At 45.0% G+C, this 60,944-nt stretch overlaps 1 protein-coding gene and 3 non-coding genes across 11 annotated transcripts; all 4 read right to left on the minus strand.

Moving 5' to 3' along the window:
• Positions 1 to 23,868: 23,868 nt before the first annotated feature.
• NCL (nucleolin) lies at positions 23,869 to 33,822 on the minus strand. Of its 8 annotated transcripts, none has more exons than XM_004023151.5 (14): positions 33,673 to 33,822; positions 32,286 to 32,402; positions 30,429 to 30,918; positions 29,831 to 30,052; positions 29,644 to 29,730; positions 29,320 to 29,461; positions 28,623 to 28,747; positions 27,592 to 27,715; positions 27,021 to 27,178; positions 26,016 to 26,139; positions 25,705 to 25,838; positions 25,058 to 25,184; positions 24,529 to 24,752; positions 23,869 to 24,355 (listed from the first exon to the last, which is right to left on the minus strand). In XM_004023151.5, exons 1-14 carry the CDS (start codon positions 33,688 to 33,690, stop codon positions 24,279 to 24,281), a joined length of 2,169 nt encoding a protein of 722 aa, XP_004023200.4. In that variant the 5' UTR covers positions 33,691 to 33,822; the 3' UTR covers positions 23,869 to 24,278. The 8 variants fall into 8 exon arrangements, with proteins under 8 accessions (XP_004023200.4, XP_060266495.1, XP_060266496.1 ...); XM_060410512.1 differs by having other exon boundaries at positions 29,644 to 29,751; XM_060410513.1 differs by lacking the exon at positions 33,673 to 33,822 and adding an exon at positions 32,984 to 33,518.
• On the minus strand, positions 24,886 to 25,019 carry LOC114113369 (small nucleolar RNA SNORA75). The gene has a single exon (XR_003588410.1). It is a non-coding gene; the product is annotated as a small nucleolar RNA SNORA75 (small nucleolar RNA).
• Positions 25,544 to 25,623, minus strand: LOC114113388 (small nucleolar RNA SNORD20). Its single transcript, XR_003588425.1, has one exon. It is a non-coding gene; the product is annotated as a small nucleolar RNA SNORD20 (small nucleolar RNA).
• On the minus strand, positions 29,535 to 29,604 carry LOC114113382 (small nucleolar RNA SNORD82). The gene has a single exon (XR_003588419.2). It is a non-coding gene; the product is annotated as a small nucleolar RNA SNORD82 (small nucleolar RNA).
• Positions 33,823 to 60,944: the final 27,122 nt, after the last annotated feature.

The following is a 60,944-nucleotide window of genomic DNA, read 5'->3' on the forward strand; positions in this document are numbered from 1 at the left end:
GTCCACCCTAATGACCTCATTTTAATGTTATTACCTTCCTAAAGACCCTCTCTTCAAATACACTCATGTTCTAAAGTACTGGAGTTAGGATTTCAAACATGAATTAATGGAGGGGCCCACAACTCAGCCCATAAGAGAAAGCTGTTACCAACTTGCTTTCTCCCCAGGATCTACCAACGTACATGCCTTATATCAATGCACAAGGGAGCCCAGTCTTCATACACTTGCCCCAAGAGTCTGAGGCAAACTCAGTGAGCTCTACTATCTAACAGGTAGGAAAGGGCACATGGTGTTGTTTTAACTTGCAATTCTCTTATTCTGAGCGAGGTTAACAGCTATATCATGAGTTTATGAGTCATTTGTGTTTCCTTTTCTGAGAAAGGTTTGTTCACAATCTTTGTACACTTAAAAAAATTTTTTTGCAATAAAAAAAATTTATCTTGTATTGTATTTTATTTGGGGCCATGCCAATAACATGTGAGATCTTAGTTCCCCAACTAGGAATCCATCCTGCACCCCTCTCCAGTGGAATCAAGGTCTTAACTGCTGGACCTGTCCATTTTTCTATTGGCTTATTTGTCTTTTTCTTATTGTTTTGTGGAAGGGCTTCATCAAAGATATTTACCCAATACACCATGCAAATATTTGTCATTTATCTTTCAACTTTGTTCATAGTTTTTCTATAACTCAGTGATATTTTATTTTTATGTAAATTACCCATCTTTTCTTTTATGGCTTTTAGGTTCTATGTCATTCTCAGAAAGTCCTTTCCAACTCTGAGGTTATAAAACATTTTCTTGTGTTTTGTTTTAGAACTTTATTGTGGGTTTTTTTTTGTTTTTTTGTTTTTTACCACACAGCATGTAGGATAGTTCCCTGACTAGGGATCAAACCCATGCCCCCTGCAGTAGAAGCTCAGAGTCTTACCACTGGACCACCAGGGAATTCCCTCTTCTACTTCTTAATATCTTACTTTTCACATCAATACCTTTGATGCACTTGAAACTTACTTTAATGTAAGGCATTAGGAACAATGTCTCTTTGGGTAGGTGTTTATCCAGCTGTCCCAACACCAGCCTCTCTTTCTTCCCCCAATCTGAAGTGCTGTATTTATTATCTACTGAGTTCTTCTGTGCATTTGGGTCTATTTTCACGCTTCCTATATACCAACCTATTTGAGACCTTCTTCAGTCTTCCCAAACCGCTGACCTCGACATCTACCCACTTCTTATCAGATGACCTTGCCTTTTAGTTCACAAGGATATGGAAGGATTCATGGGGGATCACCTTCTGCTCAAAATGGAAGACCCCTGGGACTTCCCTGGTGGTCCAGTGGTTAAGACTCTGTGCTTCCATCACAGGGGGCGTGGGTTGGATCCCTGTTCAGGAAACTACAATCCTGCATGCCTCAAAGTGCAGCAAAATAAAAAAATAAATAAAATGAAATGGAAGGCCCACCCTCCCTCCTCTCTAAGGTAGCCACTCCGTCCAAGTCTGAGACTCCAGCTTCCCAAGCCCCCAAATCTCTCTCTTCTGTGCTCAGCATCTATCATTTCCCTACCCCTTCTCGATATTCGTTTAAATGAACTCAAGTCTCTCACACGTTAAAAACAAATACAAACAAAAAGCCTCCTTCAGTTCTGTGATCCTCTGCAGCTACTGCTGTCTTTACTCTGGCCTTTGGACCCCAAGCCTCTGAGAGCATCATCTACTTCCTGTCTCTCATCCCCGTCTGTGGTGAACTCCTCAGTCCACTGACTCTGCTTCCACCCCCGTCAGCCACTGGTCCGGATGATGGGAAACTGGGCCGTGCTCAGTCCTCTGCTCTGGCCTCCCAATTCTAAGCACCACAAGCTCAGTCAACATGGAGCAGGACTCAGGCTGGACAGGACGTGGCTCAGCGTAAGCACGTCCACAGAGTGTCCGCAGGGGGTTGTGAAAGTGGCCTCCTGTCGCCCTCCCACAGTGACTAGTCAGGACTCTGGGTCTCTCCACAGATGAACCAGCAGGGATGCAGGGGAAGAAACTGGTAGTTACTGGGAGAGAAGCAAATGTCATTTCCCATCAGTGGACCAGACCCTGAGTTCAGCCACCTGCTCCAGCACTTCCCCCACTGCAAGCTCACAGCCTGGAGGAGACTTATGGGGTCACTTACCAAGCAGAATGTACAATGAGAATTGAGGCGAGGGGCTTCCCTGGAGGCTCAGTGGATAAGAATTGGCCTGCCAATGCAAGAGACACGGGTTCCAGCCCCAGCCTGGGAAGATCCCACACGCTGTGGAGCAATTGAGCCCATGTACCACAACACTGAACCCGTGCTCTTAGAGCCCAGAGGCACAACTACTGAAGCCCGCGTGCCCTAAGCCCATGCTCCACAGGAGAAGTCATCACAACGAAGTGTAGCCCCAGCTCTCTGCAAGCAGAGAAAAACCCACACAGCAACAAAGACCCAGCCCAGCCAAAAATTAATAAATAAACTTTAAAATAAGAATTAAACCACTCCTGGTGGCTCAGATGGTAAAGAATCTGCCCGCAATGCAGGAGACCTAGGTTCAATCCCTGGGTCAGGAAGATCCCCTGGAGTAGGAAATGGCAACCCACTCCAATATTCTTGCTTGAAGAATACTGTGGACAGAGGAACCTGGTGGGCCACAGGCCATGGGGTTGCAAAGAGTCAGACATGATTGAGTGACTAACATTTAAAAAAAAGAATTGAGGTGAGCACCCAACTGAGGTGCAGAAGACTGAGGTCAGGAGCTGTGTATTAAGAAATTTGGCCTCCCCCATGAGAAAGATCTGGCCTGAGTCCCTTTGTCCTGGATCCGCAGAGGGAAACTCCAAGCTCTTGAAATCTCCTAAGTAACATGAGATTATCTGTTATTCATGGTGGGACTCTGGACCGCAGTGTATACTTTATTCTAACAAAGTGAGTTATTGTGTGATGTCAGCTAATCCTCCAAGGAAGGAGGTTGGGCTGGTGATAGCATCCAACCAAGGGACCCCTGATTCATGCCTCCATAATGAGACTCCCGTCTGAGTGCTGGTCACGGAGGCTTAGTGAGCTTTCCAGGTTGGCAATTCTCTGTGCGTTTTGTCACATGTCATGTCTAGGAGGGGCGATGCCACTCATGTCTCCACAGGGAAAGGAAGGGCAGAGCTCCACACTCGGACATCCCTGGATGCCACCGTTCTGCTCCTGGTTCTAATTTGTATCCTTCCCTGTAATAAATGTGGCTGTTGAGTATGGTAGTTTTCAGCAAGTTCTATGAGTCATTCTAGCAAATCGTCAGACCTGAGAGTGGTTGTGAGTACCCTGAAATTTGTAGCCTTGAGGACCCTGAAATTTGTAGCCAGCTGATCTAAAGTAAAGGTGGTCCCAGGGCCCCTGAACGTGCAGCTGGTACCTGCAGTAAGGGCAGTCTTGGGGTGGGGGTAGTTCCCTCAAATGGTACAGTTGGCTGAACTTGATGCAGCTGGTGTGAGAAGTCTCAGGCATATGTGATGGTCTGGAGGGCTCTGCCTTTAACCTTGGACCTTGGCTAACTCCCAGGCAGGACAGCTCCGTTCCTATCTTATCCCAATGGGACCACTGCAAGTGGGCAACATGCTATCTGGCCTTCTCCATGGCCAGGACTCTGCGCCTAGATTCACAATCCTGGTGTCTTAGAGCACTTGCAGTACCTTTTACTTTTTGTCTTCACTTTGCCTGACTGAGTGATGCCTGAAATAGATGAGACTGAAAGACTTGGCGGGGGGGTGGGGAGGGGGGCAGGGGGGGGGGGGGGGTGGGGGTTCCTGAGCCCCTTGAAGTTGCTGGCAGGATTCTATGTGTATGGACCTACTGTATTGCACAAGGAACTCTGCTCAATATTCTGTAATAACCTAAATGGGACAGAATTTGAAAAAGAATAGATGCTTGTGTACATATAATGGAATCACTTCTCTCTACACCTGAAATGAATACATTGTTAGTCAACAATATAAAAAAAAATCCAATATAAAATAAAAAAATTTTTTAAAGACTCTATGTGTATGACTCTGTGGGTATTTCTGGAGAGGATCCGTGGATTCTCAAAGCAACACTGCAGGTGCCAAGACCGGAAGCTCACCCAGATCCATCTGAGACTTCCCCCAGGCTCATGGACAGCTGTCTAGATGCTAACAAAGCCCCGAGAGCCTCCAGGAAAGAGCTCAGGTCACAGACGAGCCCTTTGAAGACAATAGGTCCACCTGGGGTGAAGTAGTTTCTCAAGTTTTCATCCATTCATTCCTGAGCCACGTGTCATGGGATGTGCGTAGTTGTGACACTGGGAAGGGTGTGAGAAGGCAGTCTCCTGCAGGGGAAGAGCAAAAGTGGTCCCAACTGGGTGACAGCTCTTCCCCAGGTAGGAGCCTGAGGCGGGCACCGAGGGCTTTAGGGAAAATGTGCAGACCCCCAACCTCACGCTGGGGGGTGGGGACGGGTCATTCAGGGATGGAATGCCACAGACCTGGGGCCCAAAGCAGAGCCACATCCTTACCCAACAGAGCAGATGTTGAGGTGAAGGTTCTGCCAAAGCTGCGATCTGACGGAGGGTGAGGTCAGATGGGGTCAGCTCGGTCAGCTAGTTACTCTGCCAAGCTCAGTGTTCACAAAATGGGCACAATAAGACCTAAACAGAGAGCGATACCCTGGGTCCACAGACCTGTGCTTAAGGAAGCATCAACAAATGGAGATAAATTCGAGCCCAGCCAAGAAGGACCAAGGTCCAGCTTCATGGCCCAAGGATGCCAAAAGCAAGTCCTCATGTTCCCAGCACCTGAAGCTGAAGGGCACGGAGGCCTGCATTGGATGGATTACCAGCCCCTTCTTTGTAATGAGCCTGGCCAAGAAGGTCCTCCTCACCTTCCAGGATGGCAGAGAGGGCCTGTGTGCACAGGTGGCCAAAGGATCCCCCCGGTCTGATGAACCAGGGTTTACTGGTTAATTTCACAAAAAGACAAAAGGTGAGCTCGTCCACACAGAAGGAGGTTTAAAATCATAGGTAGAACAATAGATGAGTGAAGACAAATAGTGCCCAGGACTTCTCTGGTGGTCTAGTGATTAGGACTCTGCATTTCCATTGCAAGGGCCAAGGGTTCGATCCCTTGGGAGACTGAGGTCCCACAAGCCTTGCAGGGCAGCCAAAAATAAAATAAAAAAGGCAGATGGTGTCCAACCCCTAAGTGACCCCTATAAACTAGACAATATCCTAAATTCTTCTAGCTTTCTCCAAAATTTGGCTACCACTCTTCCAACTCATGTTTCCAACTTCTCTCCCACTTTTGACTTGGCATCATCAAAAACCAAAACGGTGGGACTTCCCTGGTGGTCCAGTGGCTAAGACTCCATACTGCCAATGCAGGGGGCCCAGGTTTGATCCCTGGTCAGGGAGCTAGATCCTGCATACCGCAACTGAGTCTGAGAGCAGCCAAATAAATAAACATTAAAAAAAAAAAAAAAAAAAAGATCCCACATGCTGCAACTAAAGACCCTGAGTGCCCCAACTAAGACCCAGTGCAGCTAAATAAATTCATACATAAATAAATCAAAGCTGCCCTTTTCCTGAAGCCCTGAAAAGTTAAGTTGAACACCTAACATACTCTGGAGAGAGATCACACAATTGCCCCTCATTAAACCATCCTCATCCTCATGCCTGAACTCATCAGAGACAGTTCTGACTGCTCTAGATGCTTTGACCCTGACATTTAGAAATCTTCCCTGATGGCAGCGCTCAGGACTAAGACTCTGGGTTTATCATGTGTTCCAACCATGAACCTTTGTTTTCCTTGGCTGACAGACTGGTTCCCTGAGATCAACTATCTACCAGTGCTGCTTCTGGACCTTGAAACCTTGTACCAGAAGTTTTAAAGGTGGGACCAGAGGGGACAAAATCTGCCGCCTTAAAATGTCTCTTGATCATAAGGATTACTTCCAGTTGAAAACAATCAAGGCTCACCCACCACCCAGTTGTATCTTCTGAGACTCCACCAGGGAGGGACCGCAGGGCTACACCAGCCAAACTCCCCTCCTTGAAGGCAGCTCCTCAGCACTGGAGGCAAACACTGCTCTTCCAGATGGGGTCACCCAACTATCCTTTGAAGAATAACCACAAGAGAGACTTCCCTGGTGGTCCAGGGGCTAACACTTCGTGCTCCCAATTCGATGGGCCTGGATTCAATCCCTGGTCAGGGAACATAGATCCTACATGCCCAACTAAGAGTTCCTATGCCACAACTGAAGATATTGTGTGCCCCAACTAAAACCCAGTGCAACCAAATACATTTTTTTTAAAGTTCAGTTCAGTTCAGTCACTCAGTCACGTCCAACTCTTTGTGACCCCATGGACTGCAGCATACCAGGCTTCCCTGTCCATCACCAGCTCCCAGAGCTTGCTCAAACTCATGTCCATCGAGTCAGTAATGCCATCCAGCCATCTCATCCTCTGTCGTCCCCTTCTCCTCCCACCTTCAATCTTTCCCAGCATCAGGGTCTTTTCCAATGAGTCAGTTCTTCGCATCAGGTGGCCAAAGTACTGGAGTCTCAGCTTCAGCTTTAGTCCTTCCAATGAATATTCAGGACTGATTTCCTTTAGGGTTGACTAGCTGATATATGTATGAAGCAAGAATAACCTCAGGCAACCTGCTAGGGAGGGCTAAAGTAGCCCGACTGGGCCTTCTCTGCCTCACTGGCTTCTGCAGAGTCTGTGCGAACCTCCCCACCTCCAGCCCACACCGCCTGACTGCCAGGATTGATGTGATCCTTCTCCGTGACCCTCTATTTAGATATGTCTTAACCTGGGGGCCACGAATTCAGAGGAGCCATAAACTTGGATGGGAATAAAACTTGCAGCTTCACCTTCACTGACTTTTAAGTTTCCTTTGATCGCAATCGTAGGCAACAAACCACAGTAATCGTAGCAGTTATGTGACCGTCACTATCAATCAGGGTTTAAGCAGAGAAACTGTCAGCAGAAGATACAGTTAATGCTTCATCTTTGCAGTAGTTATGTTCTATAAAATCTGTGCACACACTGGAACACGAAAGCATTGCTCCTGGGGAAAATGTCATCAACCAGTCAATACATAACCTTGTGTTTCTGTTTAAAGACACATGTACATATGTCTAATTTCACATAAATGTTGATTCATTAACATTGGATTCAGAGCCAACAGCGCCATAACTCAGGCCCGAGTGAAGCTCATCTAACACATTTTCCCCTTAAGGCACACTGCACAGAGCTTAGAACTGTATACACCACTTCAGCACTGTGTGAGGGACCATTTCAAGTGGCAAAATCACCAAGAAGGACAAAAATGCAAAACCATGGCACTAAATGGATTGTCATAAGGACACTTGCTTACAGTGTGACAGCTGAACCAAAAAGGCAGAGTCTGGACTTCCCTCACGGTCCAGTGGTTAAGATGCCACACTTCCACTGTGCAGGCTCAGGTTCGATCCCTGGTCAGGGAACTAAGAGCCCATATACCACGTGACATGGCAAAAAAGAAAAAAAGGTAGGGTCCCCCCCCCAAAAAAAAACCATGGTCACCTTATTCGTCTTCACTAGATGCACACTGGATGTCTCACAAATTCTGCCTCTCTGCACGTGTCCTGGAGGAACATGTGAATGATCTTGTATGATCTTGAAAACACGATGTGCATGGATTTGGGGGTTACAAGTAGATTTTAGCAAGTAGTTGAATTCGCAAATACAAAAATCAAAAAATAATAATGAGAATCAGCTGTATATATCAAGAGATGTGTAAGGAACTGGCTTTCAGGCTTGTGCGGGTGGGCATGTCCCAAATCCACAGGGCAGGCTGTTGGGAAGGGACAGGGCTGGAAGTACATGGACAGAATTTCTTTGGGGAATCTAACACTTTGCTCTTAAAGCCTTTCAACTGTTTGAAATTAGTCCCACCCAGAGGATCTAGGATAATCTCCTTGACTTAAAATCAGCTGTCTATGGACTTTCAGCCCATCTACAAACATCTTCTCTGCAACACCCAGGTTATGCTTGACTAAAGAACTGGGGACTGTCGCTTGGCCAGGCTGACATATCAGAAGACCAGCAAGGTCTCTGTAAGATGTCACGTTATAGGAATAATACTGAAGTACAATACAGAGGATGTATTATCTGGTTTCACTTTTTATTTATTTACTTATTTTTAACTGAAGGATAATTGCTTTACACTGTTGCATTGCTTTTTCCATACATCAACATGAATCAGTCATAACGGTTTCGCTTTTAGTAATGAACATGACAGAATACAAAAGCCACAGTGTTTCCTGTACTGAAAAATTCTTGTGAATGGAAGAATGGAATCAGCAAAATGGAAAGGGCCCAGCACATCTATCCGTCCTGAAAATCATTAAAAGGTGTTGGGGTGGGGGTGGGGGTTATATAAGAAAACTCAATTCAAAAAAGCTGGAGCTCTTCCAACACTTGGATTTGCTATGTCACAGTAAGCTTTTATTGGAGCATCCTCCAAATTGCTCACCAGGGGCCCAGAGGGAAATCTCCCACGCCTTCAGAGCAACATATTAGACTCCGATGGCACCTGCACAGAAATTATCAGGCAGTTTTGGGGACTGGATCAGAAGGAAACACTGGAAGCAGTTACCCTGTCATGTGGTGTGATACTTCTAGAATAGGTGACATGTCTTTCAACATTTTGAAGCAGGTCTTTGAGGAGAGAGCTGCCTCATCAATCCCAACAGAGGGGTCTTCTTGTTTGCCTCACTGTTGGCATGCTGCCAGTACCAAAGAATCCCTACTTTCTGAATGGCTTTTGCAAACTATAAAGACTGTGGACATTTTGGAAGCAGTAAAAAAGGGTCTTTGCCAAATAGAACTTTGCCTGGGAAGAAAAGCTTCATTCTCTGCCCAGATGGACCTCCTGCAAAGCTGATTTCATTTGGACTTAGTGATGAAACTCTCCATGTCGTCATCTCTCAATGCACAGGCAGTAAAGACTTTTCCAATCTCTCTGAAAGATGTTTTGTCAACATTCATAAAGTCAGCAACTTCTGAAGAATCAGGTCCTTCAATCACTCCATTTGCAGAAAGCTTGTCAGGAAATGGGAACAGAATCCAGAAAATGCTCCTCACTGGCTTTCAAAGGACAAGTGCTTTATTCAAACAAACAGCAGAAGTCTTACTGTCTTCTGAAAGAAAAAGAAAGGCACTTCTGGCAATGTTTTGAACAAAAAAAATTTTATCCTTGAATTGGCTTACTTAGATATATTTAACCATATGAAAGAGACTTCTCTGAGGTCCCAAAGTCATCACTTATGATACTCCTAAAAATCCACAAACTGACAATATGCAAGGAGAATATAGTGCCAACAACACCTTTGCAAATGATCTGGGCTGGAAAAGTGCTCTCTTAGGATAGAGACCAGACACAAAATATTGATTTCTTTGCATAGAAAAATTCGCCAACACCTAGCAACAGTTCATAACTCTTTCAAAAGTTATTTCAATGGTTGCTGTTGTTTAGTCACTAAGTCTTATCTAATTCTTGCTGCTCCTGGACTATAGCCTGCCAGGCTCCTCCATCCAGAGGAGATTTCCCAGGCAAGAATACTGGAGTGGGTTGCCATTCCTTCTCCAGAGTATCTTCCTGACCCGGGGATTGAACCTGTGTCTCCTGTATTGCAGTGCTGATTCTCAGCACTGATCCTGGTGCTGAGCAACCAGGGAAGATTTCGATCTTCAGGGCATCAAAATCGAACCATGAATCCACAATCTTTTCTTTCTGAGATAGTGTGTTTCTGAACTGTGATCTAGCTAAAGAACTCATTTTTCTTAGAACAAATATACTTAGGACAAGTAGAGTTTAACTAAAAGAGCCTTGATGAATGCTGGTATTCTTTGAGAAAAACCTATCTTCTTCTAGTAAAGCAAGCCCTGGTAGCTTAGATATTTATCTTTGAAAGTGAAGATTTTCAAGATTTATACCATTGAACTGGAGAAGGAAATGGCAACCCACTCCAGTATTCTTGCCTAGAGAATCCCATGGACAGAGGAGCCCGGCAGGGTACAGTACATGGTGTTGCAAGAGTCGGACACAACTCAGGGACTAAACCACCACACCATTGAAACAGAAAATTGAAATCAATTGGATGTAAAAAATTGTGTGTGTATTGTCTTGTCAAAGCCCACCCTATAATTTTTTTAAGTTCACATATTTACTTTCTAATTGAAGTATAACTGATGTACAATATTACATAAGTTACAGGTATATAATATAGTGATTCACAATTTTTAAAGGTTATACTCCATTTATAGTTAAGATTAAACACTGGCTATATTTCCTGTGTTGTACAATATATCCTTGTAGTTATATAATATAGTGCTTTATTTCAAATTAAATAACAACTTTAACACCAATATGTCTTTAAAAACTAAAATTTAACTTTAATTTGCTTGTACATTTTAAAAGTCAATGTATAATTTACATTCAATAAAATGCACAATGCAAATGTGCAGTTTTACGAGTTTTGACAATTGCTCAATCTGTAACCACCACTGCAATCAAGATTTAGACTATTTCCATTACCCAGAAATTCCCTTGAAGTTCTTTCCACTCAATCCCTTCCCAATCCCAGAGGCAACCACTGTTCCAGTTTGTATTTAAAAATGATTGGTTTTGCTTGTTCATTCTGCCTTCTATCACTGGATATACTATTTTTAAGTCATCCATGTTGTTGAGTATTTAAGTTGTTTGTCCCCTTTTATTGCTGAGGAGCATTCCATTGCATTATACCACAGTTGATTCATCCATTCTCCTCTTGATGGACATTTGAGTGGTTTCCAGTTTTGGGCTATTATGAACAAAGCTGCTGCAAGCATTTGTGTACAAGATTTTTTTTGTGGATATATTGTTTCCTTCTGAGTAAATATTTAGGAGTGGAATTGATGAGGCACCAGATAGGTATATCTTTAACTTCACCTTATTATAAACTTTCAGTGTAGGTATACATTTAACTTTATAACAAACAGTCAAGCGCTTTCCAAAATGGCTATATAGGCACACCTTGGAGATATTGCAGGTTTGGTTCCAGATCGCTGTGATAAAGCAGATATCACAATAAAGTAAGTCATGTGAATTTTTTTGGTTTCCCAGTGCATATAAAAGTTATGATAACCATTATCAGTGAGTTGTAATCTTTATCCTGGTAGAGGGTCTTGCCTCTGTGTTGATGGCTGGTGGTTGTTGCTGAAGGTTGGGATGGTGGTACAGTTTCTTAAAATAAGACAACAGTGAAGTGTGCCACATCAATCGACTCTTCCTTTCATGAAAGATTTCCCGTAGCATGTGATGCGGTTTGATAACATTTTATCAACATTGGAGTCAGTCCTCCCAGACTGTGCTACTGCTTTATCAACTAAGTTTCTGTCATATTCTAAATCCTTTGTTGTAATTTCAACAATCTCCACAGCATCTTCACCAGGAGTAGTTTCCATCTCAAGAAAACACTTTCTTTGCTCATCCATAAGAAGCAACTCCCCATCTGTTAAAGTGTTATCATGAGACTGCAGCAACTCAGTCACATCTTCAGGCTCCACTTTTTTAAAAATAATTTTATTTGTTTATTTTTATTTTGGGCTGTGCTGGGTCTTTGTTGCTGCCTGGGTTTTCCTCTAGACTTCCCCAATGGCTCAGCAGTAAAAAATCCACCTTCAGCGCAGGAGTTGCAGGAAATGCAGGTTCGATCCTTGGGTTGGGAAGACTCCCCTGGAGGAGGACATGGCAACCCACTCCAGTATTCTTGCCTGGAGAATCCCATGGACAGAGGAGCTTGGAGGGCTACAGTCCATGGGGTCGAAAAGAGTCAGACACAACTGAAGTGACTTAGCATGCACACACGGGCTTTTCTCAAGCTGTGACAAACAGAGGCTACTCTCTAATTGCAGTGTGGGGGCTTCTTATTATCGTGGCTTCTCATTGCAGAACATGGGCTCTAGAGCATGGGTTTCAGTAGCTGTGGCACGAAGGCTTAGTTGCTCCGTGACATGTGGGATCTTCCCAGACCAGGGATTGAACCTGTGTCCCTACACTGACAGGCGGATTCTTAACCACTGGACCACCAGGCAAGTCTGAGGTTCCACTCCTAGTTCTCTTGCTATTTCCACCACATCTGTAGTTACTTCCTCCACTGAAGTACTGATATAGCACTATACAGATTTTCAACTGTGAGGAGGGTTGGAACCCCCAGTCCCTGTATTGTTCAAAGGTCAACTATACATTACCCAGATCCATCAGAGGAATCACAATCTATGGCAGCTATAGCATATGAAATGTATTTCTTAAACAATAAAACTCAAAAGTCGAAATTACTCCTCAATCCATATGTTGCAGAATGGATGCTGTGGGACTTCCCTGGTGGTACAATGGATAAGAATCTGACTGCCAATGCAGGGGACGTGGGTTTGATCCCTGGTCCAGGAAGATCCCGCATGCTTCAGAGCAACTAAACTCGTGCATCTTAACTGATGAAGCCTGTGCTCCTAGAGCCTGTGCTCCACAACAAGAGAAGCCATTGCAGTGAGAAGCCGTGTGCAACTAGAGAAAGCCCACACGTGGCAGTGAAAACCCAGTGCAATCAAAAATAAGTAAATAATTTTTTCAAAAAAAATGGCTGCTGCATTAGCAGGCATGAAAACACAAATTTCATTATACATCTTCATCAGCGCTCTTGGGTGACCAGGTGTATTGTCAGTGAGCAGTAATATTTTGAAAGGAATCTTTTTTTCTGGGCAGTAGTTTTCAGCAGTGGGATTAAAATACTCAGCAAACCATGTTGTAAGGTACTGTGCTATCATCCAGACTTTGTCATTCCATTTATAAATCATGGACAGAGTAGATTTAGCATAATTCTGAAGGGCCTCAGGGTTTTGGAAACAGTAAAAGAACTTCAGTTTCATCTTGAAGTCACCAGCTGCTTTAGCCCCTAACAAGAAAGTCTGCCCGTCCTCTGAGGCATTGACTTCTTGGCTCGAGCTCTGAAAGTCCTATATGGCATCTTCTTCCATTATAAAGGTGTTCTCTGACAGTCCAGTGGTTAGGACTGGGCGTTTTCACTGCCAAGGGTGCAGGTTCAATCCCTCATCAGGGAGCTAAGACCCTGCAAACAATAAAAAAGAAAAATAAATATTTTTAAAAATTTGTCTACATTGAAAATCCATTGTTTAGTGTGCTGTGCTACATCGCTTCATTTCCTTCTCCAGGGGATCTTCCCAACCCAGGTCTCCTGCACTGGCAGACAGACTTTTTACCACTAGCGCCACCTGGCAAGTCCCAGCAGGGACTGTGTTTAATGCAGCCACCTCCATTCAGGATCCTCGCTGGATCTCCTGGCTAACTTGCTACAGCTTCTTCAACAGCGCGTGCTGCTTCGCCTTGCAGTTCTTTGTTGTGGAGAGACCGTCATTCCTTAAACCTCATGAACCAACCTCTGCCAGCTTCACACTGTTCTGCAGCTTCCTCACCTCCCTCAGCCTTCACAGAAGTGGAGAGAGCTGGGGCTTGGATTAGGATTGGGCTTTGGCTGAAGGGAGGGCCTCCCTGGTGGCTCAGATGGTAAAGAATCTGCCTGCAACACAAGAGACTCAGGGTCAATCCCTGGGTTGGGAAGACCCCACTCCAGTATTCTTGCCTGGAGAAATCCATGGACAGAGGGCCCTGGCAGGCCATAGTCCGGGGGTTCGCAAAGTTTACAACTGAACAACTTTCACATTTTGGCTTAAAGGAATACTGTGGCTCATTTGGTCTTCTCTCCAGACCACTGAGACATTCTCCATGTCAGCAGCAGGCTGCTTCGCTTTCTCCTTACTCATGTGTTCATGAGTCACACTTTTAATTTCCTTCTGCATTCACAGCTTGGCTGACTGTTCGGTGCCAGAGGCCTACTTTTCAGCCTGTCTCAGCTTTCCACATGCCTTTCTCACTAAGCTTAATCATTTCTAGTCTTGTATTTAAATTGAGGGACATATGACTCTTCCTTTCACTTGAGCACTTAGAGGTCGTTGTAGGGTTATCATTAATAATTGGCCTGATTTCAATATTGCATCCCAGGGAACAGGGAGGCCCAAGGAGAGGGAGAGACATAGAAGGACAGTCCACAGGGGAAGCAGCCAGAATACACACACATTAAATTTGCAGTCCTATGTGAATCTGGTTCACTATGCCTCAAAACAATTATAATAGTAACGTCAAAGGTCACTGATCACAGGACCTTGCCTGGAAGTCCAGCGGTTAAGACTCTGGCTTCCACTTGCAGGGAACTCAGCTGGGGAGCTGGGATCCCACATATCACACCATGCAATGCAGCCAAAGAGTGAAAAGAAAAAATTAAAGCACAATAAAACAAGGTGTACCTAGGGAGCTCCCTGGTCACCCGGTGGTTAAGATTCCAGATTTTCACTGCTGAGGCCTGGGTTCAATCCCTGGTTGGGGAACTGAGATCCCACAAGCCAGGTGGCATTGCCCCCCAAAAAATAAATAACAAGGGTGCCTATACATTTACATTCTGCCAGTAATATTTGAGAGTTCTAGCTCTATATTCTTGACCCCATTTAGCACTGTCAGTAGTTTTAACTATGGCCCCGCTGCTGGGTGTATAGTGGTATCTTATTGCAGTTTTGTATCTTTCTGATGACGACTGATGTTGAGCACCTTTTCATGTGTTTTTTTTCCTAACCAGATAGCTTCTTTCTTAAAATATGTTTAAGACACTTGCTTTCTACTGTCTCATCTAACCCTTGTTCTTCTATCTTATTTTAGGTTATTTTTTCACATTTCACCACTTGGAATTAGTATTCTATATTCTGTATTGACTCTTCAGCTATCCCTCTTTGTATGATTTTATTTAATGGTTGCTCTGGGGATTACCATCTGAGCCACCAGGAAGGTCCAAGAAAAAGAAATGCAAGAAGGCAAAGTGGTTGTCTGAGGAGGCTTTACAAATAGCTGAGAAAAGAAGTGAAAGGCAAAGGAGAAAGGGAAAAATACACCCAACTGAATGCAGAGTTCCAGAGAATAGCAAGGAGAAATAAGAAAACCTTCTTAAGTGAATAATGCAAAGAAATAGAGGAAAACAATAGGATGGGAAAGACTAGAGATCTTTTCAAGAGTACCAAGGGAACATTTCAGGCAAAGATGGGCACAGTAGAGGGCAGAAACAGTAAGTATCTAACAGAAGCTGAAGAGATTAAGAAGAGGTGCCAACAACACGCAGAACTATACAAAAAAGATCTTAATGACCCGGATAATCACAATGGTGTGATCACTCACCTAAAGTCAGACATCCTGGAATGTGAAGTCAAGTGGGCCTTAGGAAGCTTTACCACAAACAAAGCTAGTAGAGGTGATGGAATTCCAGCTGAGCTATTTCAAATCCTAAAAGATAATGCTGTGAAAGTACTGCACTCAGTATGCCAGCAAATTTGGAAAACTCAGCAATGGCCACAGGACTGGAAAGGTTTTTATTCCAATCCCAAAGAAAGGCAATGCCAAAGAATGTTCAAACTATCACACAATTGCACTCATCTCACAAACTAGCAAAGTAATGCTCAAAATTCTCCAAGCCAGGCTTGGAGAAATAAGAAAGGAGTTCATGACTGAGAACTTCCAAATGTTCAAGCTGGTTTTAGAAAAGGCAGAGGAACCAGAGATCAAATTGCCAACAACTGTTGGAGCATAGAAAAAGCAAGAGAGTTCAAAAAAAAATCTACTTCTGCTTTATAGACTACGCCAAAGCCTTTAACTGCGTGGATCACAAAAAACTGTGGAAAATTCTTCAAGAGGTGGAAATACCAGACCACCTTACCTGTCTCCTGAGAAACCTGTACACAGGCCAAGAAGCAACAGTTAGAATCGGACATGGAACAATGGCCTAGTTCAAGATTGGGAAAGGAGTATGACAAGGCTGTATATTGTCACCCTGCTTGTTTAACTTATATGCAGAGTACCTCATGTAAAATGCCTGGCTGGATAAATCACAAGCTGGAATCAAGATTTCTGGGAGAAATATCAATAAACTCAGATATGCAGATGATACCATTCTAATGGCTGAAAGTGAAGAGGAACTAAAGATTTAACCTCTTGAGGGTGACAGAGGAGAGTGAAAAAACTGACTTAAAATTCAACATTCAAAAAACTAAGGTCATGGCATCCAGTCCCATCACTTCATGCAAATAGATGAGGGGTATGTGGAAATAGTGACAGATTTTATTTTCCTGGGCTCCAAAATCACTGAGAATGATGACTGCAGCCACAAAATTAAAATACACTTGCTCTTTGGAAGCTATGACAAACCTAAATGCCATATTAAAAAGCAGAGGCATCACTTGCCCAACAAAGATCTGTATAGTTAAAGCTATGGTTTTTCTAGTAGTCATGTATGAATGTGAGAGTTGGACTATAAAGCCATAAAGAAGACCGAGCACCAAAGAACTGATGCATTCAATCTGTGGTTCTGGCGAAGACTTTTGAGAGTCCCTTGGACAGCAAGGAGATCAAGCCAGTCGATCCTAAAGAAAATCAACCCTGAATATTCACTGGAAGGACTGATGCTGAAGCTCCAATACTTTGGCCACCAGATGTGAGGAACTGACTCATTGGAAAAGACCCCAATGCTGGGAAAGATTCAGGTTAGGATGAGAGGGAGCGACAGATGGTGAGATGGTTGGATGGCATCACTGACTCAATGGACAGGAGTTTGAGCAGGCTCCAGGAGACAGTGAAGGACAGGGAAGCCTAGCGTCCTGCACTTCAGGGGGTCGCAAAGAGTTGGACCCTACTGAGCAACTGAACAATCAGGGTTAAACATACAATACATATTTTTAATTTATCACTGTTTACCCTGAATTAACTTTATACTAACTTAAGTCTAATACAAGGATCTCAAAATCATACAACTTCACTGACCCTCTTCCTCAGTTTGCGCTATTTTTGTCATGTATTTTACTTTTACATATATTATAAACCCCAGCATATATGTGTTAGGTTTTTGCTTTAGACAGTAGTCTTTCAAAGGGTATTATTTAGTATTTCTGGTGCTCTTTATTTCTTCTGGAAGACCCAGCTTTCCATTTGATATCATTCCCCTTCAGCATGAAAAACTTTCTTTAGCGTTTCTCGAAACTCAAGTATACTTACTGATGAGCTCTCTCAGCTTCAGTTGTTTGAAAATAACTTATTTCCCTTTATTTTTGAAAAACACTTTGTAGATACAGAATTCTAGATTGATACTTTTCCTTTAACACTTTAACAATATCATCCATTATCTTGTCATTTTCCCGTGAGGCTTAGCCTTCATTCTTTTGCCTGGCTTTGTTTAAAAGTTTATTTTGTTTTTCAACAACTCAGTTATGATATGCTGAGGTGTGTGTGACTTTCTTTTTGGCTCGGCAGAAGTTGTTTTTCATCAACTTAGATATTTTTCTGCCATTATTTTTCTAAGAGATTTATTTGTGCCCATTCATTCTTTCCTCTCTTCTCTTGGACTCAATTCCACATATGATAGACAATTTGATATTGCCATTGAGGCTCTGTTTCTTTTTCTCCCAACTTTTTCTCTTAGAGGTTTAGTTTGGATCATGTTGGGGAGGAAAAGTATCTTTTTCCTTTACATGTGTAAGTTCTTCGCCGGAGCCATGTAACAACAGATTAAAACAAACAAAAAAAAAAATTAAAAAAGAGAAAATCAGGCAGATTCTTTACCAGCTGAACCACAAGGGAAGCCAGAAAGAGAAAGACAAATATTGTATTCTAACACATATAGACAGAATCTAGGAGAATGGTACTGAAGAACTTATTTACAGGGAGGGCAGCAATGGAGAAACAGACATAGAGAACAGACTTATGGACATGGGGAGAAGGGAGGAGAGGGTGAGGTGTATGGAAAGAGTAACACGGAAACTTATATCATCATATGTAAAATAGTCAATGGGAATTTGCTGTATGGCTCAGGAAACTCAAACAGCGGCTCTATATCAACCTAGAGGGGTGGGGTGGGGAGGCAGATGGGAAGAAGATTCAAAAGGGAGGGCATATATATATATACCTATGGCTGATTCATGTTAAGGTTTGGCAGAAAACAACAAAATTTTGTAAAGCAATTATCCTGCAATAAAAAAAATTTAGCAAAGGAAAAAGAGAAAGAAAAAAGCAGGCCTTCCCTGGTGATCCAATGGTTAAGAAACTGCCTTCTTATGCAGGGAACTTGGGTTCAATCTCTGGTGGGGGGAACTAAGATCCCACATAACACAGAGCAAACCTGTGCACCACCAACAAAGACCTGATGCAGCCAAGTAAATAAAAAGAGAAAAGCAGACAGATTTATTTAATATCCTATTTAGGAATAGCATGTTTTGAATTCTATACTGCTATTGGTCTATTTTCTAGACCAATCCTTTTGGATCCTTATGGATCCTTTCTCCTGCTACTAAGCCTTTCTAGCTAAATTTTAAACATAGTACTTCACTTCTAGGATTTCCATTCAGTTCTTAGAGTTTCCATTCTCTCCAGAAATTCGTTTCTTCATTCAATATTCTTTAGCATGTTTACAATGATTAAAGTGCTTGCTTACAAATTTCAACATGAGTTGTTTGCCTTTTTCTCTTGATTGTGGACACTGTCATGGTTCATTGCATGTCAATTAATCTTCTTGCTTACTGGACAATATGAATGACATATTGCAGAGTCTGGATTGTTATCTTCCCCTGAACAGTTAGATTTTCTTCTAGTATGCAATTACATTCCCAGCAGACTCCCCCACTGATTATCTGGGGGTTGTTTTAGGTTTTACGCTTTGTTAGGATGAGTCTACTTTAGTTTTGTATTTTACCCTTAGTCCTAGTGCTTAGTCCTTAGCCCTGGAATGTGCTATTTTGTATGTCTAATGTATGACCCTTCTGAGTTTCAAAGAAACACTTGAAGTGTTTATCAAACCCTTCTAACTGGGTAGAATTTGAACTCCAAACTTCCCTCCAGCACCAAGTTTCTGCTGGAATCTATAGCCAGCTCTTTCTCACCTTTCCTGCTTTCCCCTGGGAAGAGAGTGAAAAAGCTGACTTAAAACTCAACATTCAAAAAACAAAGATCATGGTGTCCAGCCCCATCACTTCATGGCAAAAAGATGGGGGAAAAATGGAAACAATGAGAGATTTTATTTTCTTGGGCTCTAAAATCACTGTGGATAGTGACTGCAGCCATGAAATTAAAAGATGCTTGCTCTTTGGAAGAAAAGCTATGACAAACCTAGACAGTATATTTAAAAGCAGAGACATCACTTTGCCGACAAAGGTTCATCTAGCCAAACCTATGGTTTTTCCAGTAGATGTGTATGGATGTGTATAGATGTGTCCAAAGATTCATGCCAATCCGTGGGGGGTGGGGGGCATACCCTCAAGGAAAAAGCTGGTTAAACATGTATCTCCCCCAGTGTCTTTAGCTTCTTTCAAGATGGTATCTGTTTCAGCTTCTATTGTTTGGTCTTCAACACCTCAGAAGTTGATTTTTACATTTTGTCAAGTTTATAATTACCAACAGGAGGGTTAATCTGTTAAAAGCCACTCCATCATCACCAGAACCAAACTCCCTAACTATATTTTGGGCTTCTCAGGTAGTGCAATGGTAAAGAATCTGCCTGCCAATGCAAGAGATGCAAGAGACACAGGTTCACTCCCTGGGTCAGGAAGATCCCCTGGGGGAAGAAATGGCAACCCACTCCAGCATTCTTGCCTGGAAAATCCCATGGACAGAGGAGTCTGGCGGGGAGGGGGGGGTGGGTCACAAAGAGTCAAACACGACTGAGCATGCATGCAACAGGAACTGTATTTTAAATGTAGATACATCTTACCTGGGGCTTTCCTGGTGGCTCAGATGGTAAAGAATCTGCCTGCAATGTGGGAGACCCAGGTTCGAACCCTGGATTGGGGAAATCCCCTGGAAAAAATGGCAACCCACTCCAGTATTCTTGCCTGGAGAATCCCATGGACAGAGTAGCCTGGTAGGCTATAGTCCATAGGGTGGCAAAGAGTTGGATACGACTGAAGCAACTTAGCATGCACACACACCTACCTAATGCATTAGTGAACACGTAATTCTACCACAAATGATGTACATTAGTATTTTGAAAACTTTTTTCAATATAATTATTTCCCTTATAATCCTTTTTTTAAAAATGGGAAACATTATCCTGAAAAGTTTTCAAAGGCTTTACCCAAGAATTTCCAACACAAAAAGGTTAAGAACTTCAAAAATATATGTTAAAAACTCCTGGCATTAGAGACGCCTTCCTGCTGCTGCCATAGGTTTCCTGCAGTTGAGGGAAAGCGTTTCTCCGGGATTCCTTCATTCATTATCTACTGAGTACCTACTATGTGTCACAGACTATCCTAGGGCCATGGGACAGGACAGTAAATAAAATCAAGTACCTCCACTCAGAAGTTGGCAGTTATACAAGTGTTCTTTTCACATTTCCAAGTAGAAGGATCATTAAGTCTTTCTCCTCTAATTACAGGGTTACCTGACATGGAGGAACAGCCACTGGCTCACACATATTAATTGGGTAAAATTCTGAGAGGCTCTACTCCCGGGGATATTTGTTCTTGTCCCTCTTCACACTGGTCTACTGTTAGAACCACCACCCCTTTCCTAAGTGGGAGAAAAAGACGTTTCAGGCAGAAAGGAATTGTCAGATGCTGCAGGGAAGCCACAACCTAAGGGAAGACCAACCACTGGATTTATAGGCTTTGGTCATGAAAACCCATTAACAAACTCAATGCTGGTGTGGAGACAGCAGCCACCCTGCCGGAGGCAAAGAAGTGGGAAGCAGCAGTGTGGCCCTTCTCAAGTTTGGCAATATAGTTTAGAGGGAACAGCTAGGCAGGGAGGTAGGTTCAAGAGACAAGCTCTTTTTGGATGAGAAAAGCTTTGGCACTTTTTAAGGCTGAGGGGAGACAAAGACTGAGTTACAATGAAGTTATTAGTGGGCCAAGTATGGATAAGTGACAACTCAGAGATAAAGAGCATAGGACAAGCATTCAACAAAATTTAGTTCTTGGGCCCAGTTAGTATCCACTTTTTTTTGTGGGGATTCCACAGCACATCTGTGCTCTGAGTGGACTTTCTGCAGATTCCTAAGCCCGGAGTTTCTCTAGTGGTTCAGAGGTAAAGAACCCACCTACCAATGCAGCACTTCCTGGACTTCCCTGGTGGCTTAAGACAGCAAAGCATCTGCCTACAGTGCGGGAGACCTGGGTTCGATCCCTGATTAGGAAGATCCTCTGGAGAAGGAAATGGCAACCCACTCCAGTACTCTTGCCTGGAAAATCCCATGGACAGAGGAGCGTAGTAGGCTACAGTCCATGGGGTCACAAAGAGTCGGACACAACTGAGCGACTTGACTTCACCAACGCGGGAGACGGTTCTGTCCCTGGATCAGGAAGATCCCCTGGAGCAGGAAATGGCAACCCACTCCAGTATTCTTATCTGGGAAATCCTGTGGCTATAGGAGCCTGGAGGGCTACAGTCCATGGGGTCACAAAGAGTTGGACATGGCTGAGTGACTAAACACCACCACTACTTAAACCGAGCCTGAAGACCTGAATCTAAACTTCAGGCTTCCCTCCTGACTCCTCCGTCAGGCGCCCACATCTTCGTGGATGTGCTGCCACCTACTGGAAGAGTGCGGGAAGTGGCGACAGCCATTTGCTGGAGGGAGCTGCTTTTCTAAAATGGCTGCAAAACCCTCTCCAAGAGACCACTGGGAAGGCCTAGGATTAAGAGGTTTGTTGGACTCCCTAAATCCAACAGGGTAACCCTGCAGCCCTTCATTCCAACGGAAATCACCATAATATTCCTGGTTGGAATAATTAGTAGTATATAGGGCTTGACAATCTCCTTCACTTGAGGGGAAGAACAGTTAGGATTAAAGAGCTGTTTTGCTGCTCATCCTGCCCCACAGCAGGTTATAGAGACACTGAGATCAAAGCCTGGCACACCATGGGTACAGTATAAGCAGCATTAGCTGCTAGTGGGTTAGCCAGCAAATGCTAATTCATGTTTCTAGATGGCCAAGTTGTTTATTACACCTTCAAGTTTAAACCCAGACACTTGTCTAAAGTTGAACTAAGCAGTCAGGGGTGGTACCCACAAGAGACAGCTGCTGGATAATGGAAAAGGCCCTGGAGACCTAGAGACCAATCATACAGGCCCTTCCTAAATGTCCAGTTTGTGACAGACTGACCTGCCAGTGATGCAAATTTCCACACATCCAGTCAAATTCTACACGTTTGCTTCAAGAGGTAACAAACACGGCTTCCCAGGTGGCTCAGTGGTAAAGAATTCACCTCCCAATGCTGGAGACACAGAAGATGGAGGTTTGAACTCTGCCTTTCCCATGGAGCAGTAAACGGCAACCCACTCCAGCATTCTTACCTGGATAATCCCATGGACAGAGGAGCCTGGTGGGCTACAGTGCATGGGGTCACAAGGTCACAGGGTCCAATATGACTGAAATGACTCAGCCAGCACACACTAGCACAAGCGGCTGTAATTAAATCTTTCACATCTAGGAAATATAGGCCACTTTCCTCACTGTTCCAGTAGGTGGCAGCACATCCAAGATGTGGGTGCCTGACAGGGAGGAGTCAGGAAGGAAGCCTGAAGTTTAGTTTCAGGGTTCATTTTAGTTTTTAGGTTTGGTTAATTGGATGATGTCCCTATGCTGGCTTTTCTTTCTAGTAGAAAGAAATTTTCAATCTTCCCTTCTTCAAAGCAGGTATTTATCCTGCCCTGTCACAAAACAGGTAGACTTGGTAGGTAGTGAGGTGGCACTAGTCAAGAACCCACCTGCTGATGCAGACACGAGACTAGGGTTCAATCCTGGGACGGGAAAATTCCCTGGAGTAGGAAATGGCAACTCACTCTAGTATCCTTGCCCGGAATACTAGCACCGCCTAGTAGGCTACTGTCCATGGGTCACAAAGAGTGTACAACTGAAACACGGTGCATCACACGCTCAAGGTTTAGACACCCACACTCCACCAGCAACTCAGAGCCAGAAAACTGCACCAAGGACTGGTAGTTTCACGCAAGCCATTTTTTTCCCATGGGGTAGGGATAGGTTGGGGATGACTCAAGTGACATTATTTATGACACCGCTGATCTGACAGGAGACAGAGCTTAGCTGGGTAATTCTGTGATGGCACTGGATCACCTGTTATGCAGCCCTGTTCCCCTGGTTTATATCTTTCAGCTGGCCTTCTATTCCACTAGTATCTTTCATTCTATCACCTAGGGCACTATTTTTCAACTAAAATGTTAATCCCTTGACCTAGGTCTCTCATGTGACCTTTATTTGGAATTGGGGTGGGCAAGGAATGCTCGCACAATGTCTGAATTAACCCAGTGCAAAACTGAAGGCCTTTCTTGTCAGTTTCACCCGAAGTTGTTGGAAGCCTTCATTTTGGCCCATTCACGCCACAAGAATTCTCATCAGGCACCTGCTCTTGCATGCTTATTTAAGAGGCTCAACCAAAGCATTCCTAGCCCTCTTTCCAGAGCGCTTTTTCAGGACACCTGACCCTCAGGACTATTTGTAAATGGGATAAGATCATAGCAGACTTTCATATGAAGACACACAAGGCTGCAGTTGATTACTTCAGTAGCCATTTCACCAAAACTTATGGCTGGGACACTCAAAACCAAAGCAGAAACATCTTCATCAGGGGTGGAGCAGATGTGGAGTGGTAGAACGGGCTCCACCATGCTCCACTCTCAGTGATATTCCAGGAGAAACACTCTAAGACAGGAAGTACAAGGCTGGCACCAGAGTTCTAGGACTTTTAATCTGTCCCAAAATTGCTGAAGCAAAAATCATGATAAAACATTCTGCTTTCCTTTACACCCCCCAACGCGCAAAAAAAAAAAAAAAAAAAAAAACCTCCGTAGGAAAAAAATTGTTTTGTACATGGGAAGAAACAATATAAATTCAAAACTTACAGATAAGGGTTAGCTCTATCACTCATCTCTTTTAAAAAGTTTATACGAATATCCAGTCAACACCAACAGGGTTATCTCCCTTGAAATGTTATCTATACGGATTTCCAAGTAGACCACAGGGCTGTATACTGTCTTGGAATGTCCTCAGAAGGCTCTGCCATTGATCAGGTAACAGAGTAAAAACCCCAGAGTCCTTTTCTTTCAAATGGAAGAGGGAGAGACAGGGATAGAAGAAACTACTCAAACTTCGTCTTCTTTCCTTGTGGCTTGTGGTCTCCTCCTCCTCCTCTGCCTCCTCGGAAGCCTCCTCGCCCTGCAGAAGAGCAAGGCATCATTAAACAGGCTCCAAAACTGCCAGTCATCCCTCCCCAGCAGGGTGACTAAGGACTTGGGGACTGATGCGGAAACATAGATCTGCAGGTCTGGAAGTGCATGGCCACGTAAACAGCATCCAGTGAACACAGCAGGGTGGCCCTCCACGCTTACCTCCAAAGCCTCCCCGGCCTCTGCCACCAAAGCCACCTCGGCCACCTCTGCCACCACCTCGGCCTCCAAAGCCACCTCTGCCTCCTCCTCGGCCACCAAAGCCACCTTCACCCTTAGGTTTGGCCCAGTCCAAAGTGACTTTGTTTCCATCGATTTCACCATCTTCCATGGCCTCCTTGGCAGCTTTGGCATCTTCCTCGCTGTTAAAGTCTACAAAACCAAACCTAAAACACCAAATGAAATTGCCTGTTATAAAGCACACATATGCCAAGTTTAATCTCACAAGTTCTACAGCAATCCCATAAGCCTTAACTGGGAAAGACCCAGGTCAGAGCACTTCCCTACAGAAAGCTGAAACAATGTCTCACAAAACAGCTGAATAGGCCTTTGTGAAGACAGAAGCCAACAACGCTAGCTCCGTGAATTGTCTCTTCTTCTCGTGCGAATCCTGAACTGTCACTGATCGACAGAAAGGAGCTCAGTGAGAAGACTCAAGGTGGGAGAGCCACCCATTTCCTGCCTTACTCACCCTTTGGAGGATCCAGTCTCCCGGTCAGTGACTATCCTTGCTCGAATAGAGCCATCAAAGGACTCCTTTAACGTCTCTTCTGTGGTATCCTCAGAGAGACCTTTGACAAAGAGAGTCTTGGATGGCTCTGGGAAATAAAAATAAAACTCTTATCAGTTACAATCCATGACAACACTGGATTTACATGTTACAGTCTAGCACCTGACTACTGGCTAAGAATCTTTGCCTTAGCAAATGCTAGCCTTTCACTTGGAGTGTCTATATGAGAAAAAGCACGTTAAAGCAACTTGGGTCAATTAATGCTTAATTCAGCAAAGGGCTTGGACCAAATTCCACATGATGTTTACACTGATCACCAAAGCAGTTAAGAATCTTTTTATGGAAAACAGAAGCAGCAACCCAAGTAAGTGACAGCAGTCCTGAAACAGGCAGCTATAAACACAAGACAGTAAATCACAGGTCAATTTGCTGCTCAGTGTTGACTTGCTGGATCAGAACTTGACTATCTAGAGGAATTTTCTTGAGATTTCATCAGTTACTTCTCAGATAATCAGTCATCATATCCAGTAGCAGCAACAGAAAGAAGCAAATGTTCTTCTGTAGATCTCTGGACCCAACCACAAATTCCTGTTAACAAAGTGACTTACGGCTTCTTGCATTAGGTGATCCCCTGGGTCCTTGCAACTCCAGTCTGATGGCTCTGCCCTCAATTTCCCTTTTATTACATGAATTTAAAGCTTCTTTAGCATCTTCAAATGAAGCAAATTCTATAAATGCATACCTGAGGATTAAGTCAATACTTAGAGTAAGTTACCAAGCACATGACTCCACTGTTGCCACCAAGCCTTTTTCCTCAAGCAAATCCTTAAACAATGCAGCTTCTGCTAAATGTCAGAACATGATTTCACCTCCACAAGATAACTCTTAAAAAGCCTGTAACTGGCAACATATACTTTACCCTTTAGATTTGCCATTTTGGTTCTGGGGCACCTTGATATGAGTTGCCTTCTCAAATACTTCCTGAAGTGTTTCTTCTGTTGCACTATAGGAGAGGTTGCTTAAAACCAGGGTTTTTGATTCACCTATAAATAAAGAGATGTCAAGTTATGACTCTGAAGCAGTGTGTCCCAACTTAAGTCACAGCTGTGTGACTTCAAGAGCTTCTGTGCTTCGGAGAGATAACACACCAATGTTAATACAGGTGGAATCCTACTTCCTGCTGCTGCTTAAGTCGCTTCAGTTGTGTCCAATTCTGTGCGATCGCATAGATGGCAGCCCACTAGGCCCCCCGTCCCTGGGATTCTCCAGGCAAGAACACTGGAGTGGGTTGCCATTTCCTTTTCCAATGCATGAAAGTGAAGTCGCTCAGTCATGTCTGACTCGAGACCCCGTGGACTGCAGCCTACCAGGCTCCTCCGTCCATGGGATTTTCCAGCCAAGAATACTGGAGTGGGTTGCCATTTCCTTCCCCAATGCATGAAAATGAAAAGTGAAAGGGAAGTTGCTCAGTTATGTCCGACTCTTAGCGACCCCATGGACTGCAGCCTACCAGGCTCCTCCATCCATGGGATTTTCCAGGCAAGAGTACTGGAGTGGGGTGCCGCCACTGCCTTCTCCGTCCTACTTGCTACTCAACATCAAATACCTTTTAAGTACTTACATGCTGGTTCCTTCCATTCCTACTGTGCACATGTGCAAGCTGACTATAGCCCTGTGTCTTCCTAGAATAATATTCTAATTTAAATGCCCACAATCTAAGTTCTTTACAGTATAAAACAAAGGAAGCTAGATTTATCTATGTTCTAGCACAAATATCTCATATAGCTCTCATTCAAGACAATTACAAATAGAGATATAACATGCTGATCTACATCCAGTTTATCAACTATATAAAGTACAAAGATGCAAAGGATTTGTTTTCCCTCCTAGATTTCAGAACCCAGAAGGAAACCTAAATTCTTACCACTCCAAGTGCTATTCTTTCCACCTCTATGGTCTTGACTTTGGCCTTTCTCTCCGGTGTAGTACAGAGAAATGGATCGCCCATCTATCTCTGTTCCCTGCTTTTCTTCCAAGGTTTTTTCTGCATCAGCTTCTGTCTTAAATTCAATATAAGCAATCCTACAATGGGGGGAAAAGTAAAGAACTCACTCGGTTTTAAAAACCGTATTAATTCTCTTAATCTCAGCAATAGGAGTTTATTGCAGACAAGTAAAATAAAAATGCCCTTTGTTTTATACTAATTGAAATGTTCAAGGTTTCTGCCATTTTCTACTTTTCAACTACAACTTTCCTCCCACTACAGAAAGCTTACCCAATACTTCAGGAAAGCTAGGCCTTAGGTAGTACTTTATGTTAGTTTATAATAAAGTTACTCTGAATTAGGCACATTATCCTCACTTGTACAGATAGGAAACTCAGGTTATAGAATAATTTGCCCAAAGTCACAAACACAGGAAAGTTAAATCAACATTTCTTCTATAAATTAGAGTGCATTAATTTTAATGTAACATTTCAGTAGACACAAAACATACCCTTTACTCTTTCCATCCTTGCTGACTAATCTGATCTCCACAGCATCTTCAAACACTTCTTTTAATTCATCCTGAGTAACTTTGTAAGGCAGATTTTTAGCCAAAAGTGTTCTTGCATCTCGATCTAGATTTAAAAAGAAAAAAACATAAAAATGAACTGAATGGCTTAAAAGACCCTTCTTGTCCCAAAGATCAAAGACTGACCAATGTACAAGTTCTTGCTAAAATTTTTATGGACTTCTCTGGCAGTCCAGTGGTGAAGACTGAGCTCCTAATGCAGGAGCACAGGTCTGATCCTTGGTTGGGCAATTAAGATCCTGCTTGCAACAGGGCACAACCAAAAAAATAAAGATTTTAAAAAATAATAATTTTTAGATTTCATAATGTAAAAGGTGCTCTGCTATTATGTATTATGGAGATATAGCAATGGCAAAACAAACTGCTTTCACAGCTGACAGCTAACTATGTGCTAAATACTTAAAAAGAACTAAATATCATATGCTATGTATATAAAGTAAGTGTTCAGTATGTTTTAATTTAAGACTATGGGAAAAAAAACTGTAGGGAATTCCCTCATGGTCCAATGGTTGGGACTCTTGTGCTTCCACTGCTTCGGGGGCACGGTTTGATTCTTGGTCAGGGAACTAGGATTTCACAAGGTATACAATGCAGGTGCCCCAAATTTTTATTTTAAAAAATTTAAAAATAGAAAGGTGATGAACACACTGGAAAGGGGACAAGTATCTACAAAAAGGTAAAAGATGCAAAGGGAGTAGTTAAGAGATCTGCTCAGGTCCAGTGAGGCAAAGACTATTAATTTAAATATACTGAACCAATTTTTTTTTGATTAAGTCTAGCAAATAGTGCCAAGCCCTGATGTAAACATTTAACATTCTAATTCATTTAATCCTCAACATATGAGGAAGCCAAAAGAAAAAGGTTAAACTACTTACCCTGGCTTGTCTACATTAGATTAGATACATAGCTATGAACAAGCTATTAGTATCAGTTTTACCTAAAGCTTTACATACCTTTCTTACTGTCTTTCCCCTTTGGTTTTTCTAGTTTAATTTCATTGCCAAAGACTTTTAAACCAGTGAGTTCCAAGGCTTTTTCCAGGTCTTCAGCAGATTCAAAATCCACATAGCCAAACTTCCTTTAAAGTGAAGGGACAAAAATTTTAGAAATTACAGGTCAGGGCATGGTGGGACAAACCCCACAAGAGTCACACGGAACAAGTACTCTGGGTAAGCAGTAACAGCAACATGATAGTGCAAACAAAGATTAAGAAGCACCTATACTATTAACAAAATTAAGTTAAGCCCTTTAAGATGGGGCTACAGAACAGATCTGTAAGTATCAAGACCTAATGATGCAAGTTCACCCCTGAGATCTCCATTAGCTAAACTGCTGCTTAACAACTAATAGCACATGATAAAGAACCTGTTTAAGCACTAAGAGAATCCTGTTTAAAAGCATTCACTATTATGGCTTTTCAGGTCTAAGAAATAGTTTGTTGTACCAAAAATTAAGGGGAATTATGAAAATTTCAATTTGGGGGTTTCACAATTTGATAATCAAATTATTTAATTCAATAATGGCTAATCTTTGAAGACTTTTAGATATTCATGTTTAAGAGTAATGAGCTAAGGTCCTAAAATTGAAAGGAAAAAGCAACAGCAGACCCACAAACAATGTGTGATGCTGACACAGCGCCCCCATACTTACCTAGACACACCAATTCTGACATCGACAACAGCAAGATCATTTTTGGCAAAAATATCACTGATACCCGTTTTCAATTCAGGAGCAGATTTATTGAAGTTCAGGTTTCCAATAAAGAGATTGAAAGATGTAGTTGGTTCTGTGCCTGCACAAAAATTTTCTCAAATCAGTTAATTTTCCAGTATACTTAAATATTAATCAAATTATTCCTGTACACAGCACATCAGCACACTGAAATATAACATCAGGTTTCAGTATTAAGTCCCTTTATTGTTCATCACTTGTGCCATGTGGTGTTATTTCCCACCCCCCAATTCTCTAAGTTACCTTCCACTTTTTGTTTCTTGGCTTCAGGAGCTGCTTTTTGTTTGGCCATTTCCTTCTTTCGTTTTCCAGGTGCTTCTTTGACAGGCTCTGGACAAGAGTTCAAACAATCTATGTCATCCACACATACTCAAGTACCTCCTTTTAAACAAAACTCACGTCAATGTACTTGAGAATCCAACTTCATTACCTTCTTCCTCTTCCTCCTCTTCTTCCTCCTCCTCCTCCTCCTCTTCCTCCTCATCATCCTCCTCCTCTTCGTCATCGTCATCCTCTTCCTCCTCCTCTTCATCATCATCCTCCTCCTCTTCATCTTCATCTTCAGCAGTGCTCTTAGCTTTCACAGGAGCAGCTTTTGCTGGAGCTTTCTTTCCTTTCGCTGGTACAATCTCCATAGGTTCTTCTTCAGAGTCTGAAAGAGAAGCCACCTAGTCAAAAACTGAGTTCTATACCAGTTCTATGGAGAACTAAAGGAAAATAAATGGAATCTTATTCATGCCACTGTGCTTAGAGCTATGGTAAGTAAAATACAGAATAAGCTATCTGAAGCGTCTTACTCAGGAGCAGCTATAGTCTGTGGGGTTGCAAAGCATCAAAAGGACTGAGCAACACAAGAGGCAATCTTGCATGGGTACCAATCTAGTGCAGCACAATCAGTCCAGAGAACCCCTGGGATGATTCTCATCTAACCCCCCAGGTTTTCAGCAGTATGTAGTTTTACCACCCACACCTCATCCCTAATGTACCTTGCAAACAGGAGTCCAGGAACTACCAATACAATGCCTTACCATCTTCGTCGTCCTCCTCCTCATCATCCTCCTCCTCCTCCTCATCATCATCGTCATCGTCATCCTCATCATCCTCATCATCTGTGGCAGGAGCAGCACCAAAAGCAGCAGCTGCCTTCCTCACTGCTGGTTCATCCTCCTCTTCATCATCATCGTCTTCCTCTTCACTGTCATCTTCATCTTCTTCATCACTGTCTTCCTTCTTGGCATTCTTGCCGTTCTTTGCTCCCTTGCCTGGGGTGGCTGCTCCCTTCTTACCAGAGGTTGCTACCAATGCTTTGCCTGGGGTGGCTCCCTTTTTGCCAGGTGTTACCACTGCTTTGGCAGGTGTAACTGTCTTCTTGGCTGGCATAGCTGCTGCCTTTTTGCCAGGGGTGACAACTGCTTTCTTTGCTGGTGTGGCAACTGCAACCTTTTTTGTTGGGGAAACCACCATCTTCTTTGCTGGAGTTGTGGTAGCCTTCTTGCCTTTTTTCTGAGGGATAACAACCTTTAAGAATAAACAAACAAACAAAAAAAAACATAAGCTTGTTTTCAAACTCTAAGAGTTGTCCCATAAATGAATGCTCAATTCTAGCACTGCCTCAGTTCAACACCACATGCACCAGATGTGAGCAAGTTAAAAGGTAAGGTCAAATTAACATGCTCTGTACACTTGAAGTCACAGTCTTATAGCCTCAATAGTTTTCCCATCTGAAAATAACTGTTGTTCAGTCGCTAAGTCATGTCCAACTCTGCACTGCAGCCAGCCGTCCCTGTCCTCACCATCTCCTGGAGTTTGCTCAAATCCACGTCCATTGGATCAGTGATGTTACCTAACCACCTCATCCTCTTCTGTCTGCCCTATTCTCCTTTTGCCATCAACCCTTTCCAGCATCAGGGTCTTTTCCACTGAGTTGGCTCTTTATACACGGCTTTAAGGATTACGACTTGACACATATATATATATACATCAATCAAAAGCCTTAACACATAGAGAAGACAACCTGTTAAGCGTTAAGTCATTTGGGGCTCTCACAGTAGGTGGAGGTAGGAAGTTCACTGGATGCTCATTCTTAGGACCAAAGAGAAAATGAACATCAAAAAGGCAAGTGGGATAATCAATAGTGGCAAGGTTAGTAAAGAGCACATTAGCTTGATAAAAACCATCACTTGCCTATATTTAAAGTTACACTCAGAACTTTTTGTTAACTATTGGTTTTATCAGGTAATGTGTGCCAAAATAAAACCTTCATTAAATTCTAAATAAGAAATATGAACAAATGAAGCAATGAGTCGTCTTTACAGTGAGCCAACAGTAGCTGGGAGTTCTAAAGTGCTAATACAATGAAAGGTGACAACTCTCAAACCACACCACTTTAACAGTGATTAGTATTATCAAACTCACACAGGGTAACAGAGACCAATTGATCCTACTTGGAAGCTAGAACAATCTCAAAAAGCTAACCTCAGACCTGAATATAATGCTCAGAGCTGCCATTCGCAGGACAGTTAACTGTCCACCCTGTTTATCTGGTATGTAGAACTCACTGTTTATCTGGTATATTGAACTAACTCGTTGAAAGTGGAAAACTAGTGATTTACTACAATATATCACACCGAGCCCTGAAGGTGTGCATGCACGTGCGCGCGCACACACACACCTACAGATCTTTCCTCTCAAGTTCATTCAAATATTCTTATGCCATCTTGACAGATCAATACAACTTTGTGAAATGCTTGACCGTTACAACAGGTCCTATATGAATTAACAGAATCCTGGTTTTTCTGCCAATATTTTCCGACATCCAATACCACCTGCTTTAAGTCTCCATTTTGTAGTTTAAGGCAATTCAACATTGAACTATATACAATTACCTCTTCTCCACTGCTCTCATCGTCTTCATCTTCTGACATTTCCTCATCTTCACTATCTTCTTCTACCTCCTTTGGGGGAGGAGCCATTTTCTTGGAGTCACCTTGATTTTTACCGGCCTAAAACAGACATGACACATTACACCCTCCCTCATTTCAAGCCATTCTTCATGTCAAAACGGCAGTAATCTCCCTTAGTACTCCCTCTTCATACTGTTAACTACAATTTACATAAAAACTATCCTTCATACCAATGTTAACACAGGGCTTCCCAGGTGGCGCTAGTAGTAAAGAACCCGCCTGCCAATGTAGGAGACATAAGAGACAGAGGTTCAAACCCTGGATCGGGAAGATCCCCTGGAGGGTATGGCAACCCAGTTCAGGATTCTTGCCTAGAGAATCCCATGGACGGAGAAGCCTGGCGGGCTACAGTCCACGGAGTCGCAAAGAGATGGATACGACCGAAGCGACTTAGCACTCAATTTCCTGCGTATTTTCTCCAAGTTCTTTAAAAAAACCACCCTTTGCTTTGAATAAAAAGGCTACTCTCTTCTTGCTACGTTCTTTAAGCACACCCGTTTAAAAAATTAAACCTCCAGCCAGAATCGAACCTTGCTGCACCGCACCGTTTCTCAATGCGGACTACAACTGGACCAATATAACTGCCAACAATTCAAGGCCCTTCACGTGAGGAAAACCACCTTGAAAAAGCCTTTGAGGTAAACTGTGGCACCAAATTCCACCACCCTCGTCTGAAGGCAGCTTTAAAAAAGAAAAACACGTCTTAACCCGTCGTCTTCTATTAAGACTTCCTTTCCCAGGTTACCAACCCCGCCCCTTTCAGCCCTGGAAGGGCCACGTGGGATAAGCCGCAGACCACCACGTGCGCGCAGCCCGGCGCAGAAAGCATGCGGCAGGGCCTCCTGCTGGAGCCCCGGTCCCGTCCGCCCACTCCGCTGGACCTGGACCGGAGACGAGGCGCACCGCCGCCCTCCCCCCAAAGCCAGGTCCCTCCGCAGGCCGCACACGGCGCGGCCCACGTGGCGAGCCCCGCGCCGCGGCACGTGCGTCAGGAGGCGGGGCCCCGCTCCGGCCCGTCGCAGGAGTTTCGCCTCATCAGTCCGAGGCCCTGCTCCCCCTCCCCGCTCTCAGCCCCGAAGTCCTTCCCCGCCGCATTCACTACCCGCGCGGCACCTGCCGAAGCTCTTCACTTCGCTACCAAGCAGCTAAAAACGCGAGACCTCCCAGATAATCGCGCGAGACTTCCCACAGCATGGCGCCCTCGAACGCGCCCGGGACGGCGCGCAGGCCCTCCTCCTGGCGGCGCAGCGCGCGCGCTCCTCGAAAAACGGGCCTTGATGTCCGTGCTCGCGCGGGCAAGGCCTCTTACCTTTGCGAGCTTTACCATGATGGCGGCTTATGACGGCGGAGTGTGTGGCGAGCGAGTGGCGCAGACGAGCCCAAAGGAACCTAAGCACCGTCGATGGCGGCCACTAATCCCTGAGCGCGTACGCTTGGCTGCCAGCTAGCGCTCGAGACTGAGGCGAAAGACTGAGCCTGCCCAGTAATCGCGTCTGGAAAGGCGACGACGGCACCCTCGTGACTCCGCCTCGACCAACCAGATTTCGCGTCCCTCTCATGAGCCAATCGCGAGCCTCTAGCTGAGGACTGCGCGGGGCGGGGCGCGAGCCGGAGTGGGCGGGCCGAGGCGGCCAAGGAAGGGGGAGGGGATTCGTGGCGGCGGCCTGGGGCGGGACTCGCTTTGTGCAAAGCCAACTCTGATTGGGCCATTGGCGCGCGGTACCCGGAGTGCCCATCCACGGCCCGCGCTCGCGGCGCCTGCGCTCTGGGACGGACATTTTGGCGCCGCGTGTTCAGTAACTCCCGAGTGGTGGGTAGCCGTGGTCTCTGATTTTTCAGTCAGGGTCTTGTCTGCCTCGGAGGGCTTGAGTTTCCTGAGAGGCTTCACGGGCGGCCCCGGTCCACGTTTTACACAAAGCCTCCTGGAGGCAGTGCAGATAAGAGTTTGTCCCGTTTCCCCTCTAAAGAGCCCGAGACTTTCGGGAATTCAGACTCCACCGCGTTGAGCGCCCACCTTAGTTCCCCCTGCTAATGAACCGCGCTAAAAAGTAGCCCTGTCTGCTGGTGACTCCCCCGAGGCCCCTTCTCAGAAACTGCCTCCTGAGAGCTGCTGATATAGACAGTCTAGTATGTGAGGTTTACAGTGAGCAGCGCACAAACAATATTTAATCTCAAGAAACCTCATGTGCTAGGTATTTTTCACAGTAGGCAACACCGTGGTGGTCACGGGATAACTGCGGGCTGAGGGGAAGAACTTGGGTCAGGCCAACCACAAAGCAGGGCCTTTGACCACTTAAAAGTTCCTTCTTTGTTATTTGGGACTAAAGCACTTTTTAAAAACGTTGGCTGCTAAGTCAGTGTCAGATGGTCCGGGAGTCAGTCAAAAGAGTGAAGGAAGGTTCCCTGGACGGAATAGAAGATTGCCTTTGCGTTGTGCTTTTGCCAGTTATTCAGATGGATCACGGGCAAAACTTAATTGGTGTGAAACTCAACCCAGAGCACTTTCTTCAGTTTAGAGCTGCCCAGGTAGGAGGTTATATCCCTGGCATCTGGTACCTGGTACAAAACTAAGGTATCTTCCGCTATGACGGTATTTCCCCAAATGAACTAATGTTCAGAATCACCTCTGGGGTTCCTAATTAAGGAGATGTGGGGCTGGGCCCAGGGTTTTGAATTTTAACAAGGGCTGGTGGGGATTCTCTGAGCCATCAAATTATTTTGCAATTCTTACTAAAACACTCCTGTGACTGACTGAATAGGAAGCCCACAGCTCCCCACTGGGGCTGTCTGATCAGGGAGGAGACAGGCCCGTGCTCTGGTCTGCACCCTGCTTTCTGATATCTGGCGAGCATCCTAAGGAGGTTTTCATTTTGAACTCTGGGATGGGGCCAAGCAGACACGTACTGGGTGACTGGGAACAGAAAAAAACAGCATAAGCCAAGGCGTGGTAGAATAAAACCCCAGTGTTTGCAAGCAGTTTGGCACAGAGCAAGCTTTGGACACTCATGGGAAGAGGCTAGGGAGATAAGCAGGGAACATGATCAAGTGACAAGGATGAGTTATAGAAATATTGGCATGGCTGACTTGTCAGTTCAGATCTCAGCTTATATCACCTCTTAAGAGGCCTTCCCCCACCCTTCAATGAAAAGTGCCACGCAGAGGCTTACTACCACACCACCCTAATGGAGACAGGTTCTTTTTTTTTTTTTTTTTAAGGCAGGTTCTTAACCACTACCTAGCATTTTTTTTATCTGTTTACTGCCCGTTTGCTTTTTCCCCAGCCTCAAAGAATACAGCGTTTGTTCTCTGCTGTATTCCTGGTGCCCTAAGCATTGCCTAATACAAGTAGTGGTGAAAATTTGTTGAATGAATGAAGTATTTAGGTAAAGGGAGCAGTGGAGAAAGTCTGAGGATATGAGTGTTCAAGTGCTTTGCTTTGGAGTCAGCCTGAGATTAAAAAAAAAAAAGTAGTAGTCGCTGATACTTATATAATAATTATGAATTTCTAAGCAGTATTCCAGTTCTTTATACCTCTAAAAATAAATTGCCACTGTTTTACAGAAACTGAGGCAGAGAGATAGATTAACTTGTCCAGGGGCACATAGCTAGGGACTAGAATTTATTTTTTTGAGCGTTTATTTAACCACTTTTACGTGGTCAAAGGCCCTGGTTTGTGGCTGGCCTGACAAGTTCTTCTCAGCCCGCAGTTATAACATCCTGTGACCACCAGGGTGGTTCCTACTGTGAACAATTCCCAGTACTAGAGGTTTCTTGAGATTAAATATTGTTTGTGTGCTGCTCACAGTAAACCAAATAAATTTTAATATTTTTACATATTTATTAAATATTAACATAAAATAAGTTATATCAATACATTTATTGTTTATTAATAAGTTAACATTAAAATCCATTTATTTTCATATTTATATATGATATACCTTTAAAATTTATTAAAAATAAACATTAATACTTATTCAAGGTCTTAGTTGCAGCATGCAAACTTTTATTTGTGGCAGGGGGGTCTAGTACCCTGACCAGGGATCAAACCTGTGCCCTCTGCATTGAGAACGTGGAGTCAGCCACTGGACCACCAGGGAATCCTGGAACTAGGATTGAAATAGACCCTACTCTGTCATCCCAGTTTCTTTATAAAATGGGTATAATAATAGCACCTGACTTTAGGGTTGTAACAAGTATTAAATGGGATGTATAATAAGCCCTCAATACTAGTTAGTCTTATTATTGACAGACTTGAATTATGGGCTTCCCTGATAGTTCAGTTGGTAAAGAATCCACCTGCAATGAAGGAGACCCCAGTTCGATTCCTGGGTCAGGAAGATGCACTGGAGAAGGGATAGGCTACCCGTTCCTGTATTCTTGGGCTTCCCTTGTGGCTCAGCTGGTAAAGAATCTGCCTGCAATGCAGGAGACCTGAGTTTGATCCCTGGGTTGGGAAGATCCCCTAGAGAAGGGAAAGGCTACCCACTCCAGTATTCTGGCCTGGAGAATTCTGTGGACTGTATAGTCCATGGGGTAGCAAAGAGTCGGACACAACTGAGCGACTTTCACTGCACTTCATAGAGAGAGATAAAGGATCGTTTATTTCCATTACCTCTTGAATGTGTGTATGTAAGTGGAGTGACACCAACAGGGCTGCAGGTTTGGGGGGAAGCTCCTGAATTCAGTGTTGGACATGCTGCGTGCATGATAAATACCAGTCACTTTAGGCAGACACAGTTGCCTGTGGCCGCCTGGCTGCAGACACAGATAACATGAGGGACCAGCCTAGAATAGCAGACAGAATGAGAGGAGAAGGCTGGGCAGACCCAGGTCCAGTGGTGGGAAAAGGCCCAGAGTCAGAAGCCAAGTTAGGAAAGGGGAGTTTTGGAAGCCAAGGGAAGAAAGAGTTTAAGAAAAAGGGAAGAGAACAGTGTCCAGTACCTCCAGAAAAGTCAAATAAGGTAAGGCCTGAGAGGGTCTACTGGATTTGGTATTAAAAGATATCAGAGGTTTTGGCAAGTGTGATGGGATGGCAGCCACACTGCTGTGGATAGAGAAGTTGTAGGGCCCCTGTGGGAAGCACACCTGGGAGAGGGAGTGGTCACAACTTAAGTTTCTCCATAGCTTATAGCCTATGGGGAAGGAGCCAGAAAAGGGAGACTTGGAAGCTCAGGAAAGAAACACAAGAAGACGAGACTGACTGAGGATTGTCAAACCAAGGGGCTTCCCCTTGGTCCAGACCAATCTGATGCTAAAGGTAAGTGTACCTGTGTAACTGACACAGATGGCTTAATGCCGCTTAAGTGTCCAGACAGTTCCCAGTGCATAAAAGTGCATAAAATGGACATTAATGATATCCATTCAATGGATGGAGTATGGGCATGAAAATTAGGATAATTCCCGTCTGCTGGTGTCTTCTTTGGGAAGAATCGGAGGCTGGAGGGGCAGTTGGGCATGTGCTTAGTCACTCAGTCGTGTCTGACCTCTTTGGGACCCCATGTACTGTAGCCACTAGGATCCTCTGTCCATGGGGGTTTTCCAGGCAAGACTACTGGAGTGGGTTGCCATGCCCTCCAGGGGATCTTCCCAACCCAGGGATCGAACCTAGGTCTCTCACGTTGCAGATGGATTCTTTACCTTCTGAGCCACCAGGGAAGCACATGAGTACTGGAGTGGGTAGCCTATCCCTTCTCCAGGGAATCTTCCCAACCCAGGAATCAAACAAGGGTCTCATGTATTGCAGGCAGATTCTTTACCAGCTAAGCTACCAAGGAACCCCTAATGGGCATTTACAAGGCATCAACTGGCTGGAGAAACGGAGGGAACACTTTCTCAAACGCCAGAAGATTGATTTAAAAGTAATGGAATGTAAATTGTTGCAGCCACTATGGAAAATAATATGGAGGTTCCTCAAAATATTAAAATAGTATTGCTGAAAGATATCTGCACTCTCATGTTCATTAAAACATTATTGCAATAGCTAGGAGGTAGAGGATATGGGGAGAAGTTGGTAAAAGGGTACTAACTTTCAGTTATAAGATGAATAAGGTCTGGACTTCCCTGGTGGTACAGTGGATAGGAATCTACCTGCCAGTGTTGGAGACAGTTCGATCCTTAGTTTGGGAAGATTCCACGTGCCGAGGAGCACCTAAGTTCACGCACCACGATGACTGAGCCCACATTCTGCAACTACTGAAGCCCTCACACCTAGAGCCTGTGCAACAACAGAAGCCACTACGATGAGAAGCTGGTGCACCGCAGCGAAGAGTAGCCCTAGCTTGCCACAGCTGGAGAAAGCTCAGATGCAGCAATGAAGACCCACTGCGGCCAAAATAATAATAATGCATGAATTTTTAGAAAAGATGAATAAGGTCTGAGGATCTAATGTAAAACATGGTGACTGTGGTTGATAACACTATATAATATAACAAACAAATTTGCTGAAATAGTACAACTTAAATATTCTCACACACAAAAAAAGGATAAAAATGTGAGGTGTTGAATGTGTTAATTAACTACTTGGGAAATCCTTTCACAGTATATAGATTTATCAAATCACTACAATGTATACTTTAAATATCTTTAAATATTATATGTCAATTATACCTCAAAGCTGAAATTTAAGCAAAAAACCAGAGCATCTAAAAATAAATTTAAAAAAAAGTATATGTACACATCAAATGAAGTAAATTGGCTACAGTCAGAACAGGGAAGAACAGAATATTGTTTTGAACGAAATGATGTCCCTAGCAAGTGCACAAGACTTTGCAGGAGTGGAAACGGTAAGATGTGAACCTGCCCTGACATGTGGTGGGTGGGCAAACGTAAAATGTTGCTTCTTCACTGTGTGGATTTCTGCCTCCCTATTTTTCATCTATTAAATGAAGGCAGGAATACCTGTTCCCTTTTGCAAGGATATGCTCATGTACTAGGAATAAGGCAGAGTTGGTTCAATCCACATCCTCAAGCTACCTGAGTCTGAGAGTCTGGAAGGGAAACGGGTGGCTACCCAAATACTCAGATGTGTAATTAAGGCTTCTCGTTGTTCAGTCACTAGGTCATGTCTGAATCTTTGCAACCCCATGGACTATAGCACAACCAAGCTTCTCTGTCTTCTATCTCCAGGAGTTTGCTCAAATTCATGTTCATTGAGTCAGTGATGCTATCTTACTTATCTCATCCTCTGCCATCCCCTTCTTTTGCCTTCAAACTTTCCCAGCATCAGGGTCTTTTCTGATGAGCTGGTTCTTCGCAGGTGGACAAAGTATTTGAACTTCAGCTTTCGTATCAGTCCTTCCAAGGAATATTCAGAGTTGATGTCCTTTAGGATTGACTGGTTTGATCTCCTTACAGTGTAAGGGACTCTCAAGAGTCTTCTTCAGCACCACAATTCAAAAGCATCAATTCTTCAGCGCTCAGCCTTCTTTATGGTCCAACTCTCACATCCATACATGACTACTGGGAAAACCATAGCTTTGACTATATGGACCTTTTTCAGCAAAGTGTTGTCTCTACTTTTTAATATGCTGTCTAGGTTGGTCATAGTCAGAAAAGTGATATCTGCTTTTTAATATGCTGTCTCAGTTCAGTTCAGTCACTCAATCGTGTCCAACTCTTTGCGACCCAATGGACTGCGGCATGCCAGGCCTCCCTGTCCATCACCAACTCCTGGAGTTTACTCAAACTCACATCCATTGCGTAGGTGATGCCATCCAACCATCTCATCTTCTGTCATCCCCTTCTCTTCCCACCTTCAATCTTTCCCAGTATCAGGGTCTTTGCAAATGAGTTAGTTCTTCACATCAGGTGGCCAAAGTATTGGAATTTCAGCTTCAGCATCAGTCCTTCCAATGAATATTTAGGACTGATTTCCTTTAGGATAGACTGGTTGGATCTCCTTGTAGTCCAAGGGACTCTCAAGAGTCTTCTCCAACACTACAGTTCAAAAGCATCAAGTCTTCGGTGCTCAGCTCTCTTTATAGTCCAACTCGCATATCCATACATGACTACTAGAAAAACCAAAGCTTTGACTAGACGGGCCTTTATTGGCTAAGTAATGTCTCTGCTTTTTAATATGCTGTCTAGGTTGGTCACAGCTTTCCTTCCAAGGAGCAAGCATCTTTTATTTTCATGGCTGCAGTTACCATCTACAGTGATTTTGGAACCCAAGAAAAGAAAATCTGTCACTGCTTCCACTTGTTCCCCATCTATTTGCCACGAAATGATGGGACTGGTTGCCATGATCTTAGTTGTTTCGATGCTGAGTTTCAAGCCAGCTTTTTCATTCTCCTCTTTCACCTTCATGAAGAGGCTCTTTAGTTACCTCCAGCTTTATTCTGTTGCCATCAGAGTCCTCCCAACCCCCTATCTCCAACCTGTAACCAGGACCACAGCACCTGTGCAGAGTAGACTGGCAGGGGTGTAGGAGGTTTGTTTCCAAGTCTGCCTTTTTTTTTTTCCAGTTTTACAAAAGTGAATTATTTGTTGAGGTTTTTTTTTTAAATTGTTTTTATTTTTATTTTTTTTATTTGTTGAGTTTTAAAGCACACCAATGGCACAAAGTTCAGAAAGTTCGAGAAAACACACAATAAACTATCTCCTCCCTCTCTGTCCTCTAGCCATTCTGTCCTAGGACAGGGCCAGCAGCAGTCTCTCTATCCTTCCAGATTCACCAGTGTGTTTACAATTAGATATATGTATTATATTTCATACAAATGCAGTCATACTATATATACTGTGCTGAACTCTCCTTTCTTCTTCAGTAACTAGGTTTATGTCCTAACTCATTCCGTATCAATGCATGCAGAGCTGCTTCGTTCTTCTCAATAGCTACAGAGTGTTCCTGGAGTGAAAGGGTCATTTATTTAACTAGTCTCCATGCTGGACATTTAGGGTTGTTTCCTATGTTTTGTTATTACAAGTTTCACAGTAAATAATCTTTAAAAATTTTTTTAATCATTCATTTTGTTGTGGCTCATGGGCTTTCTCTAGTTAGTGGCACACAGGTACCAGTTCCCTGACCAGGGATCGAACCTACATCCCCTGCACTGCAAGGCAGATTCGTAACCACTGGACCACCAGGGAAGTCTCCTCTTTTATTAAAACTTTTTTTTTTTTTTTTGGCACTCCATGTAGCATGTGAGATCTTAGTTCTCTGACTAGAGATGGAACCCGTGCCCTCTGCACAAAGTCATAATCACTGGATCACCAAGGAAGTCCAATAAACCTTTCTACATACTTCATTTTGCACATGTGCAAGTTACACTTGTAGAATACTTAATTGTAGAACAGTTGGATCAAAGGAGACGGCCTTTCATATTTTGATAGATGCTTTCTTAAATGCTGCCTTTGGCTGGTTTTTTGGGCTTCCTTGGTAGCTCAGACGGTAAAGTGTCTGCCTGCAATGTGGGAGACCTGGGTTCAATCCCTGGGTCAGGAAGATCCCTGAGTCAGGAAGATCCTCTGAAGGAACTGGCAACCGACTCCAGTATTCTTGCCTGGAAAATCGCACGGACGGAAGAGCCTGGTGGGTTACAGTCAATGGGGTCGCAAAGAGCTGGACACAACTGAGTGACTAACACTTTCACTTTCACTTTGGCTGGGTTTTTTTGGTGGCAGTTCCACCTGAGAGTGATCCCACCTGTCCTGGCTGGCTGGGGTTATCTGCTGGCCCAGACCACTATACCCCTTGGTAGAGGAGGGACTGGGTAGGGAGAGGTGGGAGGCTACCATAACCCCTAGAGGCATCACTCTAGTTCTTTTCCCTGAATTTTCACACTGGAGGCTTTGACCAGCTTCTGACACCAGCCCAGAGCCCCAGAGGTACTTGAGTAGCTGTGGGCCACCTCTTCTGCTTGTGGCCTGGCACAGCCGCACTGCCGTGGCCTGGCCAGCTCCCAGTACCCACTGCCTCTGTCTGCCCTGAGGCTCCCACTCTGGGCACCAGTGGGCAGTTCTGGACCCTTCTGACCCACCCAACCACAATGGGCTTCATGTGAATGTGAGGGTCTCCCAGGCCCCTGGAGGAAGTCTGCTGACTTTCAGAAGGGTTAATGCCAGTTCCCAGTTCCTGGCCTCCAGGAGCCAAAGGCCTCCATTAGGCTCCAAACATCAAAGAAAAATCACATCAGATATTTACCTATTTTAAAATATTTATCTGGCTGCTTTAGCTGTGGCACACGGGATCTTCCTTGCATCATGTGGGCTCTAGAGCACTTGGGATTAGTTGTCCCACAGCATATGGGGTCTTAGTTCCCCAAACAGGGATCAAACCCCCATCTTCTGCATTGCATGGCATATTCTTCACCACTGGATCACCACAAAAGTCCACATCAGGTATTTAAAGCAGAAGGAGTTTGGGAATTCCCTGGCAGTCTAGTGATTAGGACTATGCTTTAACTGCCAAGGGCCTGGGTTCCATCCCTGGTCTGGGAACTAAGATCCTGCAAGCAAGCTGTGAGGCGCAGCCAAAAATGAAAACAGGAGTTTAATGCAAGGAACTGGTTACCAGGTTGATAGGATTACTGAGAGGCCAAATGGAATGTCATGTATACACTGATCCCCGGAAGGCTTGTCCACTGAAGGTAGGTCCATAGTGGGAGGACCAGAGCTGCACCCAAGGAAGCTGCCCAGGGGACCAGTGGGCTCCCCTCTTTGCCAGGAGAACAGTTCACAGCCTGAAGTCCAGTGCTCAAGCCAGCCGGAGCCCAGAGGCCTGGGGTGTCTGCTGTGAGGCTGTAAAGATGATCAGGTTCCCTTGATCAACCCATCCTGCTTCTGTCTTCTGGGACATCCCTGAGGCCTTGAGATGCTTTCCAGAACTTTCAGCCAGATTTCTGAAGAGGGATCCTAAGCTCTTCCTCCCCTACCAGGCCTTGCTTGGCATTTAGGCCAATGTTTTCATGCTCAAGGCAACTTGTGCCTCTACTGCCTGTGGGCTCAGATATCCGAGTCAAAAGACCCAGCATTTGTCTTCCCAAGAGCCTGAGAAGCTTCATCCGCCAACTCGGGGGTCAGCCCTCAGCTCCCCAACCACACAGTGCCCAGGAGGCCTCTGATGGAGAAGGGCTGGCAGTTCAGGCCCTCGGTCAGCTCTCCCGTCTCCTACATCCCAGAGGTTGACCACACTGGGGAGAAATCTTGTGATGACACAGGTCGGGAATCTCCAACTGTTCCGCCCTCAGCAGCTGCCTAGGAAGTCCCCCAGGAGCTCGCGTTCCCACCTCGCCAGCATCTGTTCCGAGTCTCTTCTCCCAGGAGGCTCCTAACCTCTCCCCCCTCCTCCCTCCCCTCCCTCTCCACAGTTACCCCACCTTCTTCCAGGAGAAAAACAGACCCTCCCCCAGGGCATTCCACTTTCTCATTTATAACTCTCCACCCTCAAGGCCCAAGGGAAGCTGGAATCCTTCCCTAAAACAACACCTTTCCTTGGGTGTTCCATCCCCATGCCTCCTGGGGCCTACTCCATAATTGGCCTACTCCTACTCATCAGCCACACCTTTCATTTCAGTATCCTTCCCTTCCTTGGTCCTTTATAGGAACTAGCTTCCGGCAAGAGTGGAGAAGGGTTGCTGCCAGACTCTACAGGGCCTCTAACGCTCTTCCCTGGGAGGACCAGGCACCCTCTTGGTGGCCAGCCCAAAGGACACCTTCTGACCTTAGCTTCCTGGACCCCTCTCTCTTGAATGCATCTTCCCTGGGACTTCTCGGCTGCCTCCTTCCTCTTTGCCTACCTTCTGTCTGCTCCCTCTGCGCTCTCCCCCTGGATAAGCTCTTTGGCCCGGTGACCTCAACTCTCTTCTGTCTATACCCCCACCTCCTGCCCTCTGCTTGGGGCACCCTCTCTGGTTTAGGCCCCACCTTTCAGGGACAACTGCCCCCGTGATGGCACCCAAACAGGGTCTCTGCAGGAGCCACCTTCCTCCTCGGCTCCAGGCAGCTCCCTTTGGTGTCCTATACATCTTCAAATTCCAAGGGTTACAAAGTCAGTTTCTTCCTCCACTCTGAACTGCCACCTTGTATACCTCCATAAATAAGACACAGCAACCAGTCCTCCCAGGTCAGAGGTGGGTGTCTTAGACTGCTCTCTCCCCAAGGCAGGGGCTTTCCGCAGCCTGGCCCTCAGGGGTCTTTGGAGTCCTCCCCCTACTTTTCCCTCTGCTTCTCTCTTACTTCAGGCTTCATCATCCTGCCTGGATTAAAGCAGCAATTCTGAACTGGCCTCCCTGACACCAGTCTCTTCCCTATAATTTACTCTATCTGTAGCCACATCAATATTTTTTTTAATCAATGGACACAAGCGTGTTCTAATAATTCAAAGATTTCAATGACTTCTAGCCACCAGGGTGACCCTCCAGTGCCTCAGCCTGAAACCGTTTACCACAGATTGTGACTTGAACCCACATGGTTTGACTCAAACCCAGCCAAAACCCAGTTTGGGACTCGAACTCACATGACTGGGACTCAAACCCAGCCAAAAAACTCTGCTTGGGACTTGAACCCCACGTGGCTGGGACACAAATCCAGCCAAAACCTTGCTTGGGACTCAAACCCAGCCAAAACTCTGCTTGGGACTTCAACCTGAAGGAGAAAACAGACAGAGCTGGACTCCATCTTAGGCTGGCTGCGAACATTAGGCTACACGCACGGTCACCCTCCCAATGGACTCTGAACTTTGTGCCCGCTGTCTATAGAAATGGCATACCAATGGGAAACCAGATTCCCCAGATAAAAGAGCCTCAGGACTTGGACTTGGACTCTCCATTGCCTAAAAGAATATGCTAATTATCTCTGTAACAGAACAAAGTGGTAAATTCCATTATGTTTATTGGGATATGACCACAGGCCTCTTAATATATGTCCACTGTTTAACTATCTAGGCTCATGACACATGAATCATGGGTTAACTTTGATCGTATCTCTCTTTTACCTTGTCCAGACTAGTCCCAAGGAATTTGGGGAGGTGGGTTTGAGCAAGTACACTTAGGGTATATAAGGTTTTCACAAAAACTGGTTGGGGTCCTTGGCTAAGAGGAGACTCTGCCTTGGGCCCGCTGGTGTAATAAACTGCACTCCACTATCTGCATTGTCCTTCTAAGTGAGCTTGTTTCCCAGAACGCGTGGCTACAACAAACCCATGTGGCTGGGACTCATACCCAGCCTGGTTTCCTGACCTCATGAAGCTCAGTTTCTTGATGTCTCATCACAGAAAGAATTCAGTGAGAGAAAAAGTGATGGGGAAGAAGTAGATTTATTCAGATTCAGAGAGAACCACACTCCCCAGATAGAGTGTGAGCCACCACAGAGGGCGAGCGCAGCAGCTGCGAAATGTGGCTTGGTTAGTTTTTATAGGCTGGGTAATTTGATATGCTAATGAGTGGGAGGAGAGGGGGCGGAGATTTCCAGGACTGGGGCCACCACCCACTCCTAGGTCTTTTAACAGTGCCTTGGAACTGTCGTGGCACCCCTGGGTGTGTCATTTCACTTGCTGATTGAGGAGCAAGGTCTGGTCTTGTCTGCCATCGTGGTCCTATTTGATTCTGATCAGTTTATGTTGTGTCCATGGGTTATGTCATTCTTCCAAAAGTTGTGGGCCCTGCCCCTTTCCCTCCTGTTACAATCCCACCACTGAAAGCCCGCTTCCTGCGGCAGAGAGGGGATTAAAGTGTGCCACCCAGTCCTGGTCCTATACTCAATAGTGATCTCTAGGCTTCCGCCAGTTGGACCACTGACCTTCCCCGAGTGGGCCCTCTGGGCTGTCCCACCTGCATCCTTTCTTGCATGCCTTCCCCTGAGACCACCTCTCCTCAGCCCTGCCTCCTGGGCAACCTTCCACACTCAGCCACCTCTTCCTGGAGAGACCCCTGTTATCTGCAGACTGGCTCGGAAACTTCTCAGCACCATCTGTCACAGTGCCTGTGGAAGCACATTTTGCTTCCACATCTGTTTCCCTGCTCAGTAGTGAGCTTTTGGAGGTCATATGGAATTCATTCTTTGAACCCTGGGCTCTGCAATGTCAGCAAACAGTTGGTGTTCAATAAACGTTGATTCTGTGAATGATGTCCACATAGGTTAGAGCTGTTGGAGGAACTTGGGATTAGCCAGAGAGTACTCAGGAGTTCTCATGGATATTTCTGAGTGTGGAGATCGCAGATACTCCAGAGAACAAGGCAGCTGCCTCCAGGCCCTTCAGTCTAACGTCAGTCTGTGGCCATCGTATCTGAGCCCTGCCCTTCCTGAATCCCCACTCTCCCCTACTGGGTCACCACCTCTATTCCTATCCATTCCTCCAGTTGTCCTCCTGGATCTGGGAGAGTCAAACCTAGACCTAGGGCCCTACCTTGTGTGGAGGATTGAAAGACGGTGAGATTGAAAGTAGTTGAGGGTCTGGATCTCAGTTTTGTAGATTCAGAAACCTGAAATTTTTAAAAGATAATTCATACTTCATGTCTATTAGGATGACCTATTACAAAAAAAAAAAAAAACAGAAAACAAGTATAAGTAAAGAGGTGGAGAAATCTAGAACCCTGTGCACTGTTGCTATCAATGTAAAATAGTGCAGGCATCATGGAAAACAATGGCCCTCAAAAAATTAGAAACAGAACAACCTTATGATCCAGCAATAACCCTGCTGGGTATATATCCAAAAGAATTGAAAGCAGGGTCTGAAAGACTTTTACACACTCTGTTCAACAGCCACGTTTAGCTATTACAATAGCCTAAGGTCCCAAATGTCCATCAGCGAGTGAATAGATAACAAAATGAAAGGAAATTTTAATGCATGCTATGGCATGGATTTCTTTGGAAGGAATGATGCTAAAGCTGAAACTCCAGTACTTTGGCAACCTCATTCGAAGAGTTGACTCATTGGAAAAGAGTCTGATGCTAGGAGGGATTGGGGGCAGGAGGAGAAGGGGATGACAGAGGATGAGATGGCTGGATGGCATCACTGACTCGATGGACGTGAGTCTGAGTGAACTCCGGGAGTTGGTGATGGACAGGGAGGCCTGGCGTGCTGCGATTCATGGGGTCACAAAGAGTCAGACATGACTGAGCAACTGAACTGAACTGAACTGATGACATGGATAAACTTTAAAGATATTATGCTAATAAGTGAGTGACAAAAAGCAAATACTGTATGATTTCACTATATGAGCTATCTTGAGTAATCAAGGGCTTATTCCCTGGTGGTTAAGACAGTAAAGAATCTGACTGCAATGCGGCAGACCTGGGTTTGATCCCTGGGTTGGGAAGATCCCCTGGAGGAGGGCATGGCAACCCACTCCAGTATTCTTGTCTGGAGAATCCCATGGACAGAGAAGCATGGCGGGCTACAGTCCATGGGATCCCCAAAAGGTCAGACACAACTGAGTGACTAAGCAGAGCAGAGCAGAGCACAGCGCAGAGGAGTCAAACTCATAGATAACAGGAAGTAGAAAGGTGGTTGCCGGGGGCTGGGAGGAGGGGCAGCTGGGAGCTGTTGTTAATGGGTACAGAGTTTCAGTTTTGCAAGATGAAAAGGTTCTGGAGTTTGCACAACAATGAGAACACACCCGCCGCTACTGAACTGTAGGCTTAAACGTGTTCAAGATGGTGGACTTCACAGCGGGCTTATGTTGCCATAATTTCCTAAAAGAGAATTTCATTTTTGAATAAAAAATACATGCAGGAAACCAAAAAAAGAGAAAAGAATACACAGTAAGAAGTCTCCCTGTCTCCTGTCTCCCATTCTCCTGGTTCCTATTCCTCTACCTGCTTTTAAAAATGTATTAACCATAAAGGACAGAAACCATATACTGGGCTCACTTCAAATAGCACAGGAAAAGCATTTCACAAAGTCCAAAACCCTTTCACGATAAAAACACTCAGCAAAGAAACAGCAGGGTACTTCCTCAATCTGATAATGGGCATCTACACAAAACCCACAGCTAACATCATACTCCATGCTGAAAGACTGAAAGTTTTTTCCCTTAAGATTAGGGACAAAACAAAGATGTCTGCTCTCACCGCTTCTATACATCATTGTACTGGAGGTTATATCCAGGGTGACTTTGGGGGAAAAAAAAGTCATCCAGTTTGAAAAGGAAGAAGTAAAACTATCTCTGTGTTCAGATGACATGAACTTATGTATGTAAAATCCAACGGAATTCATAAAACAACTAACAGAGCTAATGAAAATTTCAGCAAGATTGCAGGATACAAGATCAATGTGCAAAAATGAATTATATTTCCTATACAATAACAATGAACAATCAAAAATGGAATTAATTCTGTTTACACTAGCATCAGAAGGAATAAAGCACTTAGGAATAAGCTTAACGAGGATTTTCCTGGCAGTCCAGTGGTTAAGACTCCTTGCTTCCAGTGTAGGGGGTCTGTGTTTGATCCCTGGTTAGGGAACTAAATTCCACATGCCACATGGCCAAATTAATAAAAAATAAAAAATCTGTAGGAATAAGTTTAACAAGAGTAAAAGGCTTGTACACTGAAAACTACACTGAAAGAAATCCTGTGTTCATGGATTGGAAATCTTAATTTTGTGAAGATGGCAATACTCTCCAAATTCAACACAGTTCAGTTCAGTCGCTCAGTCGTGTCTGACTCTTTACCGCCCCATGAATCGCAGCACGCCAGGCCTCCCTGTCCATCACCATCTCCTGGAGTTCACTCAGACTCATGTCCATCGAGTCCGTGATGCCATCCAGCCATCTCATCCTCGGTCGTCCCCTTCTCCTCCTGCCCCCAATCCCAGCATCAGAGTCTTTTCCAATGAGTCAACTCTTCTCATGAGGTGGCCAAAGCACTGGAGCTTCAGGTTTAGCATCATTCCTTCCAAAGAAATCCCAGGACTGATCTCCTTCAGAATGGACTGGTTAGATCTCCTTGCAGTCCAAGGGACTCTCAAGAGTCTTCTCCAACACCACAGTTCAAAAGCATCAATTCTTCAGTGCTCAGTCTTCTTCACAGTCCAACTCTCACATCCATACATGACTACTGGAAAGACCATAGCCTTGACTAGATGGACCTTAGTCAGCAAAGTAATGTCTCTGCTTTTGAATATGCTATCTAGGTTGGTCATAACTTTTCTTCCAAGGAGTAAGCGTCTTTTAATTTCATGGCTGCAGTCAACATCTGCAGTGATTTCGGAGCCCCAAAAAATAAAGTCTGACACTGTTTCTACTGTTTCCCCATCTATTTCCCATGAAGTGATGGGACCGGATGCCATGATCTTCGTTTTCTGAATGTTGAGCTTTAAGCCAACTCTTTCACTCTCCTCTTTCACTTTTGTCAAGAGGCTTTTTAGCTCCTCTTCACTTTCTGCCATAAGGGTGGTGTCATCTGTATATCTGAGGTTATAGATATTTCTCCCGGCAATCTTGATTCCAGCTTGTGTTTCTTCCAGCCCAGTGTTTCTCATGATGTACTCTGCATAGAAGTTAAATAAGCAGGGTGACAATATACAGCCTTGACGTACTCCTTTTCCCATTTGAAACCAGTCTGTGTTCCATGTCCAGTTCTAACTGTTGCTTCCTGACCTGCATACAGGTTTCTCAAGAGGCAGGTCAGGTGGTCTGGTATTCCCACCTCTTTCAGGATTTTCCACAGTTTATTGTGATCCACGCAGTCAAAGGCTTTGGCATAGTCAATAAAGCAGAAATAGAGGTTTTTCTGGAACTCTCTTGCTTTTTCCATGATCCAGTGGATGTTGGCAATTTGATCTCTGGTTCCTCTGCCTTTTCTAAAACCAGCTTGAACAACTGGAAGTTCACGGTTCACGTATTGCTGAAGCCTGGCTTGGAGAATTTTGAGCATTACTTTACTAGCATGTGAGATGAGTACAAGTGTGTGGTAGTTTGAGCATTCTTTGGCATTGCCTTTCTTTGGGATTGGAATGAAAACTGACCTTTTCCAGTCCTGTGGCCACTGCTGAGTTTTCCAAATTTGCTGGCATATTGAGTGCAGCACTTTCACAGCATCATCTTTCAGGATTTGAAACAGCTCAACTGGAATTCCATCACCTCCACTAGCTTTGTTCGTAGTGATGCTTTCTAAGGCCCACTTGACTTCAATCCTAATCAGAATACCACCTGCCTGTTCTGTAGAAGTTGACAAGCTGATCCTAAAATTCATACAAAACTTCAAGAGACCCAGAATAGTCAAAACAATCTTAGAAAAGAACAAAGATGGTAGACACACTTTTTCATCTCAAAACTTACTACCAATCTACAATAGTCAAGACTATGTGATATTGGCATTAGGAACAGACACATAAATCAGAGGGATAAATCTGAAAGTCCAGAAATAAATCCATGCTTTTACGGTCAACTGATTTTGACAAAGGATAAATCAATGGGGAAACAATGTCTTCAACAAATGGTGCTGGGACAATTGGATATCCACGTGCAAAAGAATGAAATTGGATGCCTGTCTCCTACCACTAACAAAGATTAACTCAAAATGGATCAATAAATGTAAGAGTTACGACTGTAAACTCGAAGAAGACAATGTAGGCAGAAATCTTCCTGATCTTACAGGAGGCAAGGGTTTCCTAGATACAACGCCAAAGGCATAAGTTACAAAAGAAAAAAGAGACACTCTGGACTTCAGCAAAATCAAAAAAATTTAAAAAAAAACTTTTGTGTTGCAGAGGACACCATCAAGAAAGTGAAAAAATAATAATATATACTGCGAGAAAATATTTGCTAATCATACATCTGATAAGGGATTAACATCAAGAATGCACAAAGAATTCCAATAACTCAAAAACAAAGATGAAAACAAAACACCCAGTTGAAAAACGAGCAGAGGGTTTGAATAAACATTCTCCAAAGAGATATGACAAATACTGAGTAATGAAGAGATGTTCAACATCATTAGCCATCAAGGAAATGCACATCGAAACCACAAGATACATCTTCACACCCACTGGGATGGCAATAATCAAAAAGTCAGATAATAAAATGAATTGGTGAGGATACAGAGAAACTGGAGGACAATATACTACTGATGGGAGTGTAAAATGGTGAGCTGCTTTGGAAAATGGTCTGGTAGTTCCTCAAATTGTTAAACACAGAGTTACCATATAACCCAGCCAGTGCACTCCTAGGTGCATATAGCCTAGAGAAATGACAGTGGATGTCAGGAGTTCCCTGGTGGCCTAGTGGTTAGGATTCCAGGCTTTCATTGCATTGCTTGAGTTCAATCCTTGGTTGGAGAACTGAGAGCCTGGCAAGCCACACAGCATAACCAAAATGAAAAGAAGGAAGGAAAGGTGAAAAAAAGAAAGAAAGAAAATGTTCATACAAAAACTCACACATGAGGAACTTCCCTGGTGGTCCAGGGGTTGAGAATTCGCTTTGCAGTGCAGGAGATGCGGGTTCAATCCCTGGTCAGGGAACTAAGATCCCACAATGCCACAAAAGACCCCACTTGATGCAATTAGACCCGATGAAGCCAAATAAATATTAAAAAAAGAAAACCTTACACCAGACTGTTCATAGTAGCACTATTCCTACCAAAAAAAAGAAAAAAGAAAACAGCCTAAATGCCTAACAGCTAATGAATGGATGAATGAAATGTGTTCTCTCCAGACATGGCATGTAATTCAGCAATAAAGAGAAAGTACTTATCTATGCTACAATATGGATGAATTTTGAAAATATGTTAAGTAAAAGAAGATGCAAAATACCATGTGCTTTATGTTTCCATTCATATGAAATATCCAACATCAGCAAATCTTTAGAGACAGGAAATAAGTAGTTTGTTTCCAGGGACTAAGGGAAGAGGGAAATGGGGAGGGGACTGATGATGGCATAGGGCCTCTTCTGAGGTCACAAAAATGTTCTAGAATTAGATAGTTGTGATGGTCACACAACTTTGTGAAGATACCAAAAAACCCAGCTCACTAAATTGTACACTTTAAAAGAGTATGTAATTATGGTATGTGAATAATATCACAATTTAACAGTCCATATACAAATATGTTAACCTGTAAATATAAGCTGGGAAGAAATACAGCTCTCACTGGGTCAGGACCAGCTTATCTGCAGATCTACTATGGAAGCTAAATCAGCAGGTTGCTTGGGACTTCCCTCGTGGCCCAGAGGCTAAGACATCACACTCCCAGGGCAGGGGGGCCCAGGGTTCCATCTCTGGTTAGAGAACTAGATCCTGCCTGCCGCAACTAAGAGTTCAATTGCCACCACTGGTGGCTCAGATGGTAAAGGATCTGCCTGCAACACAGAAGACCCGAGTTTGACCCTGGGTTGAGAAGATCCCCTTGGAGAAGGAACTGGCAACCCACTCCAATATTCTTGCCTGGAAAATCTCATGGACAGAGGAGATGGGGTTGAAAAGAGTTGGACACAACTGAGCGACTAACACACACACACACACACACACACACACACACACACACACACAAAGATCCCACGTGCTGCAACCAAGAGCCGGCACAACCAGATAAATAAAGAAAGGAGCTTGGCAAGCACAGAAAGTTAGTTGACATCCCAATATATCTAGAACTCCCTGACCCAGCTTTGCAGTCTTACTGGAGATTCACCCAGTCACACTTCCCCTTCCAGGCCCAGGTCTCTTCCTCTGAGGACATATGCATGACCCTCTGATTCACACTGCAGCACCTCCGGTGTCCCCCATGTGGCTGGGGGGTGATGGTGTGGGGGCAGGGCGGGGAGAGGGGCCTAACCTGGTACCTGGCAGAGCGGAAACTCAGCACGTGTTTCTAGAGTGAATCAGAGTTAGGAAGAGCCTTGCTGAGGAGATGCCTTCTGGGCTGGGACCTTAAGTGCCCAAGGAGTCTGTCAGCTAGATGGGGAAGGGAGAGTGCCCTGGGCAGGCATAGTAGCCTGTGCAAAGGCCCTGGGGAGAGGAGCCCTGAAAGAGGGGCCTGGTGCCTTTGAACACTCAGGAGACTGAGGGGCTTAAGGTCTTCTGATCATCACAGACGGGGCTAGACACAGATGGAGGTTAGAAGGACTTTTGCATTAGACACGTTTCCTCGTAAGTAGCTGCTCAGAACTGTTTAAATATGCAAGGAGATTCACTGGCTCTCAGCACTACGGAGTGCTGGCTACCCTGACTCTCAGCTCTTCAGGGCTGGCTTGACCCAGCAGCTCATCCTATACTTGCTTCTTGCTCTTTCTTTCCCCATTTCTCCACGTCAGTTTCATTCTCAGAACAGCTTTCATCCTGGTGGCAAAACCTCTTCTTGCAGTTCAAACAGTGATCCCCATGTCTACACATCTTAGTCCAGAGGGAGCGAGGAAACATCTTTTCCAGCAGCTGCAGCCAAAAAGAAGTCCTCTCCACCGTCCTTGGGTTTGAGGCCCACTCCTGGGCTGGCGCTGCTCTATGAGGGGCTGGGCCGCCCTTCCCAGCCCCAGGTGCATTTCATACCCAAAGAACCGTTAGGGAAGTGCCCAGACAAGAGAAGGGTCATAGGAGACAACCACAGTAGCCAAGAAAGTCAAATTCTCTTCTTCTTTTTATTATTTATTTGGCTGTGCTGGCTCTCAGTTGCGGCATGCAGGATCCCTGATCTTCATTGCAGCAGGAGGGATCTCTTAGTTGTGGGACCTTTTTCGTTGTTGTTCCACATTCCCACTCTCAGTTGCAGCATTTGGCATCTAGTTCCCTGACCAGATGTAAGTGATGTAGGTTCGATCCCTGGGTCAGGAAGATCCCCTGGAGGAGGGAATGACAACCCACTCCAGTATTCGTGACTGGAGAACTCCATGGACAGAGGAGCCTGGTAGGCTACAGGCCCTAAGGTCACAAAGAGTCGGACACAATTGAGCGACTCAGCACAAGATCATCCCTGACCAGAGGGCTTCCCAGGTGGCGCCAGTGATAAAGAATCCACCTGCCAATGCAGGAGGGATGTGAGACTCTGGTTTGATCCCTGGGTTGGAAGATCCCCTAGAGGAGGAAATGACAACCCACTCCCAAGCCCCCTGCATTGAGAGTGCAGAGTTTTAGCCAAGGAACTACCAGGAAGTCCCTCAAATTCTTAATTTCCTTTCCTCGTCTGCATGGGGGTATATCAGCTCTATGTTACAGGTTCAAGCACGACAGTTCTGTGCTGTGGCCAATGCGACCTGGGGCAGAATATCCCCTCCGAGGCTGTTTTTCAGTGAAAGTAAGGGCTGAGTCACCTGGTGATCAAGCCGCTTTTCCTGTTCCACCCAAGGTCCTTTTCTCTGAAAGAAGATGCAATGGCCAGATAAGACCAGCAGATGACAGTCCTGAGGCATGTCCTGGTTCTGTTAGAGCCTGGGAGCCGCAGCTACAGAGCCAAGCTGGGCCTCTCCAGCCAGAACCTGTGGTCTCCTGTGCCTTTTTGGGAACCCAGCTCTCAGGTGGCAGCAGGGCCAGCTTCATGAGCATGCCACCCACACTTAGAAGGGCCCTTGGACTGGTTTCATGCCCTGCCGCCTTGGAGTCTTACTAACTGTTGAACAGGAGCCCTCACTTTCACTTTGCGGTAAGCCCTAAATTATGGTGCGGGGTGGCAGGATTCACTGCTACTTCCCAGAGATGGGGTGGGCCTTTCCCCTTGCTGTGCCTTCCATCAGCCTTCCTGGGGCTCCTGATTGTGCTGGTCTCCTCAGCTCACTGTCTGATTGGAAGCCTAGAAAGCATAAGGGCCCAACATGGGGAGGATGAAGATCCCAAGGGCAGAGGATGGGGACCCCAAGGGGAAAGGACAGAGACCCCATGTGGGGAGAGTGGGGACCCCATGTGGGGAGGGCGGGGACCCCAAGGGGAAAGACAGAGACCCCACGAGGGGAGGGAGGGGACCCCGCGAGGGGAGGATGGGGACCCCATGGGGGAGGACATAGATTCCAAGGGGGAAGACAGGGACCCTATGTGGGGAGGACGGGGACTGCACGGGAGAGAGGATGAGGATCCCATGGGGGAATACAGAGACCCCATGTGGGGAGGGTGGGGACCCCACGTGGGGAGAATGGAGAGCCCAAGGGGGAAGGGCGGAGACCCCACGTGGGGAGGGCGGGGACCCCATGTGGGGAGGGCAGGGACCCCATGTGGGGAGGGCGGGGACTCCACGGGGGAGGACGGAGACTCTAAGGGGAAGACAGGGATCCTATGTGGGGAGGACAGGGACCCCAGGAGGGAGGACGAGGACCCCAAGGGGGAAGGGCGGAGACCCCACATGGGGAGGGCAGAGACCCCATGTGGGGAGGGCTGGGACCCTACAGGAGGAGGATGGGGACCCCACATGGGGGAGGAGGATGGGGATACCAGGTATGGAAGATGGAGACCCACGTGGGGAGGACGGAACCCCACATGGGGAAAAAAAATCCTCTTTGGTCAAGGTCTTCAATGGCCTGGTTGTGGGCCTCGTCTTACTTGTCCCCTCCGGTATCTGACACTCAATTCCTCTATTCCATAGTGTCTCAGGGCTCAGTTCAGGGGCCCCCTCTCTCCTCTGAACACTCCTCACTCACTGCCCCACAGCCATCAGAGTCCCCTAGGCTTCCTACCACTTTATTAGAAAGTCACTTATTGAGGTGTAATTTATACACAGTGAAACTCACCCTTTCGGATGCACAGTTCAATGAGTTTCAGTAAACACATGCAGTCACAATATAATCCAGAGTATTTCCACACCCCCAAGATTTCTCCCAGGCCCTCACTCCAGCCCCCGGCAACCACTGATCCATCTCCTGTCTCTCTTGTTTTACCTTTTCCAGAATGTCATATAAGTAGAATCATACAGCCGGTAGCCTTTTGGGTCTGCCTTCTTTCATTTAACATCATGCCACACTCTTTTGTTTTGTTTTTTGGCCGCACTCACGGCATGGAGGATCTTAGTTCCCCAAGCAGGGATCGAACCTGAGCCCCCTGCATTGGAAACTTGGAGTCTTAATCACTGGACCACCAGAGAAGCTCCCACACCCGCTTCTGAATCTCATTTCTTGGTATTTCATGTGCAGCCATCGTTTAAGCACCACCCAGAATTCCCTGGCTTCCATGCTTTCACTGCCAAGGGCCTGGGTTCAGTCCTTGGTGAGGAAACTGGGATCCCACAAGCCAGATGGCGTGGCCAGAGAAATAAATAAAGATAAATAAAGCATCGTGTTCTGTGATGTCACACACCCTCTACCATGGCCCTCTAACAAGCTCTGCCTGAAACTCAATGAGGCTCTCAGGTTCCCTCAAACCAGATCCTCTGCCTTCACTCTCTCCCTTGGTCACCAGGCTGGAAATCCGGGAGGCATCCGTGCCTCTGTCTGCTGTCCCCACACCTCCAGATGTCGCCCTCCCCAGTTGGCCCCTTCCCTCCATCTTTCCTGCCTCGGTCCAGGCCGGTGCCACTGCAGGGTCTCCTGGCTGGTCTCCTTGCCTCCTCACCCTGGCCCTGGCCCTGGCCTCATCCCAGTCCATCCTGTACCACTTCATGAGGGCAGCAAGCAACCTCCTTGGCCAGGATCTGACCCTGCCTGCCTCTCCAGCCTGACCTCTCTCCACAGCCCCTTCTAAGATGGGGACACTGTCGAAATGAACTGTTGGTGAGTAAGCAGGGTCATAACATAATAGCCCCAAATGTTTACTAATGGTTGCTAAGAAACTGCAAAGTGAAAAAAGCAAAATGCAAAAGTGATCTATTTCTTACCTATCATGTACAGAAGGGGAACTAGAAATTACACACATGTGCAAAAAGAAATACAGTAATAAATGCAGATAAACCAGAAACCAGTGAGATTGCTTACTTGCAGAAGGGGCAAGGTATGAAGAACCAGGGACCAGGGAGAAGGCGTAGGGGAAATGACACGTCTCTGTGTATCTCTGTGTAGTTCTGACTTTGTTGTTACTTTTGGGCCATGCTGTGTGGCCTGTGGGATCTTGGTTCCCTGACCATGGATGGAGCCCGCGCTCCCTAAGATGGAAGTAAACTGCGAGATCACCAGGGAAGTTCCAGTTCCAATTCTTAGAATCATTACTGTGTTGCAAAAATTAAACAAAATTTTAATCAACAGGCAATTGGGAATAGGGGAGTGGAGACAACCCAAAGTGGAATATAAACAGGAACAAAGGAGCCCAGCTGTACAACAGTGGAGGCCATCATGACACTGAGGACACTGGGGGACCCTCAGCTGAGCGACTGCAGAAAAGAGCATTTGACCATCTACCCTGGGGAAAAGCAGAACAGTATGCACGCTGAGTAGCAGGTTTGTTTTTCACAGAGGGGAGTTAAAAATTCAGAAACTGCTTATGTGTATTCTAGCACTAAGCAAGTAAGTAAATACATGGTGACTAATAAAAGCCAGATTTCTCACTGTCAAAAAAACAAGTTAGAAATAAGGAAGAAGGGGCTTTCCTGGTGGTACAGTAGATAAAGAATCCACCTGCCAAGGTAGAGGATACAGGTTCGAACCCTGGTCCGGGAACTAAGATCTTGCATGCTTAGGAGCAGCTAAGCCCATGTGCCACAACCATTGTGCCCAAGCTCTAGAGCCCTCGAGCCACAACCTCCAAGCCCACACACTGCTACTGCTGAAGCCCACGTACCTGGAGCTGTGTGTGCTTCACAAGGGAAGCCACCACAGCAAGAAGCCCTCGCACCACAGTGGAGAGCCCCTGCTGAAAGCAACAAGAGGAAGCCAAGCAAAGCAATGAAGACCCAGCAGAGCCAAATAAAAAGAGGAAAGAAGGAATGAGGGTAGTCTACAGTGAACACCATGGTGGTGCCCTGGAACTGGGGGCACCAATGCGAACTCGTGGTTTTCAGAAATACATGTTGGTGAGATAGAGAAATAGCTTTGGATGAGAATGTGTGTGCATATATGCTTCCTAACTCTGACCACTGAGATGGCTTGAAACTCATATTGCCCAACACCAGTGAACTCACCCAGCTCCTAGATCTCGGCGTCTAAAGCTATTCTCCAATAACAGGCACCAAGACTCCTTGGAGAAATGGCTACTTCCAGGGCTGTGGCAAGGAAAGTACAAGATGAGCCTTCAACATCTTATGGGGTCAGAAGGGAAAGAAGAGCTCAAAGAATAATGGGGGACATACTGGGACATGTCAATAGACACAAGGAGGCAACCCGAATGTCCTGTCCCCATGCCAAACCAGGGACAATACAACAGATGAAATAATGATAGTAATGGGTGATAATCCATAGAATAAGAACCGACAGAAGAAAATAAGAATCTGTGAATCCATATCAATATAAATATTTGAATGAGTAAAGAAATAAATAAATAAAGGCATCGGAATTCCCTGGCAGTCCAGTGGTTAGGACTCCATGCTTTCACTATGAGGGCCCAGGTTCAATCCCTGGTCAGGGAAATAAGAGTCCCACAAGCCGAGTGGTGTGCCCCCAAAAAAGTAAATAAATAAATAAAGTAAAAAATAAAATAAAGGAGGGTGGAGGAAAAATCCTTTCTCATGATAGATTCTAACCCATAAATGTAAAATGAGGAAAACTGAAAACCACCACTTGGCAAATACCCCGGTAATAATGGTGTCAGCACAGTAAAAAGCAGAGACATCACTCTGCCAACAAAGGTCCGTCTCGTCAACGCTATGGTTTTTCCAGTGGTCATGTATGGATGTGAGAGTTGGACTATAAAGAAAGCTGAGTGCTGAAGAATTGATGCTTTTGAACCGTAGTGTTGGAGAAGACTCTTGAGAGTTCCTTGGACTGCAAGGAGATCCAACCAGTCCATCCTAAAGGAGATCAGTCCTGAGTGTTCATTGGAAGGACTGACACTGAAGCTGAAACTCCAATACTTTGGCCACCTCATGCGAAGAGCTGACTCATTGGAAAAGACCCTGATGCTGGGAGGGATTGGGGGCAGGAGGAGAAGGGGACGACAGAGGGTGAGATGGTTGGATGGCATCACCGACTCAATGGACATGAGTTTGAGTAAATTCTGGGAGTTGGTGATGGACAGGGAGGCCTGGCATGCTGCAGTCCATGGGGTCACAGAGAGTCAGATACAAGTGAGCGATTGAACTGAACTGAACTGCACTGTGTCAGGCAAGAGTTAGTGACAAATGCTAAGGTGAGTTGTGGGGGCGGGCGGCGGGGGGAGAAGTAGGATAAGAAATAGGATATTTAGAGAGTTGCAAAGTCTCTCTCTATAAGATAATTAAAAATGAGTAATTTAATTTTAAAATATCAATTTATTTATTCAGCCATGCCAGGTCTTAGTTGCGGTATGTGGGATCTAGTTCCCTGACCATGGGTCAAACTCAGGCCCCTGCATTGGGAACGTGGAGTCTTAACCACCAGACCATTAGGGAAGTCCCTAAGCAAGTGATTTATAATGAAGAAACCTGACAGAAATCATCTTAACCTAACGACCCATGTGAACATGGCCTGGAAAGGGGCAGATGGATGACACATGCCTCCTGATACGATGCGCTGAGAAGGACGGAACATCTAGGGGGTAAGAGCATCGCCTGAGTGAAGACAGAACAAGGAGTGACGAGGCAGACCAGGTGGAGGTGGTCACTCTATCGGTCAGGCGAGGCTTCTCTGAGGTGGCAACACTTAAGCTCTGATCCAAGTGTCAGAGCTGGAGAGAAGCACTCCAGGCAGCAGGAACAGCCATGTCAAAAGACTCAAGGCAGAGAAAGAGGGCAAATATCTGGCGTGCCGTGGGGAGTGAAGTGGGGATCAGAGAGACAGGAGAGCCCCTATTACATGGGGCTCTGTGGTCCCATGTTAGGTGAGAAGTTTGGGGGATTCTTCCTTAGATTTTTTTATTGTAAAATACACACAACAAAGTTTACTGTCTTAATTTTCTTCAGTGCACAGTTTGATGTTATGAAATGCGTTCATAATGTTATGCAATTATCACCACCATCTATCCCCAGAACTCTTTTCATCTTATAAAGCTGAAACTCTATACCCATGAAACAAGAACTCCCCAGCCTCCCTCCCCATAGACCTGGCAATAACTGTTCAACTTCCTGCTTCTATGATTGCTGACTACTCTAAGCATCTCGAACAAGTAAAATCATGCTGGTTTTTTTTTTTTTCCAGTCTGGTTTATTTCACTTAGCATCATGTTCTCAGGTTTATCAATTTATAGCATGTGTCAGAATTTTCTTCCTAAGGATGACTAATATTCCATTATATGTATAAACCACATTTTGCTTATCCATCAATCCATTGAGAGACACTTGGATTTTAGTTATTGTGAACATGGGTGTACAAACAACTCTTAGAGACCATGCCTTCCCTGGAGGAGGAAATGGCAATCCACTCCAGTACTCCTGCTTGGGAAATCCCACGGACAGAGAAGCCCGACAGGCTAGAGCCCATGGGGTAACAAAAGAGTTGGGCATGACTTAGCAGCTAAACCACAACGAGCAGTGAATGAACTTAGAAGATCCCACACCAGGGCCCCTGGCACTGGGAACGCAGAGTCTTAGCCACAGGACCACCAGGGACGTTCTCCATGGTCATGTCTAATTTCGGTGGAAGGAGCCAGCGCCAACAAAAATCCCAGAAATACAGAAAGGTAGAGGATGGAGGAAAGCCCTAAAGAGGCAGGGGATGGAGACTGGGGTGCAGTGAGGGG

This window comes from Ovis aries, chromosome 2 (assembly GCF_016772045.2).
Source record: "Ovis aries strain OAR_USU_Benz2616 breed Rambouillet chromosome 2, ARS-UI_Ramb_v3.0, whole genome shotgun sequence".
NCBI lineage: Eukaryota > Metazoa > Chordata > Mammalia > Artiodactyla > Bovidae > Ovis > Ovis aries.

Excerpts from the sequence above, each read along its gene's own strand:
- NCL (XM_060410507.1), bottom strand. Across the intron at positions 27,179-27,591 it reads AAGGATGGAAAGAGTAAAGG|GATTGCTTATATTGAATTTA; the intron begins GTATGTTTTGTG and ends CCCCCATTGTAG. Across the intron at positions 25,185-25,704 it reads ATCACCTAATGCAAGAAGCC|AGCCATCCAAGACTCTCTTT; the intron begins GTAAGTCACTTT and ends TTTATTTCCCAG.